Below are 72,089 nucleotides of genomic sequence, written 5' to 3'. Positions count from 1 at the left end.
TGTATCTCCTAGAACCGCTGCGCCCGACGGTAGGTTAAACATCATACCTATACCACTCCCTATGTCATTGAAAGAAAACATCTTAAGATGTAAATTTATGTTCTCTACATATTTCATGGCGTATTCCAAAATGAAACATTTTCATAAGGTATTCCAAACAGAAACATTTCCCCAGAGTTTGATATACGGCAAACAAATTCAACAATTTATTTCCTGATGCGTGCACTCAACAGCAAGTTAACATAACAATGACAAACATAAATTCATCCGAGCTCGATCCTGATTGGTCGGGTCACCGAACCGGAACAGGCGATCAACCGTAACCAAGGGTATATAAACCCAAAATTTGGAACAGTAGATCATTCGAGATCCTGACGCTGCAGCGGCAACATGGAGTTCTTCAGGTCTTTCCTCCGTGCGCTAGGACTACTGGAACCTGCCAAGTTGGATTTCATTTCTGAATTCCCGCCGGAGATATCCCAGCTGATTCTACGCAAGTTGGAGCCTAAGTCTCTGCTTTGCGCTGCTCAAGTGTCACGGAAATGGTTAAATGTCTGTAGGGCAGACAAGATCCTAAGACAAACCGCTAAGTATCATAAGCAACGTGCAATGCGGATAATGAATGAACGTTTTCTAGGGGAAGCTGTGGATGAGCCGAGAACGACTGTACAGAGGGATCTAATAATTCCTGCACAGGTGAGAAGAGTTGTTCCTTCGTCAGAACCAAAACTGGAGTGGTTCGAAAAATTCCTCGAAATCCAGTGCAGAGTGTGGCGAGCGTGGGTTCAATAACTTCGAGGTGTAGTAGATGTATTAGAATGTAAGATGTTAGTCAATTTTATCTTGACGTGCTCTTATGAGTGAATTGACTAGTTGTTAGGATAATGTAGTCTAAGTAAGTACATATAATCCATTGTTTGACCACAAGAAAATCTTGTTATAATTTTCCCCTATATGTATAATTGACTGATGTCCAAGTGTGGACAGTATTTTTTTAAAAATCTAACTACTGCTTCCCATAAGCGATGCAGGATATTTTTCGTTGAATATATTAATAATATGTTTATATTTAAGATATAATATATTTTCGTCATTTTCTAAAGTCCATGACCCATGATTCTTTACTAGATCCTTTAACAGCCTTCAATCGTTAGCCAATAATGTATTACTAAACGTAATGTATTAGTAATGTGTTTGCAAAAGTTCGTACCCTATTTGGGATAAATAACAGTTTTATTAATCAATTATATAGTCTGTAACTCTGTTTTCTATAATTGTCTCCGAACATTTTACAACCTGTGATTTCCTTATCCGTAGGAGTTGCACGTTTAGTTTCAGACAAGTTCACGGGGTAAATTGAGTATGAGCTTTTGCAATCATCCAATATATAAAATAGTGCATGTTAAATTGAAGTGCTTCAGTTTAACAGAGTGTCTGTGATCAGAAACAGGGATCTTGGAAAAATCCGATCCTATAACATCAAACAATCTTTCATTACAAATGACGTACTACATTGCTGCAATTCGTTGAAATATGTTTAAATAAATCATGAGAGCATTTGATACTTCTTCTCGAACCTTCTTTTTTCGGCGCCCAATCTAGATCGCCTTTGTTACCAAAATTTTATCGTGACAATCGATTTTTTGCAATATTTCGTAATCATATAACACAAGTGTAACGCGTATCATTTACAGAAAAAATTTTTTTTCGAAATTTCGTATTCATAATCGGCGGGGGTCATTTATTTTGTGTCCATTTAAAGGTTCCATAAACACAGTTTTTTGGCGCGCGCGAAATTTCATAATCGTAATTGTGGTCCCTTTTTTTTATAATCAATTTTAATAAAAATTAACCTAACCTGGATTTTACTTTTTCCTTACAGATGTCAATCCAAACTATATGAAACATTGAAACCGCACTTTTAAATCTAATCGTTTAACACTATTCCTATCCGCACGCAGCCTAAAATCCAAATCCTTAATTGCTAAATTAACCTATTCTATGCCATTTTTCACTACTTGTTGTCGCTCGACACCGCAAATTTATATGGCTACCTTCGGGGGAGGTTCCTGATCCCGCCTGCACCTTTGACATTGACCTTGACCTTGAAAATCTGAAAAAGGTTTCCAAGACCTTTGGCTTTGTCAGAATTTTCAAAGTCAAAGGCACCTCCACTCTGACCTCGGGATAGAGATACTAATGCCCTCGTGACTCCAAATACATACAGAACTTTTCTAATTTACGAGAAACGCTATACGCCCTTCGGATGACCTCGGAGGCGCTCCTAGCCTATGAGGCTCAATACCTCTTCCCGAGCTCTTTCAAATGACACCCTACTCAGGGGTGGTAGGAACAAAATACTAAACTTTGCGCCTGTCCTCCACCAGAATTTCCTCTCTTTTTAGTTCAGAACTGTGATTGACTCTGATTCCCTCAAAACTCCCGGTATGACCTAGCGGGTCGGGGGGTTTTGTCGGCCTCGGGGCAATCTAAACTAATTTCCCCTCTCCGCGGGGGGGTGTCAGGGAACATCAATATAAAAAAGAAGCTTTTTCGACGTTTGAGTTTACAAAGTCTGGACTTCTATCTAATGTACCATCTTTATCGCACTAGTGGCTGCTAGCTTCGTTCCGTCTCTGTCCTAACCATAAGATCAGAAATTTGTTCGAAATTGAGGAATTTAGTTTCCCTAACCGGTGTGGCGGCCCCTTAATTTCCTCCGTTGCTGTTACGCAATTTCCGCGCGTTTTTTAGAAATCTAGCGTTGGGCTCAAGCTGATCTCAATCCGGACTGACTTACGAACCATTCGCGGATTGAGGAAAATATTCTTGAGGAGCGTATGAGGGTTAAGACAATGAGTCTCTGAAATGTAAAACTAATCAACATTACAGCATTTACATTAAGCTACTAGTAGCTAGGGGTTTGCGCCGCTTAAGGATGTATCACACTGCACAAAATAGTGATTGATGTATCTCCTAGAACCGCTGCGCCCGACGGTAGGTTAAACATCATACCTATACCACTCCCTATGTCATTGAAAGAAAACATCTTAAGATGTAAATTTATGTTATCTACATATTTCATGGCGTATTCCAAAATGAAACATTTTCATAAGGTATTCCAAACAGAAACATTTCCCCAGAGTTTGATATACGGCAAACAAATTCAACAATTTATTTCCTGATGCGTGCACTCAACAGCAAGTTAACATAACAATGACAAACATAAAATCATCCGAGCTCGATCCTGATTGGTCGGGTCACCGAACCGGAACAGGCGATCAACCGTAACCAAGGGTATATAAACCCAAAATTTGGAACAGTAGATCATTCGAGATCATGACGCTGCAGCGGCAACATGGAGTTCTTCAGATCTTTCCTCCGTGCGCTAGGACCACTGGAACCTGCCAAGTTGGATTTCATTTCTGAACTCCCGCCGGAGATATCCCAGCTGATTCTACGCAAGTTGGAGCCTAAGTCTCTGCTTTGCGCTGCTCAAGTGTCACGGAAATGGTTAAATGTCTGTAGGGCAGACAAGATCCTAAGACAAACCGCTAGGCATCATAAGCAACGTGCAATGCGGATAATGAATGAACGTATTCTAGGGGAAGCTGTGGATGAGCCGAGAACGATTGTACAGAGGGATCTAATAATTCCTGCACAGGTGAGTAGAGTTGTTCCTTCGTCAGAACCAAAACTGGAGTGGTTCGAAAAATTCCTCGAAATCCAGTGCAGAGTGTGGCGAGCGTGGGTTCAATAACTTCGAGGCGTAGTAGATGTATTAGAATGTAAGATGTTAGTCAATTTTATCTTGACGTGCTCTTATGAGTGAATTGACTAGTTGTTAGGATAATGTAGTCTAAGTAAGTACATATAATCCATTGTTTGACCACAAGAAAATATTGTTATAATTTTCCCCTATATGTGTAATTGACTGATGTCCAAGTGTGGACAGTATTTTTTTAAAAATCTAACTACTGCTTCCCATAAGCGATGCAGGATATTTTTCGTTGAATATATTAATAATATGTTTATATTTAAGATATAATATATTTTCGTCATTTTCTAATGTCCATGACCAATGATTCTTTACTAGATCCTTTAACAGCCTTCAATCGTTAGCCAATAATGTATTACTAATCGTAATGTATTAGTAGTGTGATTGCAAAAGTTCGTACCCTATTTGGGATAAATAACAGTTTTATTAATCAATTATATAGTCTGTAACTCTGTTTTCTATAATTGTCTCCGAACATTTTACAACCTGTGATTTCCTTTTCCGTAGAAGTTGCACGTTTAGTTTCAGACAAGTTCACGAGGTAAATTGAGTATGAGCTTTTGCAATCATCCAATATATGAAATAGTGCATGTTAAATTGAAGTGCTCCAGTTTAACAGAGTGTCTGTGATCAGAATCAGGGATCTTGGAAAAATCCGTTCCTATAACATCAAATAATCTTTCATTACAAATGACGTAATACATTGCTGCAATTCGTTGAAATATGTTTAAATAAATCATGAGAGCTTTTGATACTTCTTCTCGAACCTTCTTTTTTCGGCGCCCAATCTAGATCGCCTTTGTTACCAAAATTTTATCGTGACAATCGATTTTTTGCAATATTTCGTAATCATATAACACCAGTGTAACGCGTATCCTTTACAGAAAAATTTTTTTTTCGAAATTTCGTATTCATAATCGGCGGGGGTCATTTATTTTGTGTCCATTTAAAGGTTCCGTAAACACAGTTCTTTGGCGCGCGCGAAATTTCATAATCGTAATTGTGGTCCCTTTTTTTATAATCAATTTTAATAAAAATTAACCTAACCTGGATTTTATTTTTTCCTTACACATGTCAATCCAAACTATATGAAACATTGAAACCGCACTCTTAAATCTAACCGTTTAACACTATTCCTATCCGCACGCAGCCTAAAATCTAAATCCTTAATTGCTAAATTAACCTATTCTATGCCATTTTTCACTACTTTTTGTCGCTCGACACCGCAAATTTATATGGCGACCTTCGGGGGAGGTTCCTGATCCCGCCTGCACCTTTGACCTTGACCTTGACCTTCAAAATCTGAAAAAGGTTTCCAAGACCTTTGGCTTTGCCAGAATTTTCAAAGTCAAAGGCACCTCCACTGTGACCTCGGGATAGAGATACTAATGCCCTCGCGACTCCAAATACATACAGAACTTTTCTAATTTACGAGAAACGCTATACGCCCTTCGGATGACCTCGGAGGCGCTCCTAGCCTATGAAGCTCAATACCTCATCCCGAGCTCTTTCAAATGACACCCTACTCAGGGGTGGTAGGAACAAAATACTAAACTTTGCGCCTGTCCTCCACCAGAATTTCCTCTCTTTTTAGTTCAGAACTGTGATTGACTCTGATTACCTCAAAACTCCCGGTATGATCTAGCGGGTCGGGGGGTTTTGTCGGCCTCGGGGCAATCTAAACTAATTTCCCCTCTCCGCGGGGGGGTGTCAGGGAACATCGATATAAAAAAGAAGCTTTTTTCGACGTTTGAGTTTACACAGTCTGGACTTCTATCTAATGTACCATCTTTATCGCACTAGTGGCTGCTAGCTTCGTTCCGTCTCTGTCCTAACCATAAGATCCGAACTTTGTTCGAAATTGAGGAATTTAGTTTCCCTAACCGGTGTAGCGGCCCCTTAATTTCCTCCGTTGCTGTTACGCAATTTCCGCGCGGTTTTTAGAAATCTAGCGTTGGGCTCAAGCTGATCTCAATCCGGACCGACTTACGAACCACTCGCGGATTGAGGAAAATATTCTTGAGGAGCGTATGAGGGTTAAGACAATGAGTCTCTGAAATGTAAAACTAATCAATATTACAGCATTTACATTAAGCTACTAGTAGCTAGGGGTTTCCGCCGCTTAAGGATGTATCACACTGCACAAAATAGTGATTGATGTATCTCCTAGAACCGCTGCGCCCGACGGTAGGTTAAACATCATACCTATACCACTCCCTATGTCATTGAAAGAAAACATCTTAAGATGTAAATTTATGTTATCTACATATTTCATGGCGTATTCCAAAATGAAACATTTTCATAAGGTATTCCAAACAGAAACATTTCCCCAGAGTTTGATATACGGCAAACAAATTCAACAATTTATTTCCTGATGCGTGCACTCAACAGCAAGTTAACATAACAATGACAAACATAAATTCATCCGAGCTCGATCCTGATTGGTCGGGTCACCGAACCGGAACAGGCGATCAACCGTAACCAAGGGTATATAAACCCAAAATTTGGAACAGTAGATCATTCGAGATCCTGACGCTGCAGCGGCAACATGGAGTTCTTCAGGTCTTTCCTCCGTGCGCTAGGACTACTGGAACCTGCCAAGTTGGATTTCATTTCTGAACTCCCGCCGGAGATATCCCAGCTGATTCTACGCAAGTTGGAGCCTAAGTCTCTGCTTTGCGCTGCTCAAGTGTCACGGAAATGGTTAAATGTCTGTAGGGCAGACAAGATCCTAAGACAAACCGCTAAGTATCATAAGCAACGTGCAATGCGGATAATGAATGAACGTTTTCTAGGGGAAGCTGTGGATGAGCCGAGAACGACTGTACAGAGGGATCTAATAATTCCTGCACAGGTGAGAAGAGTTGTTCCTTCGTCAGAACCAAAACTGGAGTGGTTCGAAAAATTCCTCGAAATCCAGTGCAGAGTGTGGCGAGCGTGGGTTCAATAACTTCGAGGTGTAGTAGATGTATTAGAATGTAAGATGTTAGTCAATTTTATCTTGACGTGCTCTTATGAGTGAATTGACTAGTTGTTAGGATAATGTAGTCTAAGTAAGTACATATAATCCATTGTTTGACCACAAGAAAATCTTGTTATAATTTTCCCCTATATGTATAATTGACTGATGTCCAAGTGTGGACAGTATTTTTTTAAAAATCTAACTACTGCTTCCCATAAGCGATGCAGGATATTTTTCGTTGAATATATTAATAATATGTTTATATTTAAGATATAATATATTTTCGTCATTTTCTAAAGTCCATGACCCATGATTCTTTACTAGATCCTTTAACAGCCTTCAATCGTTAGCCAATAATGTATTACTAAACGTAATGTATTAGTAATGTGTTTGCAAAAGTTCGTACCCTATTTGGGATAAATAACAGTTTTATTAATCAATTATATAGTCTGTAACTCTGTTTTCTATAATTGTCTCCGAACATTTTACAACCTGTGATTTCCTTATCCGTAGGAGTTGCACGTTTAGTTTCAGACAAGTTCACGGGGTAAATTGAGTATGAGCTTTTGCAATCATCCAATATATAAAATAGTGCATGTTAAATTGAAGTGCTTCAGTTTAACAGAGTGTCTGTGATCAGAAACAGGGATCTTGGAAAAATCCGATCCTATAACATCAAACAATCTTTCATTACAAATGACGTACTACATTGCTGCAATTCGTTGAAATATGTTTAAATAAATCATGAGAGCATTTGATACTTCTTCTCGAACCTTCTTTTTTCGGCGCCCAATCTAGATCGCCTTTGTTACCAAAATTTTATCGTGACAATCGATTTTTTGCAATATTTCGTAATCATATAACACAAGTGTAACGCGTATCATTTACAGAAAAAATTTTTTTTCGAAATTTCGTATTCATAATCGGCGGGGGTCATTTATTTTGTGTCCATTTAAAGGTTCCATAAACACAGTTTTTTGGCGCGCGCGAAATTTCATAATCGTAATTGTGGTCCCTTTTTTTTATAATCAATTTTAATAAAAATTAACCTAACCTGGATTTTATTTTTTCCTTACAGATGTCAATCCAAACTATATGAAACATTGAAACCGAACTCTTAAATCTAACCGTTTAACACTATTCCTATCCGCACGCAGCCTAAAACCTAATTCCTTAATTGCTAAATTAACCTATTCTATGCCATTTTTCACTACTTGTTGTCGCTCGACACCGCAAATTTATATGGCGACCTTCGGGGGAGGTTCCTGATCCCGCCTGCACCTTTGACCTTGACCTTGACCTTCAAAATCTGAAAAAGGTTTCCAAGACCTTTGGCTTTGTCAGAATTTTCAAAGTCAAAGGCACCTCCACTGTGACCTCGGGATAGAGATACTAATGCCCTCGCGACTCCAAATACATACAGAACTTTTCTAATTTACGAGAAACGCTATACGCCCTTCGGATGACCTCGGAGGCGCTCCTAGCCTATGAAGCTCAATACCTCATCCCGAGCTCTTTCAAATGACACCCTACTCAGGGGTGGTAGGAACAAAATACTAAACTTTGCGCCTGTCCTCCACCAGAATTTCCTCTCTTTTTAGTTCAGAACTGTGATTGACTCTGATTACCTCAAAACTCCCGGTATGATCTAGCGGGTCGGGGGGTTTTGTCGGCCTCGGGGCAATCTAAACTAATTTCCCCTCTCCGCGGGGGGGTGTCAGGGAACATCGATATAAAAAAGAAGCTTTTTTCGACGTTTGAGTTTACACAGTCTGGACTTCTATCTAATGTACCATCTTTATCGCACTAGTGGCTGCTAGCTTCGTTCCGTCTCTGTCCTAACCATAAGATCCGAACTTTGTTCGAAATTGAGGAATTTAGTTTCCCTAACCGGTGTAGCGGCCCCTTAATTTCCTCCGTTGCTGTTACGCAATTTCCGCGCGGTTTTTAGAAATCTAGCGTTGGGCTCAAGCTGATCTCAATCCGGACCGACTTACGAACCACTCGCGGATTGAGGAAAATATTCTTGAGGAGCGTATGAGGGTTAAGACAATGAGTCTCTGAAATGTAAAACTAATCAACATTACAGCATTTACATTAAGCTACTAGTAGCTAGGGGTTTCCGCCGCTTAAGGATGTATCACACTGCACAAAATAGTGATTGATGTATCTCCTAGAACCGCTGCGCCCGACGGTAGGTTAAACATCATACCTATACCACTCCCTATGTCATTGAAAGAAAACATCTTAAGATGTAAATTTATGTTATCTACATATTTCATGGCGTATTCCAAAATGAAACATTTTCATAAGGTTTTCCAAACAGAAACATTTCCCCAGAGTTTGATATACGGCAAACAAATTCAACAATTTATTTCCTGATGCGTGCACTCAACAGCAAGTTAACATAACAATGACAAACATAAATTCATCCGAGCTCGATCCTGATTGGTCGGGTCACCGAACCGGAACAGGCGATCAACCGTAACCAAGGGTATATAAACCCAAAATTTGGAACAGTAGATCATTCGAGATCCTGACGCTGCAGCGGCAACATGGAGTTCTTCAGGTCTTTCCTCCGTGCGCTAGGACTACTGGAACCTGCCAAGTTGGATTTCATTTCTGAACTCCCGCCGGAGATATCCCAGCTGATTCTACGCAAGTTGGAGCCTAAGTCTCTGCTTTGCGCTGCTCAAGTGTCACGGAAATGGTTAAATGTCTGTAGGGCAGACAAGATCCTAAGACAAACCGCTAAGTATCATAAGCAACGTGCAATGCGGATAATGAATGAACGTTTTCTAGGGGAAGCTGTGGATGAGCCGAGAACGACTGTACAGAGGGATCTAATAATTCCTGCACAGGTGAGAAGAGTTGTTCCTTCGTCAGAACCAAAACTGGAGTGGTTCGAAAAATTCCTCGAAATCCAGTGCAGAGTGTGGCGAGCGTGGGTTCAATAACTTCGAGGTGTAGTAGATGTATTAGAATGTAAGATGTTAGTCAATTTTATCTTGACGTGCTCTTATGAGTGAATTGACTAGTTGTTAGGATAATGTAGTCTAAGTAAGTACATATAATCCATTGTTTGACCACAAGAAAATCTTGTTATAATTTTCCCCTATATGTATAATTGACTGATGTCCAAGTGTGGACAGTATTTTTTTAAAAATCTAACTACTGCTTCCCATAAGCGATGCAGGATATTTTTCGTTGAATATATTAATAATATGTTTATATTTAAGATATAATATATTTTCGTCATTTTCTAAAGTCCATGACCCATGATTCTTTACTAGATCCTTTAACAGCCTTCAATCGTTAGCCAATAATGTATTACTAAACGTAATGTATTAGTAATGTGTTTGCAAAAGTTCGTACCCTATTTGGGATAAATAACAGTTTTATTAATCAATTATATAGTCTGTAACTCTGTTTTCTATAATTGTCTCCGAACATTTTACAACCTGTGATTTCCTTATCCGTAGGAGTTGCACGTTTAGTTTCAGACAAGTTCACGGGGTAAATTGAGTATGAGCTTTTGCAATCATCCAATATATAAAATAGTGCATGTTAAATTGAAGTGCTTCAGTTTAACAGAGTGTCTGTGATCAGAAACAGGGATCTTGGAAAAATCCGATCCTATAACATCAAACAATCTTTCATTACAAATGACGTACTACATTGCTGCAATTCGTTGAAATATGTTTAAATAAATCATGAGAGCATTTGATACTTCTTCTCGAACCTTCTTTTTTCGGCGCCCAATCTAGATCGCCTTTGTTACCAAAATTTTATCGTGACAATCGATTTTTTGCAATATTTCGTAATCATATAACACAAGTGTAACGCGTATCATTTACAGAAAAAATTTTTTTTCGAAATTTCGTATTCATAATCGGCGGGGGTCATTTATTTTGTGTCCATTTAAAGGTTCCATAAACACAGTTTTTTGGCGCGCGCGAAATTTCATAATCGTAATTGTGGTCCCTTTTTTTTATAATCAATTTTAATAAAAATTAACCTAACCTGGATTTTACTTTTTCCTTACAGATGTCAATCCAAACTATATGAAACATTGAAACCGCACTTTTAAATCTAATCGTTTAACACTATTCCTATCCGCACGCAGCCTAAAATCCAAATCCTTAATTGCTAAATTAACCTATTCTATGCCATTTTTCACTACTTGTTGTCGCTCGACACCGCAAATTTATATGGCTACCTTCGGGGGAGGTTCCTGATCCCGCCTGCACCTTTGACATTGACCTTGACCTTGAAAATCTGAAAAAGGTTTCCAAGACCTTTGGCTTTGTCAGAATTTTCAAAGTCAAAGGCACCTCCACTCTGACCTCGGGATAGAGATACTAATGCCCTCGTGACTCCAAATACATACAGAACTTTTCTAATTTACGAGAAACGCTATACGCCCTTCGGATGACCTCGGAGGCGCTCCTAGCCTATGAGGCTCAATACCTCTTCCCGAGCTCTTTCAAATGACACCCTACTCAGGGGTGGTAGGAACAAAATACTAAACTTTGCGCCTGTCCTCCACCAGAATTTCCTCTCTTTTTAGTTCAGAACTGTGATTGACTCTGATTCCCTCAAAACTCCCGGTATGACCTAGCGGGTCGGGGGGTTTTGTCGGCCTCGGGGCAATCTAAACTAATTTCCCCTCTCCGCGGGGGGGTGTCAGGGAACATCAATATAAAAAAGAAGGTTTTTCGACGTTTGAGTTTACAAAGTCTGGACTTCTATCTAATGTACCATCTTTATCGCACTAGTGGCTGCTAGCTTCGTTCCGTCTCTGTCCTAACCATAAGATCCGAAATTTGTTCGAAATTGAGGAATTTAGTTTCCCTAACCGGTGTGGCGGCCCCTTAATTTCCTCCGTTGCCGTTACGCAATTTCCGCGCGGTTTTTAGAAATCTAGCGTTGGGCTCAAGCTGATCTCAATCCGGACCGACTTACGAACCACTCGCGGATTGAGGAAAATATTCTTGAGGAGCGTATGAGGGTTAAGACAATGAGTCTCTGAAATGTAAAACTAATCAACATTACAGCATTTACATTCAGCTACTAGTAGCTAGGGGTTTCCGCCGCTTAAGGATGTATCACACTGCACAAAATAGTGATTGATGTATCTCCTAGAACCGCTGCGCCCGACGGTAGGTTAAACATCATACCTATACCACTCCCTATGTCATTGAAAGAAAACATCTTAAGATGTAAACTTATGTTATCTACATATTTCATGGCGTATTCCAAAATGAAACATTTTCATAAGGTATTCCAAACAGAAACATTTCCCCAGAGTTTGATATACGGCAAACAAATTCAACAATTTATTTCCTGATGCGTGCACTCAACAGCAAGTTAACATAACAATGACAAACATAAATTCATCCGAGCTCGATCCTGATTGGTCGGGTCACCGAACCGGAACAGGCGATCAACCGTAACCAAGGGTATATAAACCCAAAATTTGGAACAGTAGATCATTCGAGATCCTGACGCTGCAGCGGCAACATGGAGTTCTTCAGGTCTTTCCTCCGTGCGCTAGGACTACTGGAACCTGCCAAGTTGGATTTCATTTCTGAACTCCCGCCGGAGATATCCCAGCTGATTCTACGCAAGTTGGAGCCTAAGTCTGTGCTTTGCGCTGCTCAAGTGTCACGGAAATGGTTAAATGTCTGTAGGGCAGACAAGATCCTAAGACAAACCGCTAGGCATGATAAGCAACGTGCAATGCGGATAATGATTGAACGTTTTCTAGGGGAAGCTGTTTATGAGCCGAGATCGACTGTACAGAGGGATCTAATCATTCCTGCACAGGTGAGAAGAGTTGTTCCTTCGTCAGAACCAAAACTGGAGTGGTTCGAAAAATTCCTCGAAATCCAGTGCAGAGTGTGGCGAGCGTGGGTTCAATAACTTCGAGGCGTAGTAGATGTATTAGAATGTAAGATGTTAGTCAATTTTATCTTGACCCGCTCTTATGAGTGAATTGACTAGTTGTTAGGATAATGTAGTCTAAGTAAGTACATATAATCCATTGTTTGACCACAAGAAAATATTGTTATAATTTTCCCCTATATGTGTAATTGACTGATGTCCAAGTGTGGACAGTATTTTTTTAAAAATCTAACTACTGCTTCCCATAAGCGATGCAGGATATTTTTCGTTGAATATATTAATAATATGTTTATATTTAAGATATAATATATTTTCGTCATTTTCTAAAGTCCATGACCAATGATTCTTTACTAGATCCTTTAACAGCCTTCAATCGTTAGCCAATAATGTATTACTAAACGTAATGTATTAGTAATGTGTTTGCAAAAGTTCGTACCCTATTTGGGATAAATAACAGTTTTATTAATCAATTATATAGTCTGTAACTCTGTTTTCTATCATTGTCTCCGAACATTTTACAACCTGTGATTTCCTTATCCGTAGGAGTTGCACGTTTAGTTTCAGACAAGTTCACGGGGTAAATTGAGTATGAGCTTTTGCAATCATCCAATATATGAAATAGTGCATGTTAAATTGAAGTGCTTCAGTTTAACAGAGTGTCTGTGATCAGAAACAGGGATCTTGGAAAAATCCGATCCTATAACATCAAACAATCTTTCATTACAAATGACGTACTACATTGCTGCAATTCGTTGAAATATGTTTAAATAAATCATGAGAGCTTTTGATACTTCTTCTCGAACCTTCTTTTTTCGGCGCCCAATCTAGATCGCCTTTGTTACCAAAATTTTATCGTGACAATCGATTTTTTGCAATATTTCGTAATCATATAACACAAGTGTAACGCGTATCCTTTACAGACAATTTTTTTTTCGAAATTTCGTATTCATAATCGGCGGGGGTCATTTATTTTGTGTCCATTTAAAGGTTCCGTAAACACAGTTCTTTGGCGCGCACGAAATTTCATAATCGTAATTGTGGTCCCTTTTTTTTATAATCAATTTTAATAAAAATTAACCTAACCTGGATTTTATTTTTTCCTTACAGATGTCAATCCAAACTATATGAAACATTGAATCCGCACTTTTAAATCTAACCGTTTAACACTATTCCTATCCGCACGCAGCCTAAAATCTAAATCCTTAATTGCTAAATTAACCTATTCTATGCCATTTTTCACTACTTGTTGTCGCTCGACACCGCAAATTTATATGGCGACCTTCGGGGGAGGTTCCTGATCCCGCCTGCACCTTTGACCTTGACCTTGACCTTGACCTTGAAAATCTGAAAAAGGTTTCCAAGACCTTTGGCTTTGTCAGAATTTTCAAAGTCAAAGGCACCTCCACTCTGACCTCGGGATAGAGATCCTAATGCCCTCGCGACTCCAAATACATACAGAAGTTTTCTAATTTACGAGAAACGCTATACGCCCTTCGTATGACCTCGGAGGCGCTCCTAGCCTATGAGGCTCAATACCTCTTCCCGAGCTCTTTCAAATGACACCCTACTCAGGGGTGGTAGGAACAAAATACTAAACTTTGCGCCTGTCCTCCACCAGAATTTCCGCTCTTTTTAGTTCAGAACTGTGATTGACTCTGATTCCCTCAAAACTCCCGGTATGACCCAGCGGGTCGGGTGGTTTTGTCGGCCTCGGGGCAATCTAAACTAATTTCCCCTCTCCGCGGGGGGGTGTCAGGGAACATCAATATAAAAAAGAAGTTTTTTTCGACGTTTGAGTTTACAAAGTCTGGACTTCTATCTAATGTACCATCTTTATCGCACTAGTGGCTGCTAGCTTCGTTCCGTCTCTGTCCTAACCATAAGATCCGAAATTTGTTCGATATTGAGGAATTTAGTTTCCCTAACCGGTGTGGCGGCCCCTTAATTTCCTCCGTTGCCGTTACGCAATTTCCGCGCGGTTTTTAGAAATCTAGCGTTGGGCTCAAGCTGATCTCAATCCGGACCGACTTACGAACCACTCGCGGATTGAGGAAAATATTCTTGAGGAGCGTATGAGGGTTAAGACAATGAGTCTCTGAAATGTAAAACTAATCAACATTACAGCATTTACATTCAGCTACTAGTAGCTAGGGGTTTCCGCCGCTTAAGGATGTATCACACTGCACAAAATAGTGATTGATGTATCTCCTAGAACCGCTGCGCCCGACGGTAGGTTAAACATCATACCTATACCACTCCCTATGTCATTGAAAGAAAACATCTTAAGATGTAAACTTATGTTATCTACATATTTCATGGCGTATTCCAAAATGAAACATTTTCATAAGGTATTCCAAACAGAAACATTTCCCCCGAGTTTGATATACGGCAAACAAATTCAACAATTTATTTCCTGATGCGTGCACTCAACAGCAAGTTAACATAACAATGACAAACATAAATTCATCCGAGCTCGATCCTGATTGGTCGGGTCACCGAACCGGAACAGGCGATCAACCGTAACCAAGGGTATATAAACCCAAAAGTTGGAACAGTAGATCATTCGAGATCCTGACGCTGCAGCGGCAACATGGAGTTCTTCAGGTCTTTCCTCCGTGCGCTAGGACTACTGGAACCTGCCAAGTTGGATTTCATTTCTGAACTCCCGCCGGAGATATCCCAGCTGATTCTACGCAAGTTGGAGCCTAAGTCTGTGCTTTGCGCTGCTCAAGTGTCACGGAAATGGTTAAATGTCTGTAGGCCAGACAAGATCCTAAGACAAACCGCTAGGCATGATAAGCAACGTGCAATGCGGATAATGATTGAACGTTTTCTAGGGGAAGCTGTGGATGAGCCGAGAACGACTGTACAGAGGGATCTAATAATTCCTGCACAGGTGAGAAGAGTTGTTCCTTCGTCAGAACCAAAACTGGAGTGGTTCGAAAAATTCCTCGAAATCAAGTGCAGAGTGTGGCGAACGTGGGTTCAATAACTTCGAGGCGTAGTAGATGTATTAGAATGTAAGATGTTAGTCAATTTTATCTTGACGTGCTCTTATGAGTGAATTTACTAGTTGTTAGGATAATGTAGTCTAAGTAAGTACATATAATCCATTGTTTGACCACAAGAAAATATTGTTATAATTTTCCCCTATATGTGTAATTGACTGATGTCCAAGTGTGGACAGTATTTTTTTAAAAATCTAACTACTGCTTCCCATAAGCGATGCAGGATATTTTTCGTTGAATATATTAATAATATGTTTATATTTAAGATATAATATATTTTCGTCATTTTCTAAAGTCCATGACCAATGATTCTTTACTAGATCCTTTAACAGCCTTCAATCGTTAGCCAATAATGTATTACTAAACGTAATGTATTAGTAATGTGTTTGCAAAAGTTCGTACCCTATTTGGGATAAATAACAGTTTTATTAATCAATTATATAGTCTGTAACTCTGTTTTCTATCATTGTCTCCGAACATTTTACAACCTGTGATTTCCTTATCCGTAGTAGATGCACGTTTAGTTTCAGACAAGTTCACGGGGTAAATTGAGTATGAGCTTTTGCAATCATCCAATATATGAAATAGTGCATGTTAAATTGAAGTGCTTCAGTTTAACAGAGTGTCTGTGATCAGAAACAGGGATCTTGGAAAAATCCGATCCTATAACATCAAACAATCTTTCATTACAAATGACGTACTACATTGCTGCAATTCGTTGAAATATGTTTAAATAAATCATGAGAGCTTTTGATACTTCTTCTCGAACCTTCTTTTTTCGGCGCCCAATCTAGCTCGCCTTTGTTACCAAAATTTTATCGTGACAATCGATTTTTTGCAATATTTCGTAATCATATAACACAAGTGTAACGCGTATCATTTACAGAAAAATTTTTTTTTCGAAATTTCGTATTCATAATCGGCGGGGGTCATTTATTTTGTGTCCATTTAAAGGTTCCATAAACACAGTTTTTTGGCGCGCGCGAAATTTCATAATCGTAATTGTGGTCCCTTTTTTTTATAATCAATTTTAATAAAAATTAACCTAACCTGGATTTTATTTTTTCCTTACAGATGTCAATCCAAACTATACGAAACATTGAAACCGCACTCTTAAATCTAACCGTTTAACACTATTCCTATCCGCACGCAGCCTAAAATCTAAATCCTTAATTGCTAAATTAACCTATTCTATGCCATTTTTCACTACTTTTTGTCGCTCGACACCGCAAATTTATATGGCGACCTTCGGGGGAGGTTCCTGATCCCGCCTGCACCTTTGACCTTGACCTTGACCTTGAAAATCTGAAAAAGGTTTCCAAGACCTTTGGCTTTGTCAGAATTTTCAAAGTCAAAGGCACCTCCACTGTGACCTCGGGATAGAGATACTAATGCCCTCGCGACTCCAAATACATACAGAACTTTTCTAATTTACGAACAACGCTATACGCCCTTCGGATGACCTCGGAGGCGCTCCTAGCCTATGAGGCTCAATACCTCTTCCCGAGCTCTTTCAAATGACACCCTACTCAGGGGTGGTAGGAACAAAATACTAAACTTTGCGCCTGTCCTCCACCAGAATTTCCTCTCTTTTTAGTTCAGAACTGTGATTGACTCTGATTCCCTCAAAACTCCCGGTATGACCTAGCGGGTCGGGGGGTTTTGTCGGCCTCGGGGCAATCTAAACTAATTTCCCCTCTCCGCGGGGGGGTGTCAGGGAACATCAATATAGAAAAGAAGCTTTTTTCGACGTTTGAGTTTACAAAGTCTGGACTTCTATCTAATGTACCATCTTTATCGCACTAGTGGCTGCTAGCTTCGTTCCGTCTCTGTCCTAACCATAAGATCCGAAATTTGTTCGAAATTGAGGAATTTAGTTTCCCTAACCGGTGTGGCGGCCCCTTAATTTCCTCCGTTGCCGTTACGCAATTTCCGCGCGGTTTTTAGAAATCTAGCGTTGGGCTCAAGCTGATCTCAATCCGGACCGACTTACGAACCACTCGCGGATTGAGGAAGATATTCTTGAGGAGCGTATGAGGGTTAAGACAATGAGTCTCTGAAATGTAAAACTAATCAACATTAGAGCATTTACATTCAGCTACTAGTAGCTAGGGGTTTCCGCCGCTTAAGGATGTATCACACTGCACAAAATAGTGATTGATGTATCTCCTAGAACCGCTGCGCCCGACGGTAGGTTAAACATCATACCTATACCACTCCCTATGTCATTGAAAGAAAACATCTTAAGATGTAAATTTATGTTATCTACATATTTCATGGCGTATTCCAAAATGAAACATTTTCATAAGGTATTCGAAACAGAAACATTTCCCCAGAGTTTGATATACGGCAAACAAATTCAACAATTTATTTCCTGATGTGTGCACTCAACAGCAAGTTAACATAACAATGACAAACATAAAATCATCCGAGCTCGATCCTGATTGGTCGGGTCACCGAACCGGAACAGGCGATCAACCGTAACCAAGGGTATATAAACCCAAAATTTGGAACAGTAGATCATTCGAGATCCTGACGCTGCAGCGGCAACATGGAGTTCTTCAGGTCTTTCCTCCGTGCGCTAGGACTACTGGAACCTGCCAAGTTGGATTTCATTTCTGAACTCCCGCCGGAGATATCCCAGCTGATTCTACGCAAGTTGGAGCCTAAGTCTCTGCTTTGCGCTGCTCAAGTGTCACGGAAATGGTTAAATGTCTGTAGGGCAGACAAGATCCTAAGACAAACCGCTAGGCATTGATAAGCAACGTGCAATGCGGATAATGAATGAACGTTTTCTAGGGGAAGCTGTGGATGAGCCGAGAACGACTGTACAGAGGGATCTAATAATTCCTGCACAGGTGAGAAGAGTTGTTCCTTCGTCAGAACCAAAACTGGAGTGGTTCGAAAAATTCCTCGAAATCCAGTGCAGAGTGTGGCGAGCGTGGGTTCAATAACTTCGAGGTGTAGTAGATGTATTAGAATGTAAGATGTTAGTCAATTTTATCTTGACGTGCTCTTATGAGTGAATTGACTAGTTGTTAGGATAATGTAGTCTAAGTAAGTACATATAATCCATTGTTTGACCACAAGAAAATATTGTTATAATTTTCCCCTATATGTGTAATTGACTGATGTCCAAGTGTGGACAGTATTTTTTTAAAAATCTAACTACTGCTTCCCATAAGCGATGCAGGATATTTTTCGTTGAATATATTAATAATATGTTTATATTTAAGATATAATATATTTTCGTCATTTTCTAAAGTCCATGACCCATGATTCTTTACTAGATCCTTTAACAGCCTTCAATCGTTAGCCAATAATGTATTACTAAACGTAATGTATTAGTAATGTGTTTGCAAAAGTTCGTACCCTATTTGGGATAAATAACAGTTTTATTAATCAATTATATAGTCTGTAACTCTGTTTTCTATCATTGTCTCCGAACATTTTACAACCTGTGATTTCCTTATCCGTAGGAGTTGCACGTTTAGTTTCAGACAAGTTCACGGGGTAAATTGAGTATGAGCTTTTGCAATCATCCAATATATGAAATAGTGCATGTTAAATTGAAGTGCTTCAGTTTAACAGAGTGTCTGTGGTCAGAAACAGGGATCTTGGAAAAATCCGATCCTATAACATCAAACAATCTTTCATTACAAATGACGTACTACATTGCTGCAATTCGTTGAAATATGTTTAAATAAATCATGAGAGCTTTTGATACTTCTTCTCGAACCTTCTTTTTTCGGCGCCCAATCTAGATCGCCTTTGTTACCAAAATTTTATCGTGACAATCGATTTTTTGCAATATTTCGTAATCATATAACACAAGTGTAACGCGTATCATTTACAGAAAAATTTTTTTTTCGAAATTTCGTATTCATAATCGGCGGGGGTCATTTATTTTGTGTCCATTTAAAGGTTCCATAAACACAGTTTTTTGGCGCGCGCGAAATTTCATAATCGTAATTGTGGTCCCTTTTTTTTATAATCAATTTTAATAAAAATTAACCTAACCTGGATTTTATTTTTTCCTTACAGATGTCAATCCAAACTATATGAAACATTGAAACCGCACTCTTAAATCTAACCGTTTAACACTATTCCTATCCGCACGCAGCCTAAAATCTAAATCCTTAATTGCTAAATTAACCTATTCTATGCCATTTTTCACTACTTTTTGTCGCTCTACACCGCAAATTTATATGGCGACCTTCGGGGGAGGTTCCTGATCCCGCCTGCACCTTTGACCTTGACCTTGACCTTCAAAATCTGAAAAAGGTTTCCAAGACCTTTGGCTTTGTCAGAATTTTCAAAGTCAAAGGCACCTCCACTGTGACCTCGGGATAGAGATACTAATGCCCTCGCGACTCCAAATACATACAGAACTTTTCTAATTTACGAACAACGCTATACGCCCTTCGGATGACCTCGGAGGCGCTCCTAGCCTATGAGGCTCAATACCTCTTCCCGAGCTCTTTCAAATGACACCCTACTCAGGGGTGGTAGGAACAAAATACTAAACTTTGCGCCTGTCCTCCACCAGAATTTCCTCTCTTTTTAGTTCAGAACTGTGATTGACTCTGATTCCCTCAAAACTCCCGGTATGACCTAGCGGGTCGGGGGGTTTTGTCGGCCTCGGGGCAATCTAAACTAATTTCCCCTCTCCGCGGGGGGGTGTCAGGGAACATCAATATAGAAAAGAAGCTTTTTTCGACGTTTGAGTTTACAAAGTCTGGACTTCTATCTAATGTACCATCTTTATCGCACTAGTGGCTGCAGCTTCGTTCCGTCTCTGTCCTAACCATAAGATCCGAAATTTGTTCGAAATTGAGGAATTTAGTTTCCCTAACCGGTGTGGCGGCCCCTTAATTTCCTCCGTTGCCGTTACGCAATTTCCGCGCGGTTTTTAGAAATCTAGCATTGGGCTCAAGCTGATCTCAATCCGGACCGACTTACGAACCACTCGCGGATTGAGGAAGATATTCTTGAGGAGCGTATGAGGGTTAAGACAATGAGTCTCTGAAATGTAAAACTAATCAACATTAGAGCATTTACATTCAGCTACTAGTAGCTAGGGGTTTCCGCCGCTTAAGGATGTATCACACTGCACAAAATAGTGATTGATGTATCTCCTAGAACCGCTGCGCCCGACGGTAGGTTAAACATCATACCTATACCACTCCCTATGTCATTGAAAGAAAACATCTTAAGATGTAAATTTATGTTATCTACATATTTCATGGCGTATTCCAAAATGAAACATTTTCATAAGGTATTCCAAACAGAAACATTTCCCCAGAGTTTGATATACGGCAAACAAATTCAACAATATATTTCCTGATGCGTGCACTCAACAGCAAGTTAACATAACAATGACAAACATAAATTCATCCGAGCTCGATCCTGATTGGTCGGGTCACCGAACCGGAACAGGCGATCAACCGTAACCAAGGGTATATAAACCCAAAATTTGGAACAGTAGATCATTCGAGATCCTGACGCTGCAGCGGCAACATGGAGTTCTTCAGGTCTATCCTCCGTGCGCTAGGACTACTGGAACCTGCCAAGTTGGATTTCATTTCTGAACTCCCGCCGGAGATATCCCAGCTGATTCTACGTAAGTTGGAGCCTAAGTCTCTGCTTTGCGCTGCTCAAGTGTCACGGAAATGGTTAAATGTCTGTAGGGCAGACAAGATCCTAAGACAAACCGCTAGGCATGATAAGCAACGTGCAATGCGGATAATGAATGAACGTTTTCTAGGGGAAGCTGTGGATGAGCCGAGAACGACTGTACAGAGGGATCTAATAATTCCTGCACAGGTGAGAAGAGTTGTTCCTTCGTCAGAACCAAAACTGGAGTGGTTCGAAAAATTCCTCGAAATCCAGTGCAGAGTGTGGCGAGCGTGGGTTCAATAACTTCGAGGCGTAGTAGATGTATTAGAATGTAAGATGTTAGTCAATTTTATCTTGACGTGCTCTTATGAGTGAATTGACTAGTTGTTAGGATAATGTAGTCTAAGTAAGTACATATAATCCATTGTTTGACCACAAGAAAATCTTGTTATAATTTTCCCCTATATGTATAATTGACTGATGTCCAAGTGTGGACAGTATTTTTTTAAAAATCTAACTACTGCTTCCCATAAGCGATGCAGGATATTTTTCGTTGAATATATTAATAATATGTTTATATTTAAGATATAATATATTTTCGTCATTTTCTAAAGTCCATGACCAATGATTCTTTACTAGATCCTTTAACAGCCTTCAATCGTTAGCCAATAATGTATTACTAATCGTAATGTATTAGAAGTGTGATTGCAAAAGTTCGTACCCTATTTGGGATAAATAACAGTTTTATTAATCAATTATATAGTCTGTAACTCTGTTTTCTATCATTGTCTCCGAACATTTTACAACCTGTGATTTCCTTTTCCGTAGAAGTTGCACGTTTAGTTTCAGACAAGTTCACGAGGTAAATTGAGTATGAGCTTTTGCAATCATCCAATATATGAAATAGTGCATGTTAAATTGAAGTGCTTCAGTTTAACAGAGTGTCTGTGATCAGAAACAGGGATCTTGGAAAAATCCGATGCTATAACATCAAATAATCTTTCATTACAAATGACGTAATACATTGCTGCAATTCGTTGAAATATGTTTAAATAAATCATGAGAGCTTTTGATACTTCTTCTCGAACCTTCTTTTTTCGGCGCCCAATCTAGATCGCCTTTGTTACCACAATTTTATCGTGACAATCGATTTTTTGCAATATTTCGTAATCATATAACACCAGTGTAACGCGTATCCTTTACAGAAAATTTTTTTTTCGAAATTTCGTATTCATAATCGGCGGGGGTCATTTATTTTGTGTCCATTTAAAGGTTCCGTAAACACAGTTCTTTGGCGCGCACGAAATTTCATAATCGTAATTGTGGTCCCTTTTTTTATAATCAATTTTAATAAAAATTAACCTAACCTGGATTTTATTTTTTCCTTACAGATGTCAATCCAAACTATATGAAACATTGAAACCGCACTTTTAAATCTAACCGTTTAACACTATTCCTATCCGCACGCAGCCTAAAATCTAAATCCTTAATTGCTAAATTAACCTGTTCTATGCCATTTTTCACTACTTTTTGTCGCTCGACACCGCAAATTTATATGGCGACCTTCGGGGGAGGTTCCTGATCCCGCCTGCACCTTTGACCTTGACCTTGACCTTCAAAATCTGAAAAAGGTTTCCAAGACCTTTGGCTTTGTCAGAATTTTCAAAGTCAAAGGCACCTCCACTGTGACCTCGGGATAGAGATACTAATGCCCTCGCGACTCCAAATACATACAGAACTTTTCTAATTTACGAGAAACGCTATACGCCCTTCGGATGACCTCGGAGGCGCTCCTAGCCTATGAGGCTCAATACCTCTTCCCGAGCTCTTTCAAATGACACCCTACTCAGGGGTGGTAGGAACAAAATACTAAACTTTGCGCCTGTCCTCCACCAGAATTTCCTCTCTTTTTAGTTCAGAACTGTGATTGACTCTGATTCCCTCAAAACTCCCGGTATGACCTAGCGGGTCGGGGGGTTTTGTCGGCCTCGGGGCAATCTAAACTAATTTCCCCTCTCCGCGGGGGGGTGTCAGGGAACATCAATATAGAAAAGAAGCTTTTTTCGACGTTTGAGTTTACAAAGTCTGGACTTCTATCTAATGTACCATCTTTATCGCACTAGTGGCTGCTAGCTTCGTTCCGTCTCTGTCCTAACCATAAGATCCGAAATTTGTTCGAAATTGAGGAATTTAGTTTCCCTAACCGGTGTGGCGGCCCCTTAATTTCCTCCGTTGCCGTTACGCAATTTCCGCGCGGTTTTTAGAAATCTAGCGTTGGGCTCAAGCTGATCTCAATCCGGACCGACTTACGAACCACTCGCGGATTGAGGAAGATATTCTTGAGGAGCGTATGAGGGTTAAGACAATGAGTCTCTGAAATGTAAAACTAATCAACATTAGAGCATTTACATTCAGCTACTAGTAGCTAGGGGTTTCCGCCGCTTAAGGATGTATCACACTGCACAAAATAGTGATTGATGTATCTCCTAGAACCGCTGCGCCCGACGGTAGGTTAAACATCATACCTATACCACTCCCTATGTCATTGAAAGAAAACATCTTAAGATGTAAATTTATGTTATCTACATATTTCATGGCGTATTCCAAAATGAAACATTTTCATAAGGTATTCCAAACAGAAACATTTCCCCAGAGTTTGATATACGGCAAACAAATTCAACAATTTATTTCCTGATGTGTGCACTCAACAGCAAGTTAACATAACAATGACAAACATAAAATCATCCGAGCTCGATCCTGATTGGTCGGGTCACCGAACCGGAACAGGCGATCAACCGTAACCAAGGGTATATAAACCCAAAATTTGGAACAGTAGATCATTCGAGATCCTGACGCTGCAGCGGCAACATGGAGTTCTTCAGGTCTTTCCTCCGTGCGCTAGGACTACTGGAACCTGCCAAGTTGGATTTCATTTCTGAACTCCCGCCGGAGATATCCCAGCTGATTCTACGCAAGTTGGAGCCTAAGTCTCTGCTTTGCGCTGCTCAAGTGTCACGGAAATGGTTAAATGTCTGTAGGGCAGACAAGATCCTAAGACAAACCGCTAGGCATTGATAAGCAACGTGCAATGCGGATAATGAATGAACGTTTTCTAGGGGAAGCTGTGGATGAGCCGAGAACGACTGTACAGAGGGATCTAATAATTCCTGCACAGGTGAGAAGAGTTGTTCCTTCGTCAGAACCAAAACTGGAGTGGTTCGAAAAATTCCTCGAAATCCAGTGCAGAGTGTGGCGAGCGTGGGTTCAATAACTTCGAGGTGTAGTAGATGTATTAGAATGTAAGATGTTAGTCAATTTTATCTTGGCGTGCTCTTATGAGTGAATTGACTAGTTGTTAGGATAATGTAGTCTAAGTAAGTACATATAATCCATTGTTTGACCACAAGAAAATATTGTTATAATTTTCCCCTATATGTGTAATTGACTGATGTCCAAGTGTGGACAGTATTTTTTTAAAAATCTAACTACTGCTTCCCATAAGCGATGCAGGATATTTTTCGTTGAATATATTAATAATATGTTTATATTTAAGATATAATATATTTTCGTCATTTTCTAAAGTCCATGACCCATGATTCTTTACTAGATCCTTTAACAGCCTTCAATCGTTAGCCAATAATGTATTACTAAACGTAATGTATTAGTAATGTGTTTGCAAAAGTTCGTACCCTATTTGGGATAAATAACAGTTTTATTAATCAATTATATAGTCTGTAACTCTGTTTTCTATCATTGTCTCCGAACATTTTACAACCTGTGATTTCCTTTTCCGTAGAAGTTGCACGTTTAGTTTCAGACAAGTTCACGAGGTAAATTGAGTATGAGCTTTTGCAATCATCCAATATATGAAATAGTGCATGTTAAATTGAAGTGCTTCAGTTTAACAGAGTGTCTGTGATCAGAAACAGGGATCTTGGAAAAATCCGATGCTATAACATCAAATAATCTTTCATTACAAATGACGTAATACATTGCTGCAATTCGTTGAAATATGTTTAAATAAATCATGAGAGCTTTTGATACTTCTTCTCGAACCTTCTTTTTTCGGCGCCCAATCTAGATCGCCTTTGTTACCACAATTTTATCGTGACAATCGATTTTTTGCAATATTTCGTAATCATATAACACCAGTGTAACGCGTATCCTTTACAGAAAATTTTTTTTTCGAAATTTCGTATTCATAATCGGCGGGGGTCATTTATTTTGTGTCCATTTAAAGGTTCCGTAAACACAGTTCTTTGGCGCGCACGAAATTTCATAATCGTAATTGTGGTCCCTTTTTTTATAATCAATTTTAATAAAAATTAACCTAACCTGGATTTTATTTTTTCCTTACAGATGTCAATCCAAACTATATGAAACATTGAAACCGCACTTTTAAATCTAACCGTTTAACACTATTCCTATCCGCACGCAGCCTAAAATCTAAATCCTTAATTGCTAAATTAACCTGTTCTATGCCATTTTTCACTACTTTTTGTCGCTCGACACCGCAAATTTATATGGCGACCTTCGGGGGAGGTTCCTGATCCCGCCTGCACCTTTGACCTTGACCTTGACCTTCAAAATCTGAAAAAGGTTTCCAAGACCTTTGGCTTTGTCAGAATTTTCAAAGTCAAAGGCACCTCCACTGTGACCTCGGGATAGAGATACTAATGCCCTCGCGACTCCAAATACATACAGAACTTTTCTAATTTACGAGAAACGCTATACGCCCTTCGGATGACCTCGGAGGCGCTCCTAGCCTATGAGGCTCAATACCTCTTCCCGAGCTCTTTCAAATGACACCCTACTCAGGGGTGGTAGGAACAAAATACTAAACTTTGCGCCTGTCCTCCACCAGAATTTCCTCTCTTTTTAGTTCAGAACTGTGATTGACTCTGATTCCCTCAAAACTCCCGGTATGACCTAGCGGGTCGGGGGGTTTTGTCGGCCTCGGGGCAATCTAAACTAATTTCCCCTCTCCGCGGGGGGGTGTCAGGGAACATCAATATAGAAAAGAAGCTTTTTTCGACGTTTGAGTTTACAAAGTCTGGACTTCTATCTAATGTACCATCTTTATCGCACTAGTGGCTGCTAGCTTCGTTCCGTCTCTGTCCTAACCATAAGATCCGAAATTTGTTCGAAATTGAGGAATTTAGTTTCCCTAACCGGTGTGGCGGCCCCTTAATTTCCTCCGTTGCCGTTACGCAATTTCCGCGCGGTTTTTAGAAATCTAGCGTTGGGCTCAAGCTGATCTCAATCCGGACCGACTTACGAACCACTCGCGGATTGAGGAAGATATTCTTGAGGAGCGTATGAGGGTTAAGACAATGAGTCTCTGAAATGTAAAACTAATCAACATTAGAGCATTTACATTCAGCTACTAGTAGCTAGGGGTTTCCGCCGCTTAAGGATGTATCACACTGCACAAAATAGTGATTGATGTATCTCCTAGAACCGCTGCGCCCGACGGTAGGTTAAACATCATACCTATACCACTCCCTATGTCATTGAAAGAAAACATCTTAAGATGTAAATTTATGTTATCTACATATTTCATGGCGTATTCCAAAATGAAACATTTTCATAAGGTATTCCAAACAGAAACATTTCCCCAGAGTTTGATATACGGCAAACAAATTCAACAATTTATTTCCTGATGTGTGCACTCAACAGCAAGTTAACATAACAATGACAAACATAAAATCATCCGAGCTCGATCCTGATTGGTCGGGTCACCGAACCGGAACAGGCGATCAACCGTAACCAAGGGTATATAAACCCAAAATTTGGAACAGTAGATCATTCGAGATCCTGACGCTGCAGCGGCAACATGGAGTTCTTCAGGTCTTTCCTCCGTGCGCTAGGACTACTGGAACCTGCCAAGTTGGATTTCATTTCTGAACTCCCGCCGGAGATATCCCAGCTGATTCTACGCAAGTTGGAGCCTAAGTCTCTGCTTTGCGCTGCTCAAGTGTCACGGAAATGGTTAAATGTCTGTAGGGCAGACAAGATCCTAAGACAAACCGCTAGGCATTGATAAGCAACGTGCAATGCGGATAATGAATGAACGTTTTCTAGGGGAAGCTGTGGATGAGCCGAGAACGACTGTACAGAGGGATCTAATAATTCCTGCACAGGTGAGAAGAGTTGTTCCTTCGTCAGAACCAAAACTGGAGTGGTTCGAAAAATTCCTCGAAATCCAGTGCAGAGTGTGGCGAGCGTGGGTTCAATAACTTCGAGGTGTAGTAGATGTATTAGAATGTAAGATGTTAGTCAATTTTATCTTGGCGTGCTCTTATGAGTGAATTGACTAGTTGTTAGGATAATGTAGTCTAAGTAAGTACATATAATCCATTGTTTGACCACAAGAAAATATTGTTATAATTTTCCCCTATATGTGTAATTGACTGATGTCCAAGTGTGGACAGTATTTTTTTAAAAATCTAACTACTGCTTCCCATAAGCGATGCAGGATATTTTTCGTTGAATATATTAATAATATGTTTATATTTAAGATATAATATATTTTCGTCATTTTCTAAAGTCCATGACCCATGATTCTTTACTAGATCCTTTAACAGCCTTCAATCGTTAGCCAATAATGTATTACTAAACGTAATGTATTAGTAATGTGTTTGCAAAAGTTCGTACCCTATTTGGGATAAATAACAGTTTTATTAATCAATTATATAGTCTGTAACTCTGTTTTCTATCATTGTCTCCGAACATTTTACAACCTGTGATTTCCTTTTCCGTAGAAGTTGCACGTTTAGTTTCAGACAAGTTCACGAGGTAAATTGAGTATGAGCTTTTGCAATCATCCAATATATGAAATAGTGCATGTTAAATTGAAGTGCTTCAGTTTAACAGAGTGTCTGTGATCAGAAACAGGGATCTTGGAAAAATCCGATGCTATAACATCAAATAATCTTTCATTACAAATGACGTAATACATTGCTGCAATTCGTTGAAATATGTTTAAATAAATCATGAGAGCTTTTGATACTTCTTCTCGAACCTTCTTTTTTCGGCGCCCAATCTAGATCGCCTTTGTTACCACAATTTTATCGTGACAATCGATTTTTTGCAATATTTCGTAATCATATAACACCAGTGTAACGCGTATCCTTTACAGAAAATTTTTTTTTCGAAATTTCGTATTCATAATCGGCGGGGGTCATTTATTTTGTGTCCATTTAAAGGTTCCGTAAACACAGTTCTTTGGCGCGCACGAAATTTCATAATCGTAATTGTGGTCCCTTTTTTTATAATCAATTTTAATAAAAATTAACCTAACCTGGATTTTATTTTTTCCTTACAGATGTCAATCCAAACTATATGAAACATTGAAACCGCACTTTTAAATCTAACCGTTTAACACTATTCCTATCCGCACGCAGCCTAAAATCTAAATCCTTAATTGCTAAATTAACCTGTTCTATGCCATTTTTCACTACTTTTTGTCGCTCGACACCGCAAATTTATATGGCGACCTTCGGGGGAGGTTCCTGATCCCGCCTGCACCTTTGACCTTGACCTTGACCTTCAAAATCTGAAAAAGGTTTCCAAGACCTTTGGCTTTGTCAGAATTTTCAAAGTCAAAGGCACCTCCACTGTGACCTCGGGATAGAGATACTAATGCCCTCGCGACTCCAAATACATACAGAACTTTTCTAATTTACGAGAAACGCTATACGCCCTTCGGATGACCTCGGAGGCGCTCCTAGCCTATGAGGCTCAATACCTCTTCCCGAGCTCTTTCAAATGACACCCTACTCAGGGGTGGTAGGAACAAAATACTAAACTTTGCGCCTGTCCTCCACCAGAATTTCCTCTCTTTTTAGTTCAGAACTGTGATTGACTCTGATTCCCTCAAAACTCCCGGTATGACCTAGCGGGTCGGGGGGTTTTGTCGGCCTCGGGGCAATCTAAACTAATTTCCCCTCTCCGCGGGGGGGTGTCAGGGAACATCAATATAGAAAAGAAGCTTTTTTCGACGTTTGAGTTTACAAAGTCTGGACTTCTATCTAATGTACCATCTTTATCGCACTAGTGGCTGCAGCTTCGTTCCGTCTCTGTCCTAACCATAAGATCCGAAATTTGTTCGAAATTGAGGAATTTAGTTTCCCTAACCGGTGTGGCGGCCCCTTAATTTCCTCCGTTGCCGTTACGCAATTTCCGCGCGGTTTTTAGAAATCTAGCATTGGGCTCAAGCTGATCTCAATCCGGACCGACTTACGAACCACTCGCGGATTGAGGAAAATATTCTTGAGGAGCGTATGAGGGTTAAGACAATGAGTCTCTGAAATGTAAAACTAATCAACATTACAGCATTTACATTCAGCTACTAGTAGCTAGGGGTTTCCGCCGCTTAAGGATGTATCACACTGCACAAAATAGTGATTGATGTATCTCCTAGAACCGCTGCGCCCGACGGTAGGTTAAACGTCATACCTATACCACTCCCTATGTCATTGAAAGAAAACATCTTAAGATGTAAATTTATGTTATCTACATATTTCATGGCGTATTCCAAAATGAAACATTTTCATAAGGTATTCCAAACAGAAACATTTCCCCAGAGTTTGATATACGGCAAACAAATTCAACAATATATTTCCTGATGCGTGCACTCAACAGCAAGTTAACATAACAATGACAAACATAAATTCATCCGAGCTCGATCCTGATTGGTCGGGTCACCGAACCGGAACAGGCGATCAACCGTAACCAAGGGTATATAAACCCAAAATTTGGAACAGTAGATCATTCGAGATCCTGACGCTGCAGCGGCAACATGGAGTTCTTCAGGTCTATCCTCCGTGCGCTAGGACTACTGGAACCTGCCAAGTTGGATTTCATTTCTGAACTCCCGCCGGAGATATCCCAGCTGATTCTACACAAGTTGGAGCCTAAGTCTCTGCTTTGCGCTGCTCAAGTGTCACGGAAATGGTTAAATGTCTGTAGGGCAGACAAGATCCTAAGACAAACCGCTAGGCATGATAAGCAACGTGCAATGCGGATAATGAATGAACGTTTTCTAGGGGAAGCTGTGGATGAGCCGAGAACGACTGTACAGAGGGATCTAATAATTCCTGCACAGGTGAGAAGAGTTGTTCCTTCGTCAGAACCAAAACTGGAGTGGTTCGAAAAATTCCTCGAAATCCAGTGCAGAGTGTGGCGAGCGTGGGTTCAATAACTTCGAGGCGTAGTAGATGTATTAGAATGTAAGATGTTAGTCAATTTTATCTTGACGTGCTCTTATGAGTGAATTGACTAGTTGTTAGGATAATGTAGTCTGAGTAAGTACATATAATCCATTGTTTGACCACAAGAAAATCTTGTTATAATTTTCCCCTATATGTATAATTGACTGATGTCCAAGTGTGGACAGTATTTTTTTAAAAATCTAACTACTGCTTCCCATAAGCGATGCAGGATATTTTTCGTTGAATATATTAATAATATGTTTATATTTAAGATATAATATATTTTCGTCATTTTCTAAAGTCCATGACCAATGATTCTTTACTAGATCCTTTAACAGCCTTCAATCGTTAGCCAATAATGTATTACTAATCGTAATGTATTAGAAGTGTGATTGCAAAAGTTCGTACCCTATTTGGGATAAATAACAGTTTTATTAATCAATTATATAGTCTGTAACTCTGTTTTCTATCATTGTCTCCGAACATTTTACAACCTGTGATTTCCTTTTCCGTAGAAGTTGCACGTTTAGTTTCAGACAAGTTCACGAGGTAAATTGAGTATGAGCTTTTGCAATCATCCAATATATGAAATAGTGCATGTTAAATTGAAGTGCTCCAGTTTAACAGAGTGTCTGTGATCAGAATAAGGGATCTTGGAAAAATCCGTTCCTATAACATCAAATAATCTTTCATTACAAATGACGTAATACATTGCTGCAATTCGTTGAAATATGTTTAAATAAATCATGAGAGCTTTTGATACTTCTTCTCGAACCTTCTTTTTTCGGCGCCCAATCTAGATCGCCTTTGTTACCAAAATTTTATCGTGACAATCGATTTTTTGCAATATTTCGTAATCATATAACACAAGTGTAACGCGTATCATTTACAGAAAAAATTTTTTTTCGAAATTTCGTATTCATAATCGGCGGGGGTCATTTATTTTGTGTCCATTTAAAGGTTCCATAAACACAGTTTTTTGGCGCGCGCGAAATTTCATAATCGTAATTGTGGTCCCTTTTTTTTATAATCAATTTTAATAAAAATTAACCTAACCTGGATTTTATTTTTTCCTTACAGATGTCAATCCAAACTATATGAAACATTGAAACCGCACTCTTAAATCTAACCGTTTAACACTATTCCTATCCGCACGCAGCCTAAAATCTAAATCCTTAATTGCTAAATTAACCTATTCTATGCCATTTTTCACTACTTTTTGTCGCTCGACACCGCAAATTTATATGGCGACCTTCGGGGGAGGTTCCTGATCCCGCCTGCACCTTTGACTTTGACCTTGACCTTGAAAATCTGAAAAAGGTTTCCAAGACCTTTGGCTTTGTCAGAATTTTCAAAGTCAAAGGCACCTCCACTGTGACCTCGGGATAGAGATACTAATGCCCCTCGCGACTCCAAATACATACAGAACTTTTCTAATTTACGAACAACGCTATACGCCCTTCGGATGACCTCGGAGGCGCTCCTAGCCTATGAGGCTCAATACCTCTTCCCGAGCTCTTTCAAATGACACCCTACTCAGGGGTGGTAGGAACAAAATACTAAACTTTGCGCCTGTCCTCCACCAGAATTTCCTCTCTTTTTAGTTCAGAACTGTGATTGACTCTGATTCCCTCAAAACTCCCGGTATGACCTAGCGGGTCGGGGGGTTTTGTCGGCCTCGGGGCAATCTAAACTAATTTCCCCTCTCCGCGGGGGGGTGTCAGGGAACATCAATATAGAAAAGAAGCTTTTTTCGACGTTTGAGTTTACAAAGTCTGGACTTCTATCTAATGTACCATCTTTATCGCACTAGTGGCTGCTAGCTTCGTTCCGCCTCTGTCCTAACCATAAGATCCGAAATTTGTTCGAAATTGAGGAATTTAGTTTCCCTAACCGGTGTGGCGGCCCCTTAATTTCCTCCGTTGCCGTTACGCAATTTCCGCGCGGTTTTTAGAAATCTAGCGTTGGGCTCAAGCTGATCTCAATCCGGACCGACTTACGAACCACTCGCGGATTGAGGAAAATATTCTTGAGGAGCGTATGAGGGTTAAGACAATGAGTCTCTGAAATGTAAAACTAATCAACATTACAGCATTTACGTTCAGCTACTAGTAGCTAGGGGTTTCCGCCGCTTAAGGATGTATCACACTGCACAAAATAGTGATTGATGTATCTCCTAGAACCGCTGCGCCCGACGGTAGGTTAAACATCATACCTATACCACTCCCTATGTCATTGAAAGAAAACATCTTAAGATGTAAATTTATGTTATCTACATATTTCATGGCGTATTCCAAAATGAAACATTTTCATAAGGTATTCCAAACAGAAACATTTCCCCAGAGTTTGCTATACGGCAAACAAATTCAACAATTTATTTCCTGATGCGTGCACTCAACAGCAAGTTAACATAACAATGACAAACATAAATTCATCCGAGCTCGATCCTGATTGGTCGGGTCACCGAACCGGAACAGGGGATCAACCGTAACCAAGGGTATATAAACCCAAAATTTGGAACAGTAGATCATTCGAGATCCTGACGCTGCAGCGGCAACATGGAGTTCTTCAGGTCTTTCCTCCGTGCGCTAGGACTACTGGAACCTGCCAAGTTGGATTTCATTTCTGAACTCCCGCCGGAGAAATCCCAGCTGATTCTACGCAAGTTGGAGCCTAAGTCTCTGCTTTGCGCTGCTCAAGTGTCACGGAAATGGTTAAATGTCTGTAGGGCAGACAAGATCCTAAGACAAACCGCTAGGCATGATAAGCAACGTGCAATGCGGATAATGAATGAACGTTTTCTAGGGGAAGCTGTGGATGAGCCGAGAACGACTGTACAGAGGGATCTAATAATTCCTGCACAGGTGAGAAGAGTTGTTCCTTCGTCAGAACCAAAACTGGAGTGGTTCGAAAAATTCCTCGAAATCCAGTGCAGAGTGTGGCGAGCGTGGGTTCAATAACTTCGAGGTGTAGTAGATGTATTAGAATGTAAGATGTTAGTCAATTTTATCTTGACGTGCTCTTATGAGTGAATTGACTAGTTGTTAGGATAATGTAGTCTAAGTAAGTACATATAATCCATTGTTTGACCACAAGAAAATATTGTTATAATTTTCCCCTATATGTGTAATTGACTGATGTCCAAGTGTGGACAGTATTTTTTTAAAAATCTAACTACTGCTTCCCATAAGCGATGCAGGATATTTTTCGTTGAATATATTAATAATATGTTTATATTTAAGATATAATATATTTTCGTCATTTTCTAAAGTCCATGACCAATGATTCTTTACTAGATCCTTTAACAGCCTTCAATCGTTAGCCAATAATGTATTACTAAACGTAATGTATTAGTAATGTGTTTGCAAAAGTTCGTACCCTATTTGGGATAAATAACAGTTTTATTAATCAATTATATAGTCTGTAACTCTGTTTTCTATCATTGTCTCCGAACATTTTACAACCTGTGATTTCCTTATCCGTAGGAGTTGCACGTTTAGTTTCAGACAAGTTCACGGGGTAAATTGAGTATGAGCTTTTGCAATCATCCAATATATGAAATAGTGCATGTTAAATTGAAGTGCTTCAGTTTAACAGAGTGTCTGTGATCAGAAACAGGGATCTTGGAAAAATCCGATCCTATAACATCAAACAATCTTTCATTACAAATGACGTACTACATTGCTGCAATTCGTTGAAATATGTTTAAATAAATCATGAGAGCATTTGATACTTCTTCTCGAACCTTCTTTTTTCGGCGCCCAATCTAGATCGCCTTTGTTACCAAAATTTTATCGTGACAATCGATTTTTTGCAATATTTCGTAATCATATAACACAAGTGTAACGCGTGTTACGAGCCAGGGCCGCGAGTAGCACGAGTGGCCGGCGAAGGGTTATTACCCTAGGAATATGATATAAATTTGTTAGTTAAGGAACGCGGACGAACCCAATGCAAAATTGGGGAGCCGCTAGGATTACTGACAGCGAGGACGAACCTGACGCGAAGTCAGGGAGCCTCTAGGAATGGAGTCAAACGCAGACGAACCCGATGCAAAACCGGGGAGCTGCTAGGATGTTGTATAATAGCACAGACGAACCTGATGCGAAATCAGGGAGCTGTTAGGATGCGGACGAACCCAATGCAAAACTGGGGAGCCGCTAGGTTGGATAAATCTCTGTTCGGACAATTGGAATGTCGCGAAAGAACCTGATGGTTAATCAGGGAATTGCTAGGATAATTAGTAAGCCTCGTAACTAGTATAATTTAATTGATACAATCCGAGCGGTAAGATTGTATCATGTGGGGAAGTTCAATTACTTGGTTAGGATATTGGACGATAATTATGGGTTTAATGAATTTGAGTTAATTATCAAAGAAGACAAATATATTCTTACTATAGAGTTTCGTTCTACAAGTGTATTTGTGTCGCGAATGAACTGAATTTAGAATAGGAAAGAAATTGAAAGGTGATATTACCTAAGCTAAGACGCACGGTGTTGACGCACTGGCAATGCGGGGGACTCGGAGCAACCTTGTCACTGCCTAACAGATTTTAGACCGAACTCGCGGAATCTGTACGGTTAAACTTTGATTCAAAAGGAACGAACGTCCGATCTCACTGGTAGTTGACTTCCGAGATGCAGCACGACGCGACACTATTCGTGATTACGACAGTACTAGCCCACGAGAGTAGAAATGTAAGGGCTTATATAGCCCTGCAATGACGGGTGGTACTTGTCAGTACCCTTCAAGTGAACATTCGTATTTTGTCAACGACCAGTTGGTCGTGCGTACGTTTGGACCCTAAACTAACCTAAACAATTATGTAGATTTATCTAGGGAAAAACTCTGTTCGTTTATCTAGGACGGTTCCTGCCAGAGATGATATTGAACACCTGTTCGTCATCCGTAACACGCGTATCATTTACAGAAAAATTTTTTTTTCAAAATTTCGTATTCATAATCGGCGGTGGTCATTTATTTTGTGTCCATTTAAAGGTTCCATAAACACAGTTTTTTGGCGCGCGCGAAATTTCATAATCGTAATTGTGGTCCCTTTTTTTTATAATCAATTTTAATAAAAATTAACCTAACCTGGATTTTATTTTTTCCTTACAGAGGTCAATCCAAACTACATGAAACATTGAAACCGCACTCTTAAATCTAACCGTTTAACACTATTCCTATCCGCACGCAGCCTAAAATCTAAATCCTTAATTGCTAAATTAACCTATTCTATGCCATTTTTCACTATTTTTTGTCGCTCGACACCGCAAATTTATATGGCGACCTTCGGGGGAGGTTCCTGATCCCGCCTGCACCTTTGACCTTGACCTTGACCTTCAAAATCTGAAAAAGGTTTCCAAGACCTTTGGCTTTGTCAGAATTTTCAAAGTCAAAGGCACCTCCACTCTGACCTCGGGATAGAGATCCTAATGCCCTCGCGACTCCAAATACATACAGAAGTTTTCTAATTTACGAGAAACGCTATACGCCCTTCGGATGACCTCGGAGGCGCTCCTAGCCTATGAGGCTCAATACCTCTTCCCGAGCTCTTTCAAATGACACCCTACTCAGGGGTGGTAGGAACAAAATACTAAACTTTGCGCCTGTCCTCCACCAGAATTTCCTCTCTTTTTAGTTCAGAACTGTGATTGACTCTGATTCCCTCAAAACTCCCGGTATGACCTAGCGGGTCGGGGGGTTTTGTCGGCCTCGGGGCAATCTAAACTAATTTCCCCTCTCCGCGGGGGGGGGGGGTTTCAGGGAACATCAATATAAAAAAAAAGCTTTTTCGACGTTTGAGTTTACAAAGTCTGGACTTCTATCTAATGTACCATCTTTATCGCACTAGTGGCTGCTAGCTTCGTTCCGTCTCTGTCCTAACCATAAGATCCGAAATTTGTTCGAAATTGAGGAATTTAGTTTCCCTAACCGGTGTGGCGGCCCCTTAATTTCCTCCGTTGCTGTTACGCAATTTCCGCGCGGTTTTTAGATATCTAGCGTTGGGCTCAAGCTGATCTCAATCCGGACCGACTTAAGAACCATTCGCGGATTGAGGAAAATATTCTTGAGGAGCGTATGAGGGTTAAGACAATGAGTCTCTGAAATGTAAAACTAATCAACATTACAGCATTTACATTAAGCTACTAGTAGCTAGGGGTTTGCGCCGCTTAAGGATGTATCACACTGCACAAAATAGTGATTGATGTATCTCCTAGCACCGCTGCGCCCGACGGTAGGTTAAACATCATACCTATACCACTCCCTATGTCATTGAAAGAAAACATCTTAAGATGTAAATTTATGTTATCTACATATTTCATGGCGTATTCCAAAATGAAACATTTTCATAAGGTATTCCAAACAGAAACATTTCCCTAGAGTTTGATATACGGCAAACAAATTCAACAATTTATTTCCTGATGCGTGCACTCAACAGCAAGTTAACATAACAATGACAAACATAAATTCATTCGAGCTCGATCCTGATTGGTCGGGTCACCGAACCGGAACAGGGGATCAACCGTAACCAAGGGTATATAAACCCAAAATTTGGAACAGTAGATCATTCGAGTTCCTGACGCTGCAGCGGCAACATGGAGTTCTTCAGGTCTTTCCTCCGTGCGCTAGGACTACTGGAACCTGCCAAGTTGGATTTCATTTCTGAACTCCCGCCGGAGATATCCCAGCTGATTCTACGCAAGTTGGAGCCTAAGTCTCTGCTTTGAGCTGCTCAAGTGTCACGGAAATGGTTAAATGTCTGTAGGGCAGACAAGATCCTAAGACAAACCGCTAGGCATGATAAGCAACGTGCAATGCGGATAATGAATGAACGTTTTCTAGGGGAAGCTGTGGATGAGCCGAGAACGATTGTACAGAGGGATCTAATAATTCCTGCACAGGTGAGAAGAGTTGTTCCTTTCGTCAGAACCAAAACTGGAGTGCTTCGAAAAATTCCTCGAAATCCAGTGCAGAGTGTGGCGAGCGTGGGTTCAATAACTTCGAGGCGTAGTAGATGTATTAGAATGTAAGATGTTAGTCAATTTTATCTTGACGTGCTCTTATGAGTGAATTGACTAGTTGTTAGGATAATGTAGTCTAAGTAAGTACATATAATCCATTGTTTGACCACAAGAAAATCTTGTTATAATTTTCCCCTATATGTATAATTGACTGATGTCCAAGTGTGGACAGTATTTTTTTAAAAATCTAACTACTGCTTCCCATAAGCGATGCAGGATATTTTTCGTTGAATATATTAATAATATGTTTATATTTAAGATATAATATATTTTCGTCATTTTCTAAAGTCCATGACCCATGATTCTTTACTAGATCCTTTAACAGCCATCAATCGTTAGCCAATAATGTATTACTAAACGTAATGTATTAGTAGTGTGATTGCAAAAGTTCGTACCCTATTTGGGATAAATAACAGTTTTATTAATCAATTATATAGTCTGTAACTCTGTTTTCTATAATTGTCTCCGAACATTTTACAACCTGTGATTTCCTTTTCCGTAGAAGTTGCACGTTTAGTTTCAGACAAGTTCACGAGGTAAATTGAGTATGAGCTTATGCAATCATCCAATATAAAAATAGTGCATGTTAAATTGAAGTGCTTCAGTTTAACAGAGTGTCTGTGATCAGAAACAGGGATCTTGGAAAAATCCGATCCTATAACATCAAATAATCTTTCATTACAAATGACGTAATACATTGCTGCAATTCGTTGAAATATGTTTAAATAAATCATGAGAGCTTTTGATACTTCTTCTCGAACCTTCTTTTTTCGGCGCCCAATCTAGATCGCCTTTGTTACCAAAATTTTATCGTGACAATCGATTTTTTGCAATATTTCGTAATCATATAACACCAGTGTAACGCGTATCCTTTACAGAAAAATTTTTTTTTCGAAATTTCGTATTCATAATCGGCGGGGGTCATTTATTTTGTGTCCATTTAAAGGTTCCGTAAACACAGTTTTTTGGCGCGCACGAAATTTCATAATCGTAATTGTGGTCCCTTTTTTTTATAATCAATTTTAATAAAAATTAACCTACCCTGGATTTTATTTTTTCCTTACAGATGTCAATCCAAACTATATGAAACATTGAAACCGCACTCTTAAATCTAACCGTTTAACACTATTCCTATCCGCACGCAGCCTAAAATCTAAATCCTTAATTGCTAAATTAACCTATTCTATGCCATTTTTCACTACTTTTTGTCGCTCGACACCGCAAATTTATATGGCGACCTTCGGGGGAGTTTCCTGATCCCGCCTGCACCTTTGACCTTGACCTTGACCTTGAAAATCTGAAATAGGTTTCCAAGACCATTGGCTTTGTCTGAATTTTCAAAGTCAAAGGCACCTCCACTCTGACCTCGGGATAGAGATACTAATGCCCTCGCGACTCCAAATACATACAGAAGTTTTCTAATTTACGAGAAACGCTATACGCCCTTCGGATGACCTCGGAGGCGCTCCTAGCCTATGAGGCTCAATACCTCTTCCCGAGCTCTTCCAAATGACACCCTACTCAGGGGTGGTAGGAACAAAATACTAAACTTTGCGCCTGTCCTCCACCAGAATTTCCTCTCTTTTTAGTTCAGAACTGTGATTGACTCTGATTCCCTCAAAACTCCCGGTATGACCTAGCGGGTCGGGGGGTTTTGTCGGCCTCGGGGCAATCTAAACTAATTTACCCTCTCCGCGGGGGGGGGGGGGTGTCAGGGAACATCAATATAAAAGAGAAGCTTTTTCGACGTTTGGGTTTACAAAGTCTGGACTTTTATCTAATGTACCATCTTTATCGCACTAGTGGCTGCTAGCTTCGTTCCGTCTCTGTCCTAACCATAAGATCCGAAATTTGTTCGAAATTGAGGAATTTAGTTTCCCTAACCGGTGTGGCGGCCCCTTAATTTCCTCCGTTGCTGTTACGCAATTTCCGTGCGGTTTTTAGAAATCTAGCGTTGGGCTCAAGCTGATCTCAATCCGGACCGTCTTACGAACCACTCGCGGATTGAGGAAAATATTCTTGAGGAGCGTATGAGGGTTAAGACAATGTGTCTCTGAAATGTAAAACTAATCAACATTACAGCATTTACATTAAGCTACTAGTAGCTAGGGGTTTCCGCCGCTTAAGGATGTATCACACTGCACAAAATAGTGATTGATGTATCTCCTAGAACCGCTGCGCATGACGGTAGGTTAAACATCATACCTATACCACTCCCTATGTCATTGAAAGAAAACATCTTAAGATGTAAATTTATGTTATCTACATATTTCATGGCGTATTCCAAAATGAAACATTTTCATAAGGTATTCCAAACAGAAACATTTCCCTAGAGTTTGATATACGGCAAACAAATTCAACAATTTATTTCCTGATGCGTGCACTCAACAGCAAGTTAACATAACAATGACAAACATAAATTCATCCGAGCTCGATCCTGATTGGTCGGGTCACCGAACCGGAACAGGCGATCAACCGTAACCAAGGGTATATAAACCCAAAATTTGGAACAGTAGATCATTCGAGATCCTGACGCTGCAGCGGCAACATGGAGTTCTTCAGGTCTTTCCTCCGTGCGGTAGGACTACTGGAACCTGCCAAGTTGGATTTCATTTCTGAACTCCCGCCGGAGATATCCCAGCTGATTCTACGCAAGTTGGAGCCTAAGTCTCTGCTTTGAGCTGCTCAAGTGTCACGGAAATGGTTAAATGTCTGTAGGGCAGACAAGATCCTAAGACAAACCGCTAAGTATCATAAGCAACGTGCAATGCGGATAATGAATGAACGTTTTCTAGGGGAAGCTGTGGATGAGCCGAGAACGATTGTACAGAGGGATCTAATAATTCCTGCACAGGTGAGAAGAGTTGTTCCTTTCGTCAGAACCAAAATTGGAGTGGTTCGAAAAATTCCTCGAAATCCAGTGCAGAGTGTGGCGAGCGTGGGTTCAATAACTTCGAGGCGTAGTAGATGTATTAGAATGTAAGATGTTAGTCAATTTTATCTTGACGTGCTCTTATGAGTGAATTGACTAGTTGTTAGGATAATGTAGTCTAAGTAAGTACATATAATCCATTGTTTGACCACAAGAAAATCTTGTTATAATTTTCCCCTATATGTATAATTGACTGATGTCCAAGTGTGGACAGTATTTTTTTAAAAATCTATCTACTGCTTCCCATAAGCGATGCAGGATATTTTTCGTTGAATATATTAATAATATGTTTATATTTAAGATATAATATATTTTCGTCATTTTCTAAAGTCCATGACCCATGATTCTTTACTAGATCCTTTAACAGCCTTCAATCGTTAGCCAATAATGTATTACTAAACGTAATGTATTAGTAGTGTGATTGCAAAAGTTCGTACCCTATTTGGGATAAATAACAGTTTTATTAATCAATTATATAGTCTGTAACTCTGTTTTCTATCATTGTCTCCGAACATTTTACAACCTGTGATTTCCTTTTCCGTAGAAGTTGCACGTTTAGTTTCAGACAAGTTCACGAGGTAAATTGAGTATGAGCTTTTGCAATCATCCAATATATGCAATAGTGCATGTTAAATTGAAGTGCTTCAGTTTAACAGAGTGTCTGTGATCAGAAACAGGGATCTTGGAAAAATCCGATCCTATAACATCAAATAATCTTTCATTACAAATGACGTAATACATTGCTGCAATTCGTTGAAATATGTTTAAATAAATCATGAGAGCTTTTGATACTTCTTCTCGAACCTTCTTTTTTCGGCGCCCAATCTAGATCGCCTTTGTTACCAAAATTTTATCGTGACAATCGATTTTTTGCAATATTTCGTAATCATATAACACCAGTGTAACGCGTATCCTTTACAGAAAAATTTTTTTTTCGAAATTTCGTATTCATAATCGGCGGGGGTCATTTATTTTGTGTCCATTTAAAGGTTCCGTAAACACAGTTTTTTGGCGCGCACGAAATTTCATAATCGTAATTGTGGTCCCTTTTTTTTATAATCAACTTTAATAAAAATTAACCTAACCTGGATTTTACTTTTTCCTTACAGATGTCAATCCAAACTATATGAAACATTGAAACCGCACTTTTAAATCTAACCGTTTAACACTATTCCTATCCGCACGCAGCCTAAAATCCAAATCCTTAATTGCTAAATTAACCTATTCTATGCCATTTTTCACTACTTGTTGTCGCTCGACACCGCAAATTTATATGGCGACCTTCGGGGGAGGTTCCTGATCCCGCCTGCACCTTTGACTTTGACCTTGACCTTGAAAATCTGAAAAAGGTTTCCAAGACCTTTGGCTTTGTCAGAATTTTCAAAGTCAAAGGCACCTCCACTCTGACCTCGGGATAGAGATCCTAATGCCCTCGCGACTCCAAATACATACAGAAGTTTTCTAATTTACGAGAAACGCTATACGCCCTTCGGATGACCTCGGAGGCGCTCCTAGCCTATGAGGCTCAATACCTCTTCCCGAGCTCTTTCAAATGACACCCTACTCAGGGGTGGTAGGAACAAAATACTAAACTTTGCGCCTGTCCTCCACCAGAATTTCCTCTCTTTTTAGTTCAGATCTGTGATTGACTCTGATTCCCTCAAAACTCCCGGTATGACCTAGCGGGTCGGGGGGTTTTGTCGGCCTCGGGGCAATCTAAACTAATTTCCCCTCTCCGCGGGTGTCAGGGAACATCAATATAAAAAAAAAGCTTTTTCGACGTTTGAGTTTACAAAGTCTGGACTTCTATCTAATGTACCATCTTTATCGCACTAGTGGCTGCTAGCTTCGTTCCGTCTCTGTCCTAACCATAAGATCCGAAATTTGTTCGAAATTGAGGAATTTAGTTTCCCTAACCGGTGTGGCGGCCCCTTAATTTCCTCCGTTGCTGTTACGCAATTTCCGCGCGTTTTTTAGAAATCTAGCGTTGGGCTCAAGCTGATCTCAATCCGGACCGACTTACGAACCATTCGCGGATTGAGGAAAATATTCTTGAGGAGCGTATGAGGGTTAAGACAATGAGTCTCTGAAATGTAAAACTAATCAACATTACAGCATTTACATTAAGCTACTAGTAGCTAGGAGTTTCCGCCGCTTAAGGATGTATCACACTGCACAAAATAGTGATTGATGTATCTCCTAGCACCGCTGCGCCCGACGGTAGGTTAAACATCATACCTATACCACTCCCTATGTCATTGAAAGAAAACATCTTAAGATGTAAATTTATGTTATCTACATATTTCATGGCGTATTCCAAAATGAAACATTTTCATAAGGTATTCCAAACAGAAACATTTCCCTAGAGTTTGATATACGGCAAACAAATTCAACAATTTATTTCCTGATGCGTGCACTCAACAGCAAGTTAACATAACAATGACAAACATAAATTCATCCGAGCTCGATCCTGATTGGTCGGGTCACCGAACCGGAACAGGCGATCAACCGTAACCAAGGGTATATAAACCCAAAATTTGGAACAGTAGATCATTCGAGATCCTGACGCTGCAGCGGCAACATGGAGTTCTTCAGGTCTTTCCTCCGTGCGGTAGGACTACTGGAACCTGCCAAGTTGGATTTCATTTCTGAACTCCCGCCGGAGATATCCCAGCTGATTCTACGCAAGTTGGAGCCTAAGTCTCTGCTTTGCGCTGCTCAAGTGTCACGGAAATGGTTAAATGTCTGTAGGGCAGACAAGATCCTAAGACAAACCGCTAGGCATGATAAGCAACGTGCAATGCGGATAATGAATGAACGTTTTCTAGGGGAAGCTGTGGATGAGCCGAGAACGACTGTACAGAGGGATCTAATAATTCCTGCACAGGTGAGAAGAGTTGTTCCTTTCGTCAGAACCAAAACTGGAGTGGTTCGAAAAATTCCTCGAAATCCAGTGCAGAGTGTGGCGAGCGTGGGTTCAATAACTTCGAGGCGTAGTAGATGTATTAGAATGTAAGATGTTAGTCAATTTTATCTTGACGTGCTCTTATGAGTGAATTGACTAGTTGTTAGGATAATGTAGTCTAAGTAAGTACATATAATCCATTGTTTGACCACAAGAAAATATTGTTATAATTTTCCCCTATATGTGTAATTGACTGATGTCCAAGTGTGGACAGTATTTTTTTAAAAATCTAACTACTGCTTCCCATAAGCGATGCAGGATATTTTTCGTTGAATATATTAATAATATGTTTATATTTAAGATATAATATATTTTCGTCATTTTCTAAAGTCCATGACCAATGATTCTTTACTAGATCCTTTAACAGCCTTCAATCGTTAGCCAATAATGTATTACTAAACGTAATGTATTAGTAATGTGTTTGCAAAAGTTCGTACCCTATTTGGGATAAATAACAGTTTTATTAATCAATTATATAGTCTGTAACTCTGTTTTCTATCATTGTCTCCGAACATTTTACAACCTGTGATTTCCTTATCCGTAGGAGTTGCACGTTTAGTTTCAGACAAGTTCACGGGGTAAATTGAGTATGAGCTTTTGCAATCATCCAATATATGAAATAGTGCATGTTAAATTGAAGTGCTTCAGTTTAACAGAGTGTCTGTGATCAGAAACAGGGATCTTGGAAAAATCCGATCCTATAACATCAAACAATCTTTCATTACAAATGACGTACTACATTGCTGCAATTCGTTGAAATATGTTTAAATAAATCATGAGAGCTTTTGATACTTCTTCTCGAACCTTCTTTTTTCGGCGCCCAATCTAGATCGCCTTTGTTACCAAAATTTTATCGTGACAATCGATTTTTTGCAATATTTCGTAATCATATAACACAAGTGTAACGCGTATCATTTACAGAAAAAATTTTTTTTCGAAATTTCGTATTCATAATCGGCGGGGGTCATTTATTTTGTGTCCATTTAAAGGTTCCATAAACACAGTTTTTTGGCGCGCGCGAAATTTCATAATCGTAATTGTGGTCCCTTTTTTTTATAATCAATTTTAATAAAAATTAACCTAACCTGGATTTTATTTTTTCCTTACAGATGTCAATCCAAACTATATGAAACATTGAAACCGCACTCTTAAATCTAACCGTTTAACACTATTCCTATCCGCACGCAGCCTAAAATCTAAATCCTTAATTGCTAAATTAACCTATTCTATGCCATTTTTCACTACTTTTTGTCGCTCGACACCGCAAATTTATATGGCGACCTTCGGGGGAGGTTCCTGATCCCGCCTGCACCTTTGACCTTGACCTTGACCTTCAAAATCTGAAAAAGGTTTCCAAGACCTTTGGCTTTGTCAGAATTTTCAAAGTCAAAGGCACCTCCACTGTGACCTCGGGATAGAGATACTAATGCCCTCGCGACTCCAAATACATACAGAACTTTTCTAATTTACGAGAAACGCTATACGCCCTTCGGATGACCTCGGAGGCGCTCCTAGCCTATGAGGCTCAATACCTCTTCCCGAGCTCTTTCAAATGACACCCTACTCAGGGGTGGTAGGAACAAAATACTAAACTTTGCGCCTGTCCTCCACCAGAATTTCCTCTCTTTTTAGTTCAGAACTGTGATTGACTCTGATTCCCTCAAAACTCCCGGTATGACCTAGCGGGTCGGGGGGTTTTGTCGGCCTCGGGGCAATCTAAACTAATTTCCCCTCTCCGCGGGGGGGTGTCAGGGAACATCAATATAGAAAAGAAGCTTTTTTCGACGTTTGAGTTTACAAAGTCTGGACTTCTATCTAATGTACCATCTTTATCGCACTAGTGGCTGCTAGCTTCGTTCCGTCTCTGTCCTAACCATAAGATCCGAAATTTGTTCGAAATTGAGGAATTTAGTTTCCCTAACCGGTGTGGCGGCCCCTTAATTTCCTCCGTTGCCGTTACGCAATTTCCGCGCGGTTTTTAGAAATCTAGCGTTGGGCTCAAGCTGATCTCAATCCGGACCGACTTACGAACCACTCGCGGATTGAGGAAAATATTCTTGAGGAGCGTATGAGGGTTAAGACAATGAGTCTCTGAAATGTAAAACTAATCAACATTACAGCATTTACATTAAGCTACTAGTAGCTAGGGGTTTCCGCCGCTTAAGGATGTATCACACTGCACAAAATAGTGATTGATGTATCTCCTAGAACCGCTGCGCCCGACGGTAGGTTAAACATCATACCTATACCACTCCCTATGTCATTGAAAGAAAACATCTTAAGATGTAAATTTATGTTATCTACATATTTCATGGCGTATTCCAAAATGAAACATTTTCATAAGGTATTCCAAACAGAAACATTTCCCCAGAGTTTGATATACGGCAAACAAATTCAACAATTTATTTCCTGATGCGTGCACTCAACAGCAAGTTAACATGACAATGACAAACATAAAATCATCCGAGCTCGATCCTGATTGGTCGGGTCACCGAACCGGAACAGGCGATCAACCGTAACCAAGGGTATATAAACCCAAAATTTGGAACAGTAGATCATTCGAGATCATGACGCTGCAGCGGCAACATGGAGTTCTTCAGATCTTTCCTCCGTGCGCTAGGACCACTGGAACCTGCCAAGTTGGATTTCATTTCTGAACTCCCGCCGGAGATATCCCAGCTGATTCTACGCAAGTTGGAGCCTAAGTCTCTGCTTTGCGCTGCTCAAGTGTCACGGAAATGGTTAAATGTCTGTAGGGCAGACAAGATCCTAAGACAAACCGCTAGGCATCATAAGCAACGTGCAATGCGGATAATGAATGAACGTATTCTAGGGGAAGCTGTGGATGAGCCGAGAACGATTGTACAGAGGGATCTAATAATTCCTGCACAGGTGAGTAGAGTTGTTCCTTCGTCAGAACCAAAACTGGAGTGGTTCGAAAAATTCCTCGAAATCCAGTGCAGAGTGTGGCGAGCGTGGGTTCAATAACTTCGAGGCGTAGTAGATGTATTAGAATGTAAGATGTTAGTCAATTTTATCTTGACCCGCTCTTATGAGTGAATTGACTAGTTGTTAGGATAATGTAGTCTAAGTAAGTACATATAATCCATTGTTTGACCACAAGAAAATCTTGTTATAATTTTCCCCTATATGTATAATTGACTGATGTCCAAGTGTGGACAGTATTTTTTTAAAAATCTAACTACTGCTTCCCATAAGCGATGCAGGATATTTTTCGTTGAATATATTAATAATATGTTTATATTTAAGATATAATATATTTTCGTCATTTTCTAATGTCCATGACCAATGATTCTTTACTAGATCCTTTAACAGCCTTCCATCGTTAGCCAATAATGTATTACTAATCGTAATGTATTAGTAGTGTGATTGCAAAAGTTCGTACCCTATTTGGGATAAATAACAGTTTTATTAATCAATTATATAGTCTGTAACTCTGTTTTCTATAATTGTCTCCGAACATTTTACAACCTGTGATTTCCTTTTCCGTAGAAGTTGCACGATTAGTTTCAGACAAGTTCACGAGGTAAATTGAGTATGAGCTTTTGCAATCATCCAATATATGAAATAGTGCATGTTAAATTGAAGTGCTCCAGTTTAACAGAGTGTCTGTGATCAGAATCAGGGATCTTGGAAAAATCCGTTCCTATAACATCAAATAATCTTTCATTACAAATGACGTAATACATTGCTGCAATTCGTTGAAATATGTTTAAATAAATCATGAGAGCTTTTGATACTTCTTCTCGAACCTTCTTTTTTCGGCGCCCAATCTAGATCGCCTTTGTTACCAAAATTTTATCGTGACAATCGATTTTTTGCAATATTTCGTAATCATATAACACCAGTGTAACGCGTATCCTTTACAGAAAAATTTTTTTTTCGAAATTTCGTATTCATAATCGGCGGGGGTCATTTATTTTGTGTCCATTTAAAGGTTCCGTAAACACAGTTCTTTGGCGCGCGCGAAATTTCATAATCGTAATTGTGGTCCCTTTTTTTATAATCAATTTTAATAAAAATTAACCTAACCTGGATTTTATTTTTTCCTTACACATGTCAATCCAAACTATATGAAACATTGAAACCGCACTCTTAAATCTAACCGTTTAACACTATTCCTATCCGCACGCAGTCTAAAATCCAAATCCTTAATTGCTAAATTAACCTATTCTATGCCATTTTTCACTACTTGTTGTCGCTCGACACCGCAAATTTATATGGCTACCTTCGGGGGAGGTTCCTGATCCCGCCTGCACCTTTGACATTGACCTTGACCTTGAAAATCTGAAAAAGGTTTCTAAGACCTTTGGCTTTGTCAGAATTTTCAAAGTCAAAGGCACCTCCACTCTGACCTCGGGATAGAGATACTAATGCCCTCGTGACTCCAAATACATACAGAACTTTTCTAATTTACGAGAAACGCTATACGCCCTTCGGATGACCTCGGAGGCGCTCCTAGCCTATGAGGCTCAATACCTCTTCCCGAGCTCTTTCAAATGACACCCTACTCAGGGGTGGTAGGAACAAAATACTAAACTTTGCGCCTGTCCTCCACCAGAATTTCCTCTCTTTTTAGTTCAGAACTGTGATTGACTCTGATTCCCTCAAAACTCCCGGTATGACCTAGCGGGTCGGGGGGTTTTGTCGGCCTCGGGGCAATCTAAACTAATTTCCCCTCTCCGCGGGGGGGGTGTCAGGGAACATCAATATAAAAAAGAAGCTTTTTCGACGTTTGAGTTTACAAAGTCTGGACTTCTATCTAATGTACCATCTTTATCGCACTAGTGGCTGCTAGCTTCGTTCCGTCTCTGTCCTAACCATAAGATCAGAAATTTGTTCGAAATTGAGGAATTTAGTTTCCCTAACCGGTGTGGCGGCCCCTTAATTTCCTTCGTTGCTGTTACGCAATTTCCGCGCGTTTTTTAGAAATCTAGCGTTGGGCTCAAGCTGATCTCAATCCGGACTGACTTACGAACCATTCGCGGATTGAGGAAAATATTCTTGAGGAGCGTATGAGGGTTAAGACAATGAGTCTCTGAAATGTAAAACTAATCAACATTACAGCATTTACATTAAGCTACTAGTAGCTAGGGGTTTGCGCCGCTTAAGGATGTATCACACTGCACAAAATAGTGATTGATGTATCTCCTAGAACCGCTGCGCCCGACGGTAGGTTAAACATCATACCTATACCACTCCCTATGTCATTGAAAGAAAACATCTTAAGATGTAAATTTATGTTATCTACATATTTCATGGCGTATTCCAAAATGAAACATTTTCATAAGGTATTCCAAACAGAAACATTTCCCCAGAGTTTGATATACGGCAAACAAATTCAACAATTTATTTCCTGATGCGTGCACTCAACAGCAAGTTAACATAACAATGACAAACATAAATTCATCCGAGCTCGATCCTGATTGGTCGGGTCACCGAACCGGAACAGGCGATCAACCGTAACCAAGGGTATATAAACCCAAAATTTGGAACAGTAGATCATTCGAGATCCTGACGCTGCAGCGGCAACATGGAGTTCTTCAGGTCTTTCCTCCGTGCGCTAGGACTACTGGAACCTGCCAAGTTGGATTTCATTTCTGAACTCCCGCCGGAGATATCCCAGCTGATTCTACGCAAGTTGGAGCCTAAGTCTCTGCTTTGCGCTGCTCAAGTGTCACGGAAATGGTTAAATGTCTGTAGGGCAGACAAGATCCTAAGACAAACCGCTAGGCATGATAAGCAACGTGCAATGCGGATAATGAATGAACGTTTTCTAGGGGAAGCTGTGGATGAGCCGAGAACGACTGTACAGAGGGATCTAATAATTCCTGCACAGGTGAGAACAGTTGTTCCTTCGTCAGAACCAAAACTGGAGTGGTTCGAAAAATTCCTCGAAATCCAGTGCAGAGTGTGGCGAGCGTGGGTTCAATAACTTCGAGGCGTAGTAGATGTATTAGAATGTAAGATGTTAGTCAATTTTATCTTGACGTGCTCTTATGAGTGAATTGACTAGTTGTTAGGATAATGTAGTCTAAGTAAGTACATATAATCCATTGTTTGACCACAAGAAAATATTGTTATAATTTTCCCCTATATGTGTAATTGACTGATGTCCAAGTGTGGACAGTATTTTTTTAAAAATCTAACTACTGCTTCCCATAAGCGATGCAGGATATTTTTCGTTGAATATATTAATAATATGTTTATATTTAAGATATAATATATTTTCGTCATTTTCTAAAGTCCATGACCAATGATTCTTTACTAGATCCTTTAACAGCCTTCAATCGTTAGCCAATAATGTATTACTAAACGTAATGTATTAGTAATGTGTTTGCAAAAGTTCGTACCCTATTTGGGATAAATAACAGTTTTATTAATCAATTATATAGTCTGTAACTCTGTTTTCTATCATTGTCTCCGAACATTTTACAACCTGTGATTTCCTTATCCGTAGTAGATGCACGTTTAGTTTCAGACAAGTTCACGGGGTAAATTGAGTATGAGCTTTTGCAATCATCCAATATATGAAATAGTGCATGTTAAATTGAAGTGCTTCAGTTTAACAGAGTGTCTGTGATCAGAAACAGGGATCTTGGAAAAATCCGATCCTATAACATCAAACAATCTTTCATTACAAATGACGTACTACATTGCTGCAATTCGTTGAAATATGTTTAAATAAATCATGAGAGCTTTTGATACTTCTTCTCGAACCTTCTTTTTTCGGCGCCCAATCTAGATCGCCTTTGTTACCAAAATTTTATCGTGACAATCGATTTTTTGCAATATTTCCTAATCATATAACACAAGTGTAACGCGTATCATTTACAGAAAAAATTTTTTTTCGAAATTTCGTATTCATAATCGGCGGGGGTCATTTATTTTGTGTCCATTTAAAGGTTCCATAAACACAGTTTTTTGGCGCGCGCGAAATTTCATAATCGTAATTGTGGTCCCTTTTTTTTATAATCAATTTTAATAAAAATTAACCTAACCTGGATTTTATTTTTTCCTTACAGATGTCAATCCAAACTATATGAAACATTGAAACCGAACTCTTAACTCTAACCGTTTAACACTATTCCTATCCGCACGCAGCCTAAAACCTAATTCCTTAATTGCTAAATTAACCTATTCTATGCCATTTTTCACTACTTGTTGTCGCTCGACACCGCAAATTTATATGGCGACCTTCGGGGGAGGTTCCTGATCCCGCCTGCACCTTTGGCCTTGACCTTGACCTTGACCTTGAAAATCTGAAAAAGGTTTCCAAGACCTTTGGCTTTGTCAGAATTTTCAAAGTCAAAGGCACCTCCACTCTGATCTCGGGATAGAGATCCTAATGCCCTCGCGACTCCAAATACATACAGAAGTTTTCTAATTTACGAGAAACGCTATACGCCCTTCGGATGACCTCGGAGGCGCTCCTAGCCTATGAGGCTCAATACCTCTTCCCGAGCTCTTTCAAATGACACCCTACTCAGGGGTGGTAGGAACAAAATACTAAACTTTGCGCCTGTCCTCCACCAGAATTTCCGCTCTTTTTAGTTCAGAACTGTGATTGACTCTGATTCCCTCAAAACTCCCGGTATGACCCAGCGGGTCGGGTGGTTTTGTCGGCCTCGGGGCAATCTAAACTAATTTCCCCTCTCCGCGGGGGGGTGTCAGGGAACATCAATATAAAAAAGAAGTTTTTTTCGACGTTTGAGTTTACAAAGTCTGGACTTCTATCTAATGTACCATCTTTATCGCACTAGTGGCTGCTAGCTTCGTTCCGTCTCTGTCCTAACCATAAGATCCGAAATTTGTTCGATATTGAGGAATTTAGTTTCCCTAACCGGTGTGGCGGCCCCTTAATTTCCTCCGTTGCCGTTACGCAATTTCCGCGCGGTTTTTAGAAATCTAGCGTTGGGCTCAAGCTGATCTCAATCCGGACCGACTTACGAACCACTCGCGGATTGAGGAAAATATTCTTGAGGAGCGTATGAGGGTTAAGACAATGAGTCTCTGAAATGTAAAACTAATCAACATTACAGCATTTACATTCAGCTACTAGTAGCTAGGGGTTTCCGCCGCTTAAGGATGTATCACACTGCACAAAATAGTGATTGATGTATCTCCTAGAACCGCTGCGCCCGACGGTAGGTTAAACATCATACCTATACCACTCCCTATGTCATTGAAAGAAAACATCTTAAGATGTAAACTTATGTTATCTACATATTTCATGGCGTATTCCAAAATGAAACATTTTCATAAGGTATTCCAAACAGAAACATTTCCCCAGAGTTTGATATACGGCAAACAAATTCAACAATTTATTTCCTGATGCGTGCACTCAACAGCAAGTTAACATAACAATGACAAACATAAATTCATCCGAGCTCGATCCTGATTGGTCGGGTCACCGAACCGGAACAGGCGATCAACCGTAACCAAGGGTATATAAACCCAAAATTTGGAACAGTAGATCATTCGAGATCCTGACGCTGCAGCGGCAACATGGAGTTCTTCAGGTCTTTCCTCCGTGCGCTAGGACTACTGGAACCTGCCAAGTTGGATTTCATTTCTGAACTCCCGCCGGAGATATCCCAGCTGATTCTACGCAAGTTGGAGCCTAAGTCTGTGCTTTGCGCTGCTCAAGTGTCACGGAAATGGTTAAATGTCTGTAGGGCAGACAAGATCCTAAGACAAACCGCTAGGCATGATAAGCAACGTGCAATGCGGATAATGATTGAACGTTTTCTAGGGGAAGCTGTGGATGAGCCGAGAACGACTGTACAGAGGGATCTAATCATTCCTGCACAGGTGAGAAGAGTTGTTCCTTCGTCAGAACCAAAACTGGAGTGGTTCGAAAAATTCCTCGAAATCCAGTGCAGAGTGTGGCGAGCGTGGGTTCAATAACTTCGAGGCGTAGTAGATGTATTAGAATGTAAGATGTTAGTCAATTTTATCTTGACGTGCTCTTATGAGTGAATTGACTAGTTGTTAGGATAATGTAGTCTAAGTAAGTACATATAATCCATTGTTTGACCACAAGAAAATATTGTTATAATTTTCCCCTATATGTGTAATTGACTGATGTCCAAGTGTGGACAGTATTTTTTTAAAAATCTAACTACTGCTTCCCATAAGCGATGCAGGATATTTTTCGTTGAATATATTAATAATATGTTTATATTTAAGATATAATATATTTTCGTCATTTTCTAAAGTCCATGACCAATGATTCTTTACTAGATCCTTTAACAGCCTTCAATCGTTAGCCAATAATGTATTACTAAACGTAATGTATTAGTAATGTGTTTGCAAAAGTTCGTACCCTATTTGGGATAAATAACAGTTTTATTAATCAATTATATAGTCTGTAACTCTGTTTTCTATAATTGTCTCCGAACATTTTACAACCTGTGATTTCCTTTTCCGTAGAAGTTGCACGTTTAGTTTCAGACAAGTTCACGAGGTAAATTGAGTATGAGCTTTTGCAATCATCCAATATATGAAATAGTGCATTTTAAATTGAAGTGCTTCAGTTTAACAGAGTGTCTGTGATCAGAAACAGGGATCTTGGAAAAATCCGATGCTATAACATCAAATAATCTTTCATTACAAATGACGTAATACATTGCTGCAATTCGTTGAAATATGTTTAAATAAATCATGAGAGCTTTTGATACTTCTTCTCGAACCTTCTTTTTTCGGCGCCCAATCTAGATCGCCTTTGTTACCAAAATTTTATCGTGACAATCGATTTTTTGCAATATTTCGTAATCATATAACACAAGTGTAACGCGTATCATTTACAGAAAAATTTTTTTTTCGAAATTTCGTATTCATAATCGGCGGGGGTCATTTATTTTGTGTCCATTTAAAGGTTCCATAAACACAGTTTTTTGGCGCGCGCGAAATTTCATAATCGTAATTGTGGTCCCTTTTTTTTATAATCAATTTTAATAAAAATTAACCTAACCTGGATTTTACTTTTTCCTTACAGATGTCAATCCAAACTATATGAAACATTGAAACCGCACTTTTAAATCTAGTCGTTTAACACTATTCCTATCCGCACGCAGCCTAAAATCCAAATCCTTAATTGCTAAATTAACCTATTCTATGCCATTTTTCACTACTTGTTGTCGCTCGACACCGCAAATTTATATGGCTACCTTCGGGGGAGGTTCCTGATCCCGCCTGCACCTTTGACATTGACCTTGACCTTGAAAATCTGAAAAAGGTTTCCAAGACCTTTGGCTTTGTCAGAATTTTCAAAGTCAAAGGCACCTCCACTCTGACCTCGGGATAGAGATACTAATGCCCTCGTGACTCCAAATACATACAGAACTTTTCTAATTTACGAGAAACGCTATACGCCCTTCGGATGACCTCGGAGGCGCTCCTAGCCTATGAGGCTCAATACCTCTTCCCGAGCTCTTTCAAATGACACCCTACTCAGGGGTGGTAGGAACAAAATACTAAACTTTGCGCCTGTCCTCCACCAGAATTTCCTCTCTTTTTAGTTCAGAACTGTGATTGACTCTGATTCCCTCAAAACTCCCGGTATGACCTAGCGGGTCGGGGGGTTTTGTCGGCCTCGGGGCAATCTAAACTAATTTCCCCTCTCCGCGGGGGGGTGTCAGGGAACATCAATATAGAAAAGAAGCTTTTTCGACGTTTGAGTTTACAAAGTCTGGACTTCTATCTAATGTACCATCTTTATCGCACTAGTGGCTGCTAGCTTCGTTCCGTCTCTGTCCTAACCATAAGATCAGAAATTTGTTCGAAATTGAGGAATTTAGTTTCCCTAACCGGTGTGGCGGCCCCTTAATTTCCTCCGTTGCTGTTACGCAATTTCCGCGCGTTTTTTAGAAATCTAGCGTTGGGCTCAAGCTGATCTCAATCCGGACTGACTTACGAACCATTCGCGGATTGAGGAAAATATTCTTGAGGAGCGTATGAGGGTTAAGACAATGAGTCTCTGAAATGTAAAACTAATCAACATTACAGCATTTACATTAAGCTACTAGTAGCTAGGGGTTTGCGCCGCTTAAGGATGTATCACACTGCACAAAATAGTGATTGATGTATCTCCTAGAACCGCTGCGCCCGACGGTAGGTTAAACATCATACCTATACCACTCCCTATGTCATTGAAAGAAAACATCTTAAGATGTAAATTTATGTTATCTACATATTTCATGGCGTATTCCAAAATGAAACATTTTCATAAGGTATTCCAAACAGAAACATTTCCCCAGAGTTTGATATACGGCAAACAAATTCAACAATTTATTTCCTGATGCGTGCACTCAACAGCAAGTTAACATAACAATGACAAACATAAATTCATCCGAGCTCGATCCTGATTGGTCGGGTCACCGAACCGGAACAGGCGATCAACCGTAACCAAGGGTATATAAACCCAAAATTTGGAACAGTAGATCATTCGAGATCCTGACGCTGCAGCGGCAACATGGAGTTCTTCAGGTCTTTCCTCCGTGCGCTAGGACTACTGGAACCTGCCAAGTTGGATTTCATTTCTGAACTCCCGCCGGAGATATCCCAGCTGATTCTACGCAAGTTGGAGCCTAAGTCTCTGCTTTGCGCTGCTCAAGTGTCACGGAAATGGTTAAATGTCTGTAGGGCAGACAAGATCCTAAGACAAACCGCTAAGTATCATAAGCAACGTGCAATGCGGATAATGAATGAACGTTTTCTAGGGGAAGCTGTGGATGAGCCGAGAACGACTGTACAGAGGGATCTAATAATTCCTGCACAGGTGAGAAGAGTTGTTCCTTCGTCAGAACCAAAACTGGAGTGGTTCGAAAAATTCCTCGAAATCCAGTGCAGAGTGTTGCGAGCGTGGGTTCAATAACTTCGAGGTGTAGCAGATGTATTAGAATGTAAGATGTTAGTCAATTTTATCTTGACGTGCTCTTATGAGTGAATTGACTAGTTGTTAGGATAATGTAGTCTAAGTAAGTACATATAATCCATTGTTTGACCACAAGAAAATCTTGTTATAATTTTCCCCTATATGTATAATTGACTGATGTCCAAGTGTGGACAGTATTTTTTTAAAAATCTAACTACTGCTTCCCATAAGCGATGCAGGATATTTTTCGTTGAATATATTAATAATATGTTTATATTTAAGATATAATATATTTTCGTCATTTTCTAAAGTCCATGACCCATGATTCTTTACTAGATCCTTTAACAGCCTTCAATCGTTAGCCAATAATGTATTACTAAACGTAATGTATTAGTAATGTGTTTGCAAAAGTTCGTACCCTATTTGGGATAAATAACAGTTTTATTAATCAATTATATAGTCTGTAACTCTGTTTTCTATAATTGTCTCCGAACATTTTACAACCTGTGATTTCCTTATCCGTAGGAGTTGCACGTTTAGTTTCAGACAAGTTCACGGGGTAAATTGAGTATGAGCTTTTGCAATCATCCAATATATAAAATAGTGCATGTTAAATTGAAGTGCTTCAGTTTAACAGAGTGTCTGTGATCAGAAACAGGGATCTTGGAAAAATCCGATCCTATAACATCAAACAATCTTTCATTACAAATGACGTACTACATTGCTGCAATTCGTTGAAATATGTTTAAATAAATCATGAGAGCATTTGATACTTCTTCTCGAACCTTCTTTTTTCGGCGCCCAATCTAGATCGCCTTTGTTACCAAAATTTTATCGTGACAATCGATTTTTTGCAATATTTCGTAATCATATAACACAAGTGTAACGCGTATCATTTACAGAAAAATTTTTTTTTCGAAATTTCGTATTCATAATCGGCGGGGGTCATTTATTTTGTGTCCATTTAAAGGTTCCATAAACACAGTTTTTTGGCGCGCGCGAAATTTCATAATCGTAATTGTGGTCCCTTTTTTTTATAATCAATTTTAATAAAAATTAACCTAACCTGGATTTTACTTTTTCCTTACAGATGTCAATCCAAACTATATGAAACATTGAAACCGCACTTTTAAATCTAATCGTTTAACACTATTCCTATCCGCACGCAGCCTAAAATCCAAATCCTTAATTGCTAAATTAACCTATTCTATGCCATTTTTCACTACTTGTTGTCGCTCGACACCGCAAATTTATATGGCTACCTTCGGGGGAGGTTCCTGATCCCGCCTGCACCTTTGACATTGACCTTGACCTTGAAAATCTGAAAAAGGTTTCCAAGACCTTTGGCTTTGTCAGAATTTTCAAAGTCAAAGGCACCTCCACTCTGACCTCGGGATAGAGATACTAATGCCCTCGTGACTCCAAATACATACAGAACTTTTCTAATTTACGAGAAACGCTATACGCCCTTCGGATGACCTCGGAGGCGCTCCTAGCCTATGAGGCTCAATACCTCTTCCCGAGCTCTTTCAAATGACACCCTACTCAGGGGTGGTAGGAACAAAATACTAAACTTTGCGCCTGTCCTCCACCAGAATTTCCTCTCTTTTTAGTTCAGAACTGTGATTGACTCTGATTCCCTCAAAACTCCCGGTATGACCTAGCGGGTCGGGGGGTTTTGTCGGCCTCGGGGCAATCTAAACTAATTTCCCCTCTCCGCGGGGGGGTGTCAGGGAACATCAATATAAAAAAGAAGCTTTTTCGACGTTTGAGTTTACAAAGTCTGGACTTCTATCTAATGTACCATCTTTATCGCACTAGTGGCTGCTAGCTTCGTTCCGTCTCTGTCCTAACCATAAGATCAGAAATTTGTTCGAAATTGAGGAATTTAGTTTCCCTAACCGGTGTGGCGGCCCCTTAATTTCCTCCGTTGCTGTTACGCAATTTCCGCGCGTTTTTTAGAAATCTAGCGTTGGGCTCAAGCTGATCTCAATCCGGACTGACTTACGAACCATTCGCGGATTGAGGAAAATATTCTTGAGGAGCGTATGAGGGTTAAGACAATGAGTCTCTGAAATGTAAAACTAATCAACATTACAGCATTTACATTAAGCTACTAGTAGCTAGGGGTTTGCGCCGCTTAAGGATGTATCACACTGCACAAAATAGTGATTGATGTATCTCCTAGAACCGCTGCGCCCGACGGTAGGTTAAACATCATACCTATACCACTCCCTATGTCATTGAAAGAAAACATCTTAAGATGTAAATTTATGTTATCTACATATTTCATGGCGTATTCCAAAATGAAACATTTTCATAAGGTATTCCAAACAGAAACATTTCCCCAGAGTTTGATATACGGCAAACAAATTCAACAATTTATTTCCTGATGCGTGCACTCAACAGCAAGTTAACATAACAATGACAAACATAAATTCATCCGAGCTCGATCCTGATTGGTCGGGTCACCGAACCGGAACAGGCGATCAACCGTAACCAAGGGTATATAAACCCAAAATTTGGAACAGTAGATCATTCGAGATCCTGACGCTGCAGCGGCAACATGGAGTTCTTCAGGTCTTTCCTCCGTGCGCTAGGACTACTGGAACCTGCCAAGTTGGATTTCATTTCTGAACTCCCGCCGGAGATATCCCAGCTGATTCTACGCAAGTTGGAGCCTAAGTCTCTGCTTTGCGCTGCTCAAGTGTCACGGAAATGGTTAAATGTCTGTAGGGCAGACAAGATCCTAAGACAAACCGCTAGGCATGATAAGCAACGTGCAATGCGGATAATGAATGAACGTTTTCTAGGGGAAGCTGTGGATGAGCCGAGAACGACTGTACAGAGGGATCTAATAATTCCTGCACAGGTGAGAACAGTTGTTCCTTCGTCAGAACCAAAACTGGAGTGGTTCGAAAAATTCCTCGAAATCCAGTGCAGAGTGTGGCGAGCGTGGGTTCAATAACTTCGAGGCGTAGTAGATGTATTAGAATGTAAGATGTTAGTCAATTTTATCTTGACGTGCTCTTATGAGTGAATTGACTAGTTGTTAGGATAATGTAGTCTAAGTAAGTACATATAATCCATTGTTTGACCACAAGAAAATATTGTTATAATTTTCCCCTATATGTGTAATTGACTGATGTCCAAGTGTGGACAGTATTTTTTTAAAAATCTAACTACTGCTTCCCATAAGCGATGCAGGATATTTTTCGTTGAATATATTAATAATATGTTTATATTTAAGATATAATATATTTTCGTCATTTTCTAAAGTCCATGACCAATGATTCTTTACTAGATCCTTTAACAGCCTTCAATCGTTAGCCAATAATGTATTACTAAACGTAATGTATTAGTAATGTGTTTGCAAAAGTTCGTACCCTATTTGGGATAAATAACAGTTTTATTAATCAATTATATAGTCTGTAACTCTGTTTTCTATCATTGTCTCCGAACATTTTACAACCTGTGATTTCCTTATCCGTAGTAGATGCACGTTTAGTTTCAGACAAGTTCACGGGGTAAATTGAGTATGAGCTTTTGCAATCATCCAATATATGAAATAGTGCATGTTAAATTGAAGTGCTTCAGTTTAACAGAGTGTCTGTGATCAGAAACAGGGATCTTGGAAAAATCCGATCCTATAACATCAAACAATCTTTCATTACAAATGACGTACTACATTGCTGCAATTCGTTGAAATATGTTTAAATAAATCATGAGAGCTTTTGATACTTCTTCTCGAACCTTCTTTTTTCGGCGCCCAATCTAGATCGCCTTTGTTACCAAAATTTTATCGTGACAATCGATTTTTTGCAATATTTCGTAATCATATAACACAAGTGTAACGCGTATCATTTACAGAAAAAATTTTTTTTCGAAATTTCGTATTCATAATCGGCGGGGGTCATTTATTTTGTGTCCATTTAAAGGTTCCATAAACACAGTTTTTTGGCGCGCGCGAAATTTCATAATCGTAATTGTGGTCCCTTTTTTTATAATCAATTTTAATAAAAATTAACCTAACCTGGATTTTATTTTTTCCTTACAGATGTCAATCCAAACTATATGAAACATTGAAACCGAACTCTTAAATCTAACCGTTTAACACTATTCCTATCCGCACGCAGCCTAAAACCTAATTCCTTAATTGCTAAATTAACCTATTCTATGCCATTTTTCACTACTTGTTGTCGCTCGACACCGCAAATTTATATGGCGACCTTCGGGGGAGGTTCCTGATCCCGCCTGCACCTTTGACCTTGACCTTGACCTTGACCTTGACCTTGAAAATCTGAAAAAGGTTTCCAAGACCTTTGGCTTTGTCAGAATTTTCAAAGTCAAAGGCACCTCCACTCTGATCTCGGGATAGAGATCCTAATGCCCTCGCGACTCCAAATACATACAGAAGTTTTCTAATTTACGAGAAACGCTATACGCCCTTCGGATGACCTCGGAGGCGCTCCTAGCCTATGAGGCTCAATACCTCTTCCCGAGCTCTTTCAAATGACACCCTACTCAGGGGTGGTAGGAACAAAATACTAAACTTTGCGCCTGTCCTCCACCAGAATTTCCTCTCTTTTTAGTTCAGAACTGTGATTGACTCTGATTCCCACAAAACTCCCGGTATGACCTAGCGGGTCGGGGGGTTTTGTCGGCCTCGGGGCAATCTAAACTAATTTCCCCTCTCCGCGGGGGGGTGTCAGGGAACATCAATATAGAAAAGAAGCTTTTTTCGACGTTTGAGTTTACAAAGTCTGGACTTCTATCTAATGTACCATCTTTATCGCACTAGTGGCTGCTAGCTTCGTTCCGTCTCTGTCCTAACCATAAGATCCGAAATTTGTTCGAAATTGAGGAATTTAGTTTCCCTAACCGGTGTGGCAGCCCCTTAATTTCCTCCGTTGCCGTTACGCAATTTCCGCGCCGTTTTTAGAAATCTAGCGTTGGGCTCAAGCTGATCTCAATCCGGACCGACTTACGAACCACTCGCGGATTGAGGAAAATATTCTTGAGGAGCGTATGAGGGTTAAGACAATGAGTCTCTGAAATGTAAAACTAATCAACATTACAGCATTTACATTAAGCTACTAGTAGCTAGGGGTTTCCGCCGCATAAGGATGTATCACACTGCACAAAATAGTGATTGATGTATCTCCTAGAACCGCTGCGCCCGACGGTAGGTTAAACATCATACCTATACCACTCCCTATGTCATTGAAAGAAAACATCTTAAGATGTAAATTTATGTTATCTACATATTTCATGGCGTATTCCAAAATGAAACATTTTCATAAGGTATTCCAAACAGAAACATTTCCCCAGAGTTTGATATACGGCAAACAAATTCAACAATTTATTTCCTGATGCGTGCACTCAACAGCAAGTTAACATAACAATGACAAACATAAAATCATCCGAGCTCGATCCTGATTGGTCGGGTCACCGAACCGGAACAGGCGATCAACCGTAACCAAGGGTATATAAACCCAAAATTTGGAACAGTAGACCATTCGAGATCATGACGCTGCAGCGGCAACATGGAGTTCTTCAGATCTTTCCTCCGTGCGCTAGGACCACTGGAACCTGCCAAGTTGGATTTCATTTCTGAACTCCCGCCGGAGATATCCCAGCTGATTCTACGCAAGTTGGAGCCTAAGTCTCTGCTTTGCGCTGCTCAAGTGTCACGGAAATGGTTAAATGTCTGTAGGGCAGACAAGATCCTAAGACAAACCGCTAGGCATCATAAGCAACGTGCAATGCGGATAATGAATGAACGTATTCTAGGGGAAGCTGTGGATGAGCCGAGAACGATTGTACAGAGGGATCTAATAATTCCTGCACAGGTGAGTAGAGTTGTTCCTTCGTCAGAACCAAAACTGGAGTGGTTCGAAAAATTCCTCGAAATCCAGTGCAGAGTGTGGCGAGCGTGGGTTCAATAACTTCGAGGCGTAGTAGATGTATTAGAATGTAAGATGTTAGTCAATTTTATCTTGACCCGCTCTTATGAGTGAATTGACTAGTTGTTAGGATAATGTAGTCTAAGTAAGTACATATAATCCATTGTTTGACCACAAGAAAATCTTGTTATAATTTTCCCCTATATGTATAATTGACTGATGTCCAAGTGTGGACAGTATTTTTTTAAAAATCTAACTACTGCTTCCCATAAGCGATGCAGGATATTTTTCGTTGAATATATTAATAATATGTTTATATTTAAGATATAATATATTTTCGTCATTTTCTAATGTCCATGACCAATGATTCTTTACTAGATCCTTTAACAGCCTTCAATCGTTAGCCAATAATGTATTACTAATCGTAATGTATTAGTAGTGTGATTGCAAAAGTTCGTACCCTATTTGGGATAAATAACAGTTTTATTAATCAATTATATAGTCTGTAACTCTGTTTTCTATAATTGTCTCCGAACATTTTACAACCTGTGATTTCCTTTTCCGTAGAAGTTGCACGTTTAGTTTCAGACAAGTTCACGAGGTAAATTGAGTATGAGCTTTTGCAATCATCCAATATATGAAATAGTGCATGTTAAATTGAAGTGCTCCAGTTTAACAGAGTGTCTGTGATCAGAATCAGGGATCTTGGAAAAATCCGTTCCTATAACATCAAATAATCTTTCATTACAAATGACGTAATACATTGCTGCAATTCGTTGAAATATGTTTAAATAAATCATGAGAGCTTTTGATACTTCTTCTCGAACCTTCTTTTTCCGGCGCCTAATCTAGATCGCCTTTGTTACCAAAATTTTATCGTGACAATCGATTTTTTGCAATATTTCGTAATCATATAACACAAGTGTAACGCGTATCATATACAGAAAAATTTTTTTTTCGAAATTTCGTATTCATAATCGGCGGGGGTCATTTATTTTGTGTCCATTTAAAGGTTCCGTAAACACAGTTCTTTGGCGCGCGCGAAATTTCATAATCGTAATTGTGGTCCCTTTTTTTATAATCAATTTTAATAAAAATTAACCTAACCTGGATTTTATTTTTTCCTTACACATGTCAATCCAAACTATATGAAACATTGAAACCGCACTCTTAAATCTAACCGTTTAACACTATTCCTATCCGCACGCAGCCTAAAATCTAAATCCTTAATTGCTAAATTAACCTATTCTATGCCATTTTTCACTACTTTTTGTCGCTCGACACCGCAAATTTATATGGCGACCTTCGGGGGAGGTTCCTGATCCCGCCTGCACCTTTGACCTTGACCTTGACCTTCAAAATCTGAAAAAGGTTTCCAAGACCTTTGGCTTTGCCAGAATTTTCAAAGTCAAAGGCACCTCCACTGTGACCTCGGGATAGAGATACTAATGCCCTCGCGACTCCAAATACATACAGAACTTTTCTAATTTACGAGAAACGCTATACGCCCTTCGGATGACCTCGGAGGCGCTCCTAGCCTATGAAGCTCAATACCTCATCCCGAGCTCTTTCAAATGACACCCTACTCAGGGGTGGTAGGAACAAAATACTAAACTTTGCGCCTGTCCTCCACCAGAATTTCCTCTCTTTTTAGTTCAGAACTGTGATTGACTCTGATTACCTCAAAACTCCCGGTATGATCTAGCGGGTCGGGGGGTTTTGTCGGCCTCGGGGCAATCTAAACTAATTTCCCCTCTCCGCGGGGGGGTGTCAGGGAACATCGATATAAAAAAGAAGCTTTTTTCGACGTTTGAGTTTACACAGTCTGGACTTCTATCTAATGTACCATCTTTATCGCACTAGTGGCTGCTAGCTTCGTTCCGTCTCTGTCCTAACCATAAGATCCGAACTTTGTTCGAAATTGAGGAATTTAGTTTCCCTAACCGGTGTAGCGGCCCCTTAATTTCCTCCGTTGCTGTTACGCAATTTCCGCGCGGTTTTTAGAAATCTAGCGTTGGGCTCAAGCTGATCTCAATCCGGACCGACTTACGAACCACTCGCGGATTGAGGAAAATATTCTTGAGGAGCGTATGAGGGTTAAGACAATGAGTCTCTGAAATGTAAAACTAATCAACATTACAGCATTTACATTAAGCTACTAGTAGCTAGGGGTTTCCGCCGCTTAAGGATGTATCACACTGCACAAAATAGTGATTGATGTATCTCCTAGAACCGCTGCGCCCGACGGTAGGTTAAACATCATACCTATACCACTCCCTATGTCATTGAAAGAAAACATCTTAAGATGTAAATTTATGTTATCTACATATTTCATGGCGTATTCCAAAATGAAACATTTTCATAAGGTATTCCAAACAGAAACATTTCCCCAGAGTTTGATATACGGCAAACAAATTCAACAATTTATTTCCTGATGCGTGCACTCAACAGCAAGTTAACATAACAATGACAAACATAAATTCATCCGAGCTCGATCCTGATTGGTCGGGTCACCGAACCGGAACAGGCGATCAACCGTAACCAAGGGTATATAAACCCAAAATTTGGAACAGTAGATCATTCGAGATCCTGACGCTGCAGCGGCAACATGGAGTTCTTCAGGTCTTTCCTCCGTGCGCTAGGACTACTGGAACCTGCCAAGTTGGATTTCATTTCTGAACTCCCGCCGGAGATATCCCAGCTGATTCTACGCAAGTTGGAGCCTAAGTCTCTGCTTTGCGCTGCTCAAGTGTCACGGAAATGGTTAAATGTCTGTAGGGCAGACAAGATCCTAAGACAAACCGCTAAGTATCATAAGCAACGTGCAATGCGGATAATGAATGAACGTTTTCTAGGGGAAGCTGTGGATGAGCCGAGAACGACTGTACAGAGGGATCTAATAATTCCTGCACAGGTGAGAAGAGTTGTTCCTTCGTCAGAACCAAAACTGGAGTGGTTCGAAAAATTCCTCGAAATCCAGTGCAGAGTGTGGCGAGCGTGGGTTCAATAACTTCGAGGTGTAGTAGATGTATTAGAATGTAAGATGTTAGTCAATTTTATCTTGACGTGCTCTTATGAGTGAATTGACTAGTTGTTAGGATAATGTAGTCTAAGTAAGTACATATAATCCATTGTTTGACCACAAGAAAATCTTGTTATAATTTTCCCCTATATGTATAATTGACTGATGTCCAAGTGTGGACAGTATTTTTTTAAAAATCTAACTACTGCTTCCCATAAGCGATGCAGGATATTTTTCGTTGAATATATTAATAATATGTTTATATTTAAGATATAATATATTTTCGTCATTTTCTAAAGTCCATGACCCATGATTCTTTACTAGATCCTTTAACAGCCTTCAATCGTTAGCCAATAATGTATTACTAAACGTAATGTATTAGTAATGTGTTTGCAAAAGTTCGTACCCTATTTGGGATAAATAACAGTTTTATTAATCAATTATATAGTCTGTAACTCTGTTTTCTATAATTGTCTCCGAACATTTTACAACCTGTGATTTCCTTATCCGTAGGAGTTGCACGTTTAGTTTCAGACAAGTTCACGGGGTAAATTGAGTATGAGCTTTTGCAATCATCCAATATATAAAATAGTGCATGTTAAATTGAAGTGCTTCAGTTTAACAGAGTGTCTGTGATCAGAAACAGGGATCTTGGAAAAATCCGATCCTATAACATCAAACAATCTTTCATTACAAATGACGTACTACATTGCTGCAATTCGTTGAAATATGTTTAAATAAATCATGAGAGCATTTGATACTTCTTCTCGAAGCTTCTTTTTTCGGCGCCCAATCTAGATCGCCTTTGTTACCAAAATTTTATCGTGACAATCGATTTTTTGCAATATTTCGTAATCATATAACACAAGTGTAACGCGTATCATTTACAGAAAAAATTTTTTTTCGAAATTTCGTATTCATAATCGGCGGGGGTCATTTATTTTGTGTCCATTTAAAGGTTCCATAAACACAGTTTTTTGGCGCGCGCGAAATTTCATAATCGTAATTGTGGTCCCTTTTTTTTATAATCAATTTTAATAAAAATTAACCTAACCTGGATTTTACTTTTTCCTTACAGATGTCAATCCAAACTATATGAAACATTGAAACCGCACTTTTAAATCTAATCGTTTAACACTATTCCTATCCGCACGCAGCCTAAAATCCAAATCCTTAATTGCTAAATTAACCTATTCTATGCCATTTTTCACTACTTGTTGTCGCTCGACACCGCAAATTTATATGGCTACCTTCGGGGGAGGTTCCTGATCCCGCCTGCACCTTTGACATTGACCTTGACCTTGAAAATCTGAAAAAGGTTTCCAAGACCTTTGGCTTTGTCAGAATTTTCAAAGTCAAAGGCACCTCCACTCTGACCTCGGGATAGAGATACTAATGCCCTCGTGACTCCAAATACATACAGAACTTTTCTAATTTACGAGAAACGCTATACGCCCTTCGGATGACCTCGGAGGCGCTCCTAGCCTATGAGGCTCAATACCTCTTCCCGAGCTCTTTCAAATGACACCCTACTCAGGGGTGGTAGGAACAAAATACTAAACTTTGCGCCTGTCCTCCACCAGAATTTCCTCTCTTTTTAGTTCAGAACTGTGATTGACTCTGATTCCCTCAAAACTCCCGGTATGACCTAGCGGGTCGGGGGGTTTTGTCGGCCTCGGGGCAATCTAAACTAATTTCCCCTCTCCGCGGGGGGGTGTCAGGGAACATCAATATAAAAAAGAAGCTTTTTCGACGTTTGAGTTTACAAAGTCTGGACTTCTATCTAATGTACCATCTTTATCGCACTAGTGGCTGCTAGCTTCGTTCCGTCTCTGTCCTAACCATAAGATCAGAAATTTGTTCGAAATTGAGGAATTTAGTTTCCCTAACCGGTGTGGCGGCCCCTGAATTTCCTCCGTTGCTGTTACGCAATTTCCGCGCGTTTTTTAGAAATCTAGCGTTGGGCTCAAGCTGATCTCAATCCGGACTGACTTACGAACCATTCGCGGATTGAGGAAAATATTCTTGAGGAGCGTATGAGGGTTAAGACAATGAGTCTCTGAAATGTAAAACTAATCAACATTACAGCATTTACATTAAGCTACTAGTAGCTAGGGGTTTGCGCCGCTTAAGGATGTATCACACTGCACAAAATAGTGATTGATGTATCTCCTAGAACCGCTGCGCCCGACGGTAGGTTAAACATCATACCTATACCACTCCCTATGTCATTGAAAGAAAACATCTTAAGATGTAAATTTATGTTATCTACATATTTCATGGCGTATTCCAAAATGAAACATTTTCATAAGGTATTCCAAACAGAAACATTTCCCCAGAGTTTGATATACGGCAAACAAATTCAACAATTTATTTCCTGATGCGTGCACTCAACAGCAAGTTAACATAACAATGACAAACATAAATTCATCCGAGCTCGATCCTGATTGGTCGGGTCACCGAACCGGAACAGGCGATCAACCGTAACCAAGGGTATATAAACCCAAAATTTGGAACAGTAGATCATTCGAGATCCTGACGCTGCAGCGGCAACATGGAGTTCTTCAGGTCTTTCCTCCGTGCGCTAGGACTACTGGAACCTGCCAAGTTGGATTTCATTTCTGAACTCCCGCCGGAGATATCCCAGCTGATTCTACGCAAGTTGGAGCCTAAGTCTCTGCTTTGCGCTGCTCAAGTGTCACGGAAATGGTTAAATGTCTGTAGGGCAGACAAGATCCTAAGACAAACCGCTAAGTATCATAAGCAACGTGCAATGCGGATAATGAATGAACGTTTTCTAGGGGAAGCTGTGGATGAGCCGAGAACGACTGTACAGAGGGATCTAATAATTCCTGCACAGGTGAGAAGAGTTGTTCCTTCGTCAGAACCAAAACTGGAGTGGTTCGAAAAATTCCTCGAAATCCAGTGCAGAGTGTGGCGAGCGTGGGTTCAATAACTTCGAGGTGTAGTAGATGTATTAGAATGTAAGATGTTAGTCAATTTTATCTTGACGTGCTCTTATGAGTGAATTGACTAGTTGTTAGGATAATGTAGTCTAAGTAAGTACATATAATCCATTGTTTGACCACAAGAAAATCTTGTTATAATTTTCCCCTATATGTATAATTGACTGATGTCCAAGTGTGGACAGTATTTTTTTAAAAATCTAACTACTGCTTCCCATAAGCGATGCAGGATATTTTTCGTTGAATATATTAATAATATGTTTATATTTAAGATATAATATATTTTCGTCATTTTCTAAAGTCCATGACCCATGATTCTTTACTAGATCCTTTAACAGCCTTCAATCGTTAGCCAATAATGTATTACTAAACGTAATGTATTAGTAATGTGTTTGCAAAAGTTCGTACCCTATTTGGGATAAATAACAGTTTTATTAATCAATTATATAGTCTGTAACTCTGTTTTCTATAATTGTCTCCGAACATTTTACAACCTGTGATTTCCTTATCCGTAGGAGTTGCACGTTTAGTTTCAGACAAGTTCACGGGGTAAATTGAGTATGAGCTTTTGCAATCATCCAATATATAAAATAGTGCATGTTAAATTGAAGTGCTTCAGTTTAACAGAGTGTCTGTGATCAGAAACAGGGATCTTGGAAAAATCCGATCCTATAACATCAAACAATCTTTCATTACAAATGACGTACTACATTGCTGCAATTCGTTGAAATATGTTTAAATAAATCATGAGAGCATTTGATACTTCTTCTCGAACCTTCTTTTTTCGGCGCCCAATCTAGATCGCCTTTGTTACCAAAATTTTATCGTGACAATCGATTTTTTGCAATATTTCGTAATCATATAACACAAGTGTAACGCGTATCATTTACAGAAAAAATTTTTTTTCGAAATTTCGTATTCATAATCGGCGGGGGTCATTTATTTTGTGTCCATTTAAAGGTTCCATAAACACAGTTTTTTGGCGCGCGCGAAATTTCATAATCGTAATTGTGGTCCCTTTTTTTTATAATCAATTTTAATAAAAATTAACCTAACCTGGATTTTACTTTTTCCTTACAGATGTCAATCCAAACTATATGAAACATTGAAACCGCACTTTTAAATCTAATCGTTTAACACTATTCCTATCCGCACGCAGCCTAAAATCCAAATCCTTAATTGCTAAATTAACCTATTCTATGCCATTTTTCACTACTTGTTGTCGCTCGACACCGCAAATTTATATGGCTACCTTCGGGGGAGGTTCCTGATCCCGCCTGCACCTTTGACATTGACCTTGACCTTGAAAATCTGAAAAAGGTTTCCAAGACCTTTGGCTTTGTCAGAATTTTCAAAGTCAAAGGCACCTCCACTCTGACCTCGGGATAGAGATACTAATGCCCTCGTGACTCCAAATACATACAGAACTTTTCTAATTTACGAGAAACGCTATACGCCCTTCGGATGACCTCGGAGGCGCTCCTAGCCTATGAGGCTCAATACCTCTTCCCGAGCTCTTTCAAATGACACCCTACTCAGGGGTGGTAGGAACAAAATACTAAACTTTGCGCCTGTCCTCCACCAGAATTTCCTCTCTTTTTAGTTCAGAACTGTGATTGACTCTGATTCCCTCAAAACTCCCGGTATGACCTAGCGGGTCGGGGGGTTTTGTCGGCCTCGGGGCAATCTAAACTAATTTCCCCTCTCCGCGGGGGGGTGTCAGGGAACATCAATATAAAAAAGAAGCTTTTTCGACGTTTGAGTTTACAAAGTCTGGACTTCTATCTAATGTACCATCTTTATCGCACTAGTGGCTGCTAGCTTCGTTCCGTCTCTGTCCTAACCATAAGATCAGAAATTTGTTCGAAATTGAGGAATTTAGTTTCCCTAACCGGTGTGGCGGCCCCTTAATTTCCTCCGTTGCTGTTACGCAATTTCCGCGCGTTTTTTAGAAATCTAGCGTTGGGCTCAAGCTGATCTCAATCCGGACTGACTTACGAACCATTCGCGGATTGAGGAAAATATTCTTGAGGAGCGTATGAGGGTTAAGACAATGAGTCTCTGAAATGTAAAACTAATCAACATTACAGCATTTACATTAAGCTACTAGTAGCTAGGGGTTTGCGCCGCTTAAGGATGTATCACACTGCACAAAATAGTGATTGATGTATCTCCTAGAACCGCTGCGCCCGACGGTAGGTTAAACATCATACCTATACCACTCCCTATGTCATTGAAAGAAAACATCTTAAGATGTAAATTTATGTTATCTACATATTTCATGGCGTATTCCAAAATGAAACATTTTCATAAGGTATTCCAAACAGAAACATTTCCCCAGAGTTTGATATACGGCAAACAAATTCAACAATTTATTTCCTGATGCGTGCACTCAACAGCAAGTTAACATAACAATGACAAACATAAATTCATCCGAGCTCGATCCTGATTGGTCGGGTCACCGAACCGGAACAGGCGATCAACCGTAACCAAGGGTATATAAACCCAAAATTTGGAACAGTAGATCATTCGAGATCCTGACGCTGCAGCGGCAACATGGAGTTCTTCAGGTCTTTCCTCCGTGCGCTAGGACTACTGGAACCTGCCAAGTTGGATTTCATTTCTGAACTCCCGCCGGAGATATCCCAGCTGATTCTACGCAAGTTGGAGCCTAAGTCTCTGCTTTGCGCTGCTCAAGTGTCACGGAAATGGTTAAATGTCTGTAGGGCAGACAAGATCCTAAGACAAACCGCTAAGTATCATAAGCAACGTGCAATGCGGATAATGAATGAACGTTTTCTAGGGGAAGCTGTGGATGAGCCGAGAACGACTGTACAGAGGGATCTAATAATTCCTGCACAGGTGAGAAGAGTTGTTCCTTCGTCAGAACCAAAACTGGAGTGGTTCGAAAAATTCCTCGAAATCCAGTGCAGAGTGTGGCGAGCGTGGGTTCAATAACTTCGAGGTGTAGTAGATGTATTAGAATGTAAGATGTTAGTCAATTTTATCTTGACGTGCTCTTATGAGTGAATTGACTAGTTGTTAGGATAATGTAGTCTAAGTAAGTACATATAATCCATTGTTTGACCACAAGAAAATCTTGTTATAATTTTCCCCTATATGTATAATTGACTGATGTCCAAGTGTGGACAGTATTTTTTTAAAAATCTAACTACTGCTTCCCATAAGCGATGCAGGATATTTTTCGTTGAATATATTAATAATATGTTTATATTTAAGATATAATATATTTTCGTCATTTTCTAAAGTCCATGACCCATGATTCTTTACTAGATCCTTTAACAGCCTTCAATCGTTAGCCAATAATGTATTACTAAACGTAATGTATTAGTAATGTGTTTGCAAAAGTTCGTACCCTATTTGGGATAAATAACAGTTTTATTAATCAATTATATAGTCTGTAACTCTGTTTTCTATAATTGTCTCCGAACATTTTACAACCTGTGATTTCCTTATCCGTAGGAGTTGCACGTTTAGTTTCAGACAAGTTCACGGGGTAAATTGAGTATGAGCTTTTGCAATCATCCAATATATAAAATAGTGCATGTTAAATTGAAGTGCTTCAGTTTAACAGAGTGTCTGTGATCAGAAACAGGGATCTTGGAAAAATCCGATCCTATAACATCAAACAATCTTTCATTACAAATGACGTACTACATTGCTGCAATTCGTTGAAATATGTTTAAATAAATCATGAGAGCATTTGATACTTCTTCTCGAAGCTTCTTTTTTCGGCGCCCAATCTAGATCGCCTTTGTTACCAAAATTTTATCGTGACAATCGATTTTTTGCAATATTTCGTAATCATATAACACAAGTGTAACGCGTATCATTTACAGAAAAAATTTTTTTTCGAAATTTCGTATTCATAATCGGCGGGGGTCATTTATTTTGTGTCCATTTAAAGGTTCCATAAACACAGTTTTTTGGCGCGCGCGAAATTTCATAATCGTAATTGTGGTCCCTTTTTTTTATAATCAATTTTAATAAAAATTAACCTAACCTGGATTTTACTTTTTCCTTACAGATGTCAATCCAAACTATATGAAACATTGAAACCGCACTTTTAAATCTAATCGTTTAACACTATTCCTATCCGCACGCAGCCTAAAATCCAAATCCTTAATTGCTAAATTAACCTATTCTATGCCATTTTTCACTACTTGTTGTCGCTCGACACCGCAAATTTATATGGCTACCTTCGGGGGAGGTTCCTGATCCCGCCTGCACCTTTGACATTGACCTTGACCTTGAAAATCTGAAAAAGGTTTCCAAGACCTTTGGCTTTGTCAGAATTTTCAAAGTCAAAGGCACCTCCACTCTGACCTCGGGATAGAGATACTAATGCCCTCGTGACTCCAAATACATACAGAACTTTTCTAATTTACGAGAAACGCTATACGCCCTTCGGATGACCTCGGAGGCGCTCCTAGCCTATGAGGCTCAATACCTCTTCCCGAGCTCTTTCAAATGACACCCTACTCAGGGGTGGTAGGAACAAAATACTAAACTTTGCGCCTGTCCTCCACCAGAATTTCCTCTCTTTTTAGTTCAGAACTGTGATTGACTCTGATTCCCTCAAAACTCCCGGTATGACCTAGCGGGTCGGGGGGTTTTGTCGGCCTCGGGGCAATCTAAACTAATTTCCCCTCTCCGCGGGGGGGTGTCAGGGAACATCAATATAAAAAAGAAGCTTTTTCGACGTTTGAGTTTACAAAGTCTGGACTTCTATCTAATGTACCATCTTTATCGCACTAGTGGCTGCTAGCTTCGTTCCGTCTCTGTCCTAACCATAAGATCAGAAATTTGTTCGAAATTGAGGAATTTAGTTTCCCTAACCGGTGTGGCGGCCCCTTAATTT

The sequence above is a fragment of the Lasioglossum baleicum genome, unplaced genomic scaffold (genome assembly GCF_051020765.1).
Source record: "Lasioglossum baleicum unplaced genomic scaffold, iyLasBale1 scaffold0023, whole genome shotgun sequence".
NCBI lineage: Eukaryota > Metazoa > Arthropoda > Insecta > Hymenoptera > Halictidae > Lasioglossum > Lasioglossum baleicum.
The sequence above is the reverse complement of the archived record's forward strand: the minus strand, read 5'-3'. Positions refer to the sequence as shown.